The sequence below is a fragment of the Harmonia axyridis genome, chromosome 7, assembly GCF_914767665.1.
Source record: "Harmonia axyridis chromosome 7, icHarAxyr1.1, whole genome shotgun sequence".
Classification (NCBI taxonomy): domain Eukaryota; kingdom Metazoa; phylum Arthropoda; class Insecta; order Coleoptera; family Coccinellidae; genus Harmonia; species Harmonia axyridis.
The window spans coordinates 22,214,454-22,286,542 of NC_059507.1; the positions used below are offsets into that span (position 1 = coordinate 22,214,454).

Here is a 72,089-nt window from a genome sequence, read left to right on the forward strand (position 1 = left end):
AATACAAAAAAATTAAGTTTCGGTTATCTTTGATTTACCCTCGAATTTCTAACCCTTCGTAAACCCCCACGAGTTGAAGTTCTTACGGAACTATCTATGGCTCGAGTCGGACTTAAATACGAAAATCCATCACAATTGAATACAAATAGCAATTTTGCACATTAACTCAAAAGTTGCACGAGATAACTTTTTATTAAATACTTGTTGTGGATTCTAGGCACTAAAAAAATCGTGCATTTCGAATTTAGATTTTCTTTTTTATATTTTCTTAACGAAAAACTCCATGAGTGTGTCTGGTGATGAATTAGGAAAGAAAATGGAAGACACACTTATTTATATAATTGTATTCTAAGACAATCGATTTCGGCACTAGGCCGTCATCAGGTCAGCTGAAAATAAGATGTAAAAATAAAATCACAACATGATAACTTAACACACGATTATTACAAAGTTCTTACATTGATAATGTCTGATATAAATAAAAGGATGTATTATAAACTCACCGTCAAAGAAATAAGTACTTTTCATAAAAGACATTAAATGTATAATAATTTTTCTGATAATTTGTTTCCAAGTATAAACATATATCTAGGTGTCAAAAGATAAATATTAAATTGTACAGGGTGGGCAAATAAGCGAGGTAAGCGGCTATATCTCAGGATCCACTCATCGTAGAGACTTGCGGTAAAAATTTTTACCACTAAAGTAAACAAAAGAAAACACTGGAAATTGTTTTGAAGTTCATACCTCCACCGCTAGGGGGTGTAATAGCTATCGTCGAGTGGAAAATGAATTTTACTCGAAAAATTTTCATATTAAGTTGGAAAAAAAATATCATCACTGTAAACCTTGGAAAATTCTCTATCTGTTTGAATTGTCACTTTCGATTTTGCGACATCAAATAAGGGTGGGGGAAAGATAGAAATCTGACTGATAGAAATGTCTGTAACTTCAGTTTGGCTCAACATTTTTGAGCAAATTAGATCTTATTTGAGAGACAACAGCTTGTTGATTAAGGAAAAAATATACTCATGATGAATTTGATTCAGCTGCTTCCGATAGGGAGCGCTAAGTCAGAAGTTCATTGTTTTGTTCATTTTTTCTGAAATTTCAAATGTAATGACAGGATTTTCTTAATAGAAACAAAAATTTCATTGAATTTGCATGAAAAAACCTGAAGGTCGCAAAGCGATCATTTCAGGCGTTCTGAAGTTATGGCCGAATGAAGATATTCTTCAACTGATGCACTGTGAAAAACCAAATTGAGTCTTCAAGTTTTAACAGAAACAGAAATCTCATCAAATTTTTATGAAAAAACTAAAAGGTCGCAAAGCGATAGCTTCAGGCGTTCTGGAGTTATGGCCGAAAGAAGACACAATTTAGTTTTTCAGTGCATCAGTTGAAGAATATCTTTTTTCGTCCATAACTACAGAACCCCTGAAGCTATCGCTTTGCGACCTCTTGGTTTTTTCATACAAATTTGATGGGATTTCTGTTTCTGTTAGAACTCGAAGACTCAATTTGGTTTTTCGCAGTGCATCAGTTGAAGAATATCTTCTTTCGGCCATAACTTCAGAACGCCTGAAATTATCGCTTTGCGACCTTCAGGTTTTTTCATGCAAATTCAATGAAATTTTTGTTTCTGTTAAGAAAATCCTATCATTACATTTGAAATTTCAGAGAAAAATGAACAAAACAATGAACTTCTGACTTAGCGCTCCCTATCGGAAGCAGCTGAATCAAATTCATCATGAGTATGTTTTTTCCTTAATCAACAAGATGTTGTCTCAAATAAGATCTAATTTGCTCAAAAATGTTGAGCCAAACTGAAGTTACAGACATTTCAATCAGTCAGATTTCTATCTTTCCCCCACCCTTATTTGATGTCGCAAAATCGAAAGTGACAATTCAAACAGATAGAGAATTTTCCAAGGTTTACAGTGATGATATTTTTTTTTCCAACTAAATATGAAAATTTTTCGAGTAAAATGCATTTTTCTACTCGACGATAGCTATTACGCCCCCTAGCGGTGGAGGTATGAACTTCAAAACAATTTCCAGTGTTTTTTTTTGTTTACTTTAGTGCTAAAATTTTTTACCGAAAGTCTCTACGATGAGTGGATCCTGAGATATAGCCGCTTACCTCGCTTATTTGCCCACCCTGTACTTCTTTCTATGAAAACCAATATTGACAGTTTTTGATTGGAATATGTTTTATGTTTTCATAATTCCGTGTATTAGGTGACCTTCAGATTCATGAAAGCGAATACAGAGGCAGGCGGAAAAGTCTATATTGTTAGAGGTTGGATCATCTTAAATAAATTAACAGTGGGAAAATCTTTAATATCGTTGAGGAGGTGTTCGTCATTCTTGTTCTTTAAAATCTCTAGTTGTTCTAAGAGTGTTAATTTATAAAAATCATTATGTTGATGCAGTAATTTTAGCTTTTCTGTGAGGTAGAGTGTTTGCTCTCAACTAGATGATTTCCCATGGCAGAAGCAGGTCTATTTTTTATATGTTCGTTAAATCTGATTTTTGCAGCTCTGGTCGTCATACCGATATAGAAGGCAGGACAGTTATCACATGTTATCCTAGCCTCTATAATAAAGAGGAAACTTCTCAAAAAGATATACCCACATACCGCTATCAAGACGACATACGCAACCATCCCCTACTTCTCCAACCTCAACAACAATCTAAAATCATTGTTGAAAGGTTTTAATTTGAATCTTGTCAACACATCGCATAGAACAGTAGAAAGAATGCTCGTCAATAATAAACCCAAAGAAGACAACAACCAAAAAAGCGGTATATATAGGATAACATGTGATGACTGTCCTGCCTTCTATATCGGTATGACGACCAGAGCTGCAAAAATCAGATTTAACGAACATATAAAAAATAGACCTGCTTCTGCCATGGGAAATCATCTAGTTGAGAGCAAACACTCTACCTCACTAGAAAAGCTAAAATTACTGCATCAACATAATGATTTTTATAAATTAACACTCTTAGAACAACTAGAGATTTTAAAAAACAAGAATGACGAACACCTCCTCAACGATATTAAAGATTCTCCCACTGTTAATTTATTTAAGATGATCCAACCTCTAACAATATAGACTTTTCCGCCTGCCCCTATATTCGCTTTCATGAATCTGAAGGTCACCTAATACACGGAATTATGAAAACATAAAACATATTCCAATCTAAAACTGTCAATATTGGTTTTCATAGAAAGAAGTACAATTTAATAAATAAAACGGCTAACATTTGGAAATACTTACAATACAATACAATTTAATATTTATCTTTTGACACCTAGATATATGTTTATACTTGGAAATGTCTTTTATGAAAAGTACTTATTTCTTTGACGGTGAGTTTATAATACATCCTTTTATTTATATCAGACATTATCAATGTAAGAACTTTGTAAAAATTGTGTGTTAAATTATCATGATGTGATTTTATTTTTACATCTTATTTTCAGCTGACCTGATGATGGCCTAGTGCCGAAATCGATTGTCTTAGAAGACAATTATATAAATAAGTGTGTCTTCCATTTTCTTTCCTAATTCATCACCAGACACACTCATGGAGTTTTTCGTTAAGAAAATATAAAAAAGAAAATCTAAATTCGAAATTCACGATTTTTTTAGTGCCTAGAATCCACAACAAGTATTTAAAAAAAAGTTGTCTCGTGCAACTTTTGAGTTGATGTGCAAAATTGCTATTTGTATTCAATTGTGATGGATTTTCGTATTTAAGTCCGACTTGAGCCATAGATAGTTCCGTAAGAACTTCAACTCTTTCCTAATTCGAATTTAGAATTGAAATTAAATAATGTACCTACTTCATGAAAAATTGAGATCGTTCATCGTAAAATTCTTTCTGATCGTCCTTTTCACTTCCGCTGAATTCTTTCCCCTTCCGCTGAATTCTTCCCTCTTTCCCCTTTCAGTAATTCCTTAGTTCAGTAAATATTTATTTCACTAAATATTTATTTTTTCTTTTAAAATCTGCAATTTTGCATTCGATCAATTGTTATAATATACTTCTGCTTCCAGGTTATTCCAAATATTATTATTTATGTAATTTCTTATACCTTCAATTCTACCCAACTTTTCATTTCAGCTTTTCAGTTCATCACTCTTGACGTTCACTGAATGTTTAGTTTATGCCTTGTGTTGATTTTTGATACTTTTCACATGAAATTACCGAGTTAAGTAATCTGTAACTCAATTTTCACTTCTCCAGTTCAATATTTTCATGAAATCTGCTTCTGCTAGTTGAATCATGTCGAACGTTTTCAGATGAACTTTTGTTTTTTCAAATTGTCTATCAAGTGCTGTTGTTTTCTTAACCCATGAATGAGTTCGTCTATTCTATCTGTTGTATGATAGATATGAGCCCTGCATTTTTTCTTATGAGTTTATCTCAAATATTTTTCTTATTTTTTTCTCAACAATATATTTTGTTTTTTTCATATTACTCCAAGGCTTTATTCAATTTCAAATCGTTGGCATTAGTACATTGAGTTGCTACTTTCAGTTCCCTTTTCAACGAGTCTATTTCTTTTTTCATTGCCACATTTTCTGCTTATTTTGCTTGAAGTTTTGTATTTAACTATGAAATCTGATTCTGATGGTCAAGTTTACTTAGATACCTGAGATTTTCCTGAATTGTATTTGAGAAACCATTAATCTTCATTCCAATATTGATTCTAAAAAAATGTAAGTAGCAGTATCTTTTTATCAATGTAATGAAATTTCATTCCTCAACTTATACCTTTATTCATTGATATAAAGAATCCATTCAACAATATCACGATTCTGATATTGATGTTGAGTGTTCGTTGTTTCGATTAAATATAGAAAAACTCTTTTCAGTAGATGTATAAAGTTATACTTCATCCATTTCGGACAATTTCAATGAACAGTAATACATTGATGATCCGAACCAGATACAACCTTTCGAAAAATGAACCGAACATCATAATAATGAACAGTTCATTGTTTTAATTGAGATGTTCCTTGATATAAAAATTTTACAATTAATCGTTGGAAAAATTATTACTGAAATTCGAGACAAGAAACTCTTTAATTGAATTTATGCCCTCTTACATAAGAGATGCAAAAATAATCCACAGATGAATCTCAATTCAAAATTCCCATCAAATTTTACTAACTTATCCACTCAAACCTTGAATCTGTGATGAAAATTACAAAACTCAAAGCCTGCTCTTTCTGAAGTTACCACAAACATAAACGTCACCATCATAACAGTCTGACGAATTCTTGTCATTCATAATAGACTCTATGATCACCGAATCCAAACTCCCACAGACCTAAACACCTGTCAGATCCCGATATCGAGCACCTGTCATTTGTCACAATCGCCTATTCTGCGGCAATCTAAAGCCGAATTAAAACAGAGATAGTCCATCGGACTCAATGGAGAATAACGGCTATTTATACAACAGCAGTCAAACTGCCCTCCATCAAATCTGACAGAAGGTCGGTATCAGGCCTGCCAACCCCACGAAGTGATTCCGAACAAATCGGTCCCAAATAAAGGATCCTGCAGATACATCAAGCGCAGCGTAGAAATGAACGCTGAAATGAGATGGCGGAATAGATTATTTTCCATAACAGTGGATGCTGTACTAATTAGAGCCTGGCAAACGCCCGAGCAATGTGAAATATGATATTAGCTTCGTTAAGCATACGTTTGTTTCAACCCGAAATCTCGCTACGAACATTTGAGGTTAATCCTTGAAATGCGTATTCACCTAAAAGGTCTGGTGGGGGAGATTCTCATCAGTTGTGTTGCTGGGTGTACGGGGCGTTTTGGAGGGATGCTGCGGAGGATGTGTCACGTGAGGTGGTTGGCGACAGGTTAGTCGAAGAATGAAGATGGAAGAAAGATAAAAAGAGCTCTGTATGTAGATTTGCAGGATTTCATCTTATTTCTTATTATATTTTTATTATACGTAAAATGTCCTTCGAGGTGGAACCAAATTCACACTTGAATTTCATGCACTTTTGCGCTACATTGCTAGGAGGGATTATATAGGGTGTTTCCTAACTACCGTACGAAAGAAAAATTCCTATGACCATGTCTGAAGTCGCTTCGTTTCTGAGATTCAAAAAAGGTGTCTATTAAACAAAGTCCATCATAAGTCAGTTAACGCTATCAGAAACCTGTGAGAGGTCCGACAACACTGTCCGGAAACATTTCCCATGAGTTTAATCTTCCTGTAACAACAGAGCGGGCTGCAATTCAAGCCGGTAATTCCCTTGATATATTTTGTTGTGATGCCTTGAATGTAGAGAATTATCTGAAACTGCTTACGGATTTAAAAGGTGAATTTGAAATCAATCCAGAGTTAAAAGCTATTCGATATTCCCAACAAGTGCCCACTTCACTTTGGATAACAGGTTTGTGAATATCTAGTTTGATATGTGGATAGAAAGAACGGGAAAATTGAATAGCCAGCTCGGTCACCAAACCTAAGATTAGATTAGAAATGGGAAAGGGGCGAAATATCATCCGACCTCGCATGCACCTTGACCTAAAGATCTATTGTGCATTCTTGCGCTGTTTGCCAGTCAGGCAATATCATCTCAATGAGCGTTATCACTTTTTTGGGGGATACATCCATCACTTGTTCCACCTTTAAAAACCAAGAGCCAAGGTGTTGAAGCCTTTTTCAGTGAACAGTGTGACTGTTTGGCTTCCTGACAGAAGCGACATGTGTCTTCTGGCACTATGCCCATGTTCTTCAGATGTTCCCTAACTGGTTTGGGTCCCCTGGGTGTGCCCGTCAGTTTCCTCAGTTCCTGTTTACTGAGTGAGAGAACTTTTTAGTCCAGCCTGCGAGCAGGAGAGAAATTATTTAGCCTGTCTTTGACCATTGCTCGCCCGCCAAAATGCAAAATCCTCTTTTGTTCCCATTCCTTCACTGCCATCGCTGGAACTCTTGGTGGAAAGCCACAAAATGGATCTGGCCTAGTGAAGGAATTTGACCCCCTTCCCTGACCAGTCAGTTTGCCGTTTTCGGGTATCCCAAAGTGTCCTGGCACCAAATGAGGTTGACCTGGTTCCTTTCTCCGAGTACGTTGAGGGAGGTTTTACACTACCAGACTAACTTTGACTCAATCAGTTGGGTATCAAAAACTAGCGGGGCTGCTCTGCTGTCGGATACTACTTATATTTTCATTTCACTCTTCGTCAGTTGCGTTTTGTACAAACCGCGATACAATGTCTTTTAGCAAGTGTTTTTGCCTAGAACACCAAAGGGCATAGACCCATTGTTATGTCTTATTTAATTGAGGGACTTTGTACGCCGGCTTCCCCTCATCCATCTTCAGATTTTGAACCATCAGTATGCAATACCCTCTAGGGAAAACCACTTCGCCTCAACTCTTGTAAAGTTTATAATAATAATAATGATAATAATAATCAGCCCACTGCTTACGACTGGGAAATGATGTGTTGAAGTTTTTCTGAAACTCTAGTCTCTGTGGTAGATCATCTGTGACCACATCCAGGAGCTCCTCGCATCCATTTGGAATGCGAAGGTGCCCTGAGTAGTCACCAGTTTTCAGTTCACGTTCCTGTGCCACCCTGAGAGCCCATCTGGTTACCATTCTTTCCAGAGTAGGCAGATCCAAGATGACTTGCATGGCAGCAGTTGGACAAAATCGTGATGCTCTTGTGATAGATAGGCACATTGTTCGTTGTAGTTTTTCCAGAATTAATTTTTCTGTTACTAGTTTTGCTCTTGTGCACCAAATGAGAGCTGCATAGCCTACGATTAGACAAACAATAGATTTGTAGATCCAGTTCGTCAGTTCAGCTTTCAACCCCCACGTTTTTCTGATTATCCCGTGGCATGCTGAGACTGCTCTCTGGCACTTACTAATTACAGCAACGAGGTTTGCACTCGAAGAGAGTTTTTGGTGAAATGTAACACCAAGATATTTAGTCTGGTTATTTGGGCTTAGGGCGATCCCATTCATTATTGATTTCTTGGAAGAAAATTTCTTCCTTCTAGTGAATGGTACTTGTATTGTATTTTTGAGGTTTATATTGAGACCTTCTTGGAGACACCACTCGTGAGTTAGGGTTAAGGTAGCCTTCATACGATCACTGACCGTGCACCATACCTTACTACAAGCTTGTTACGGGAAAATAGCAGCCTCATGTTATAACGTTATTATAACCAATTATGAACACTTTCAACATTTTTTTGTTCGAATAATAATGATATTCTGTAACTGTAACTGTAACCCATGAATGTTAAAAATGAATTTATTTTTCACTGTTTGGTTATCAAATTTCTGAGAAGAAAAATCAGACTCAGGAGATATATATTAACAAACTTGCTAAATTATTCATTTTCTTGACTACGAAGTCTAGCATTTCCATTGGTAAGTCTGATAGAAAATTGTTGAGCCCTTTCTACAATGTCTTTCCTCTTCTTTGAAAATACACCATGGCAATCTCAGCGCAGTATTTACGATTTTGCATCAACAGTACTTCCAATTCTCAGACATTATGTACTAGAACTTTTTTTAATCCAGTAGGAAGCATGTGCCTGGTTTTAGCGTTGGAACCATAATAAATATTTGGCATCAAATACTGTCCCTTGAAACGGCGCCTTACTCTGTTGTCAATACCCTTTGGTTTACGCCAGTTCCTCTTGAGCTTTCCATAGCGATCGGTTTGATGACGAAGGAAAAAAAAAACACCTGCTACCATTCTTGAAACATCATATTTCGAAAATATTATTGTCTTCTCTATACCCTCCTGCAACAGACGCAACCACTGTTACAATTCGGTGTATTCTTCCAACCAGCATTATAATTCGGCATAGTCTTACCGGTTCCAGCTTTTGCCAGAAGAGTTATTGATGTTATACGCAGATACTGCATACGTTTGTGATTGCAGAAACCCAGATATTTTGAACTATACCTAACGGGTTTTTGTCGAATGTTTTTTTCCAACTGGTTGATAGTGACTGAAAACACGTATTCTCATCAGTTTCACAGTATTTATTTCGTTTTCATCAACAATTGTGAAAAGAAAGTGTTTTTTATCGGTTATGTCCCTGGTAAATTAACCAACAGAACTGATTTTTTATAATCTACGTGAATATCTAGTTTACCAACATGTTCTTATTGTTGGCATCCACCAAATATCTACATATATCAATATACAGGGTGAGTCTTTGACTTGTACATATATATTAACCGAAGGTTCTTGAGGTCAAAAGAAACACTTTTTTCATTTACCATTTTTTCCGATTCGGCCCTGTTGAAAAGATATAGCCACTTTAAATTTTCAAAATGAGCTAATTCACCCCTGAAAACCGGAACACTGAAGTTTTCTCAAGCATAAGATATACCTTTTGAACCTTGGAAATAAGCTACTAAATTAGAAAAACCATCATAAACTCACGTTTAACATTCCATTTGTTGAACAAAGTAGTGTTTATAATAAAATAAATGAGTTATTCCAATTTCGTTGACGCTAAAGATTAAATATTCTTCTCTTGATTTTCTATTTCATTTTCGATAATTATAACGAATTGAGCTCGCTACCACCCATATTAGCTCTGATATTCATATCCATTCATTTATATATTTCATTTATATGATATCGTTGTTTATTTCATTTCGTACAAGAATTGCCATTTAACCTTGAAATCTCAAATAAATAATATTCATCTGTGAAAGTTCTAACACAGACTATAGTAATCTATGGTTTTAAGTTTGAATTTCAAATTTCGAGAGATACCAAATATAAACACAGCAGTTCGGTTCGAATAATCTATGTTCTAACCTAAAATTTTCATTTACAGTTTACACTGTTATTGTTATAAGATATTTATTATGAAATGTAGCATTTATTTTGATTTGTTCCAACTATCTCATAAAAATATTGAAATGCATCAATATTTTTGAAGCCATCAGTATGAACATATGGAAATATGTAAAATATTCTGGCTCTGTAATCAATGGAAAATGTTAGACTCCACTTGTAATCAAATTTGTTTCTAATGTGTACCTACATTATAGCAAACTTTACTACTTAATTCATCTTTATATTGGCATTGAAAATAAATGAGAAGTATTCAATATAAATATCCACAATAGAATATCCTGTTTCTTTCAACTCACCTAATTTGTTTTCACATTACAACAATTATGGCCCTTTTGGAAGTATGTCAATCATATGCTCTTAGGATGAATTTATGGAAAAGCGAAAGAATAAAAGTATTCAATCTCAATCACATGAAAATTTGTCTAGTATGTACTTAGTGGTATGTTTCGAGTTTGAATGACCCGAAGAAGAATACAGTATTGTTCGATAGCAGCAGTCTTTAGTGGGATATTGATTGTTGTCATTATAATGGGACTTCAAACATGGGCTTTATGAATAATCTGGACATTTCAAAAATAATGTTGATTATAGTGAAGTATCTTCTTATTATCAGAGCTGTGCCAAAGCTCAGTGAGTTGTAATCAAATCGAGGAGTTGAGGTGAGCTTATTCAAATAACTTCATTTTCAAGCTAAGTTGGCTAGTACTTCAATTCTAAAATCTGAGACATGACATCATAGTAAATATTCATTTCTCTAATTCTGTGGTTATTCCGTTCATTCTTCCACATCTTGTAGAACAAAATCGTGCGAGAATATATCAGAAACGCACAGTTTTCATGGTTATATTTTATTATTCTATGTTGGTACTCCGAACTTTCCGCCACGGCTGTATCTGTCAATTCATCAATTTGCCTTAAAGAAATCAGTTCTGCCAACCAATATTTTTCAATGCAAAAATCACTTAGATATATTTATGGAAATATTTCATTAATTTCAATGAAAATGCAATGAATTAGAGAAAATAATGTATAATACTCGTACAGAAGGCTCATTCTACCACTCGTTCATTCCAAAACTCGCCACTTCGTGGCTCGTTTTTGAATTTTGAACTCGTGGAAGAATATCAATGCCTTCTGCACTTGTATTATAAATAACTATTCTCTAATTCTGTGGTTATTCCGTTCATTCTTCCACATCTTGTAGAACAAAATCGTGCGAGAATATATCAGAAACGCACAGATTTCATGGTTATATTTTATTATTCTATGTTGGTACTCCGAACTTTCCGCCACGGCTTTATCTGTCAATTCATCAATTTGCCTTAAAGAAATCAGTTCTGCCAACCAACATTTTTCAATGCAAAAATCACTAAATTATATTTATGGAAAAATTTCATTAATTTCAATGAAAATGCAATGAATTAGAGAAAATAATGTATAATACTCGTACAGAAGGCTCATTCTACCACTCGTTCATTCCAAAACTCGCCACTTCGTGGCTCGTTTTTGAATTTTGAACTCGTGGAAGAATATCAATGCCTTCTGCACTTGTATTATAAATAACTATTCTGTGGTTTTTTTCCACAACAGAACGGAGTTGCATTCAGCCAAAGTACCCAATTTTTTGAATTTCACAGATAATCTTTTTTTTTAAGATCAAGTTATTCGAAAACGGCGCTTCGTACGAGAAAATATGAAGAATACTTTTATTTTTCAAATTAGCCAAATATTCTTCAATGAACGTTCAAATTACTCTTTAGAGTTGGTTTCTTCGAATTTCTGGTATTTTTATGGGATGTAATGTTCATAATAAAAAAACAGAAGAATGTGTATGGAATCTTGTGTTCGGAGAAGATGTATCACATCAAAAAAAAGCTATATTTCAAAAATCATTTCCTTCGATACAACCATTTACGAGATATGGCCGAAAATCACAATTTTTCAACGATTTTCAACAGCCTGTATCTTTTTAACCGGGCCGAATCGGACAAAATGGTAAAGGAAAAAAGTGTTTCTTTTGACCTCAGGAATCTTGGGTTAAAATATAAGTACAAGTCAAAGACTCACCCTGTATATAGCTGACAATACTGCCTGAATCCCACTGCACAACAGAGAGTCTTGCTGGATATTGTGTCATTCAAGAATGACGTTATTATATTCGTTTGCCTTGAATATCCTGATGAAAATAGTGACATAAAGGAGAAATTATAAAAATGAAACATAGTATAAGCAAAACAGCTAAGTAGATAGCTGAGATTAAAAAATTGAAAAACATCAACAATTGAAGAAGAATAGGCATTTCAGCTGCAAGTTAGCAAAAAAACTATTCAAATATGTTCCTTGGTTAAAAAATTAGTACAAAATTACATTTGAACGAACTAACTTTGATATAAAGGTGGGTTCATCGCGCCGTGCAATTTCGCTTTTCCCTTCTCCTTTCTTTCCATCCCTGTATCCCTAGTTTTGTGTAGTCGGATTTCAGTTCTGTTATTGAATTAGTAGTCATAAGCAATGGGTCTCGTCATATCTTGTTTTTACACAATTTCGAGGTAGGCAGGAAGATATCGCTTAAGTGATATGCTCACTTTTTGCACAATGTGATAAATGATGTAAAACTTTGTTATGGCAATAAAGTATTATTATTATTGAAGTATAAAAAATGAAAAGCATCGAAATGAATCGTGCCTCAAAATTTTCACCTCAAAACCGACGTTCAAAAAAAAATAAAAAATCAGCAGTAAAGGTAACCACACACGTACCGTCTTGAACTCCGCAACCCGATCGTTCAACGAAAACCTGCCAGGTATCACACCGATCGCGAATGGATTTCTCATATACCGCCCCCGCGACCCGTATCGAATTCGCCTTGCGCCCCCAGATAGGAAAAGGGACACGGCCAGCCCTGGGGGCCGGAACTGATCCTTCATTTAATTATGTCGGCCAAGGACGCGCGTGACGTGGGGCGAAGAAATGCGAATCTGATACCGTGCGACATGTATCCCAGGAATTAGCGAGGCGTAGATCCCGGTAAACACGGTCTAAAATACATTATACATGGCTGCGCGCCCTAACCAGACATATTGAATGTGGACAGGATACGGACGGATCAGGACGGAGGAGCTTGTCGGACGAGTGGCCTCAGTGCTTGTCACGTGATTAACCCTGCGAGCACGGTATTAATTTTTTCCCTACTAGGTTTTCGGTCGGGGTGAGAAAATACATAGAGATTTCTGGAGTTCTATTACAGAGTTATTATACAGACCTCGGAGTAATAAATATAGATAGAGGGAGCATGTGTCATTTTCAGTAAACAAATTTTGTCCCCAACATGAACTATCACATTTGACATTTTGACAAAGCTCGCGGAAATGAAGATATGTGATATACGATGTTTCACTCAATTCACGAGTTTCTGCACGAAGAACGCACTTTTTATGTCCCATAGTGAATCAACAATTCCTCTTAAATCAAAATATATTGAAATGAATACCTAAATATAGCAGAAATTCAGAAAACGAACTTCAAGCGCGACAAACGACGTGAAACAACCGATGACACTAGGATTATCAAACCATGGATTTCAGCAGGTAGATACAGAAAATAATAAATATTCTGCTTATTACAAATTCGACAATTAGGAAAAACATCGTTTCATATGGGAAATGGCTTTCCGTGAATTTGGCTGAATTTTTGATATGTTGTAGTTCTTGATAAACTGATCGGAAGTGTCTATAGCCACAAAGCTCAAAAATGGACAGTTTTCGAGATATGGAGCTTTGAAAAGGGATTTTTTGCAGTTTTCGGGGTTTTTGCTCATCAATCGGGGAGCTCTCATTTCTGGTTGGGATGGAATTTGAATGTTCGGCGGCCAGAACCCGACTGAGAAATGATCATCCTTGGTTATATTAGGCACCGCCATCGATAATTTTTTATACACTGCTCCACATTGGCTATGAAATGAGATACAAAATCCAAGATCTTCCATACATCTTTTCATGCCACAAGATGACGCCAGAATAATTCACATGACGGAGAAACGACATATTGTGAGATTTTTTTAAGAGAGATTATGAATGATACTCTCATTATTATATTGTTTTTGATTGATATACTCATTCAGGATGGAACGATCGATGCTGGGAATAAGTCTAAGAGACAGAATTCGAAACGAGGAGATTCGCAGAAGGACGGGTGTGGATGATGTTTTGGAGAGAGTGACGAGAGCTAAATGGAGGTGGGCAGGACATGTTGCAAGATCTAACGACGGAAGATGGACGAGGAAAATTCTGGAATGGCGACCAAGAGCAGACAAGCGAAGCCGAGGCCGACCTCCAACGAGATGGACCGATGACTTGAAAAGAATCCACACCAACTGGATGGAAGCCGCACAGAATAGAGAAAGATGGAAATGCCTTGGGGAGGCCTATGTCCAGCAGTGGACGGTTTAGGGCTGAATGATGATGATGATGACTCATTCATTTTGCCAACGATCATATCATTAGATAGTATTCATTCGTATGTGTGAAGTTCAAAAAGGTCATAAAAAAAATTGTATTCTCAAGAATTCGTGGGTTAATTTCGGAAGTTCCATTCATAGTTAGCTTTCAACACTTGGACTTCTATATTTTACCCGGATAGTACTATATTGTATCAAAACTGCAGACATTTTCACGGATTCATTTGTCTGTGAGATGCTATCATCAATTTCGAGACATTCTGAGGAAAATGTCTTGGCACCCCATTGTCAGATTATCAAGATTTGTGAGGAACAAATCACATATCATATGTAAATGACATCAATAGTGATCAAAATTGTTATCCCTGAGGATATATGATTATGATTTTCCCATTTTCCTCCATTACAGCTCGCGGTGCCTGGTTATGAACACTTTGGCTAACATATTTGATATTATAGGACATCAGATATATGAGGATTCAGTTATTATGATCTCTCTTAAAAAAATCTCACAATATGTCGTTTCTCGGTCATGTGAATTATTCTGTGCGGCATGAAAAGATGTATGGAAGATCTTGGATTTTGTATCTCATTTCATAGCCAATGTGGAGCAGTGTATAAAAAATTATCGATAGCGGTGCCTGATATAACCAAAAAAGATCATTTCTCAGTTGGGTTCTGGCCGCCGAACATCCAAATTCCACCCTAACCAGAAATGAGAGCTCCCCGATTGATGAGCAAAAACCCCGAAAATCGCAAAAAATCCATTTTCAAAGCTTCATATCTCAAAAACTGTCCATTTTTGAGCTTTGTGGCTATAGACACTTCTGATCAGTTTATCAAGAACTACAACATATCAAAAATTCAGCCAAATTCACGGAAAGCCATTTTCCACATAAAACGTGCGGGGTTGGTTCCTTTGCATATTTAATCTTATATACCTCCTCACACATGATTATTACTACTACTTTCCAGATATCTGTGGTATTATTTTCTATCAATTGTAGGTAATATCTGGTGGCGCTCAGAACATCTTTTATTCAAAGACTATTTAATTGAATCCACAACCTTGCTGACCAAGGACCATAATAGCTACCTGTCGCAAAGCCTATAACCTCTCTCAATAAGATATATACGAAAATAAAGGAAGGTTATAGGATATTTTGCGCAATTGCAATTTTTTTGTCAAATTTTCATCTAAATATCCTCTGGCAACCTAACTTGATTCCCTTACACCCAGCCCTTGCAAATCTTGAAGCTCTCCCCCAGCGTTAACAAGAAATATTGCTGACGATCTCCTCTAACAAAAGCTAGTGTACAAAATTGGATTTTTGAGCGATATCTAACACTTTTCTCAGAAATTTGTGTGAGGAAGTGAGTACCACAAGGCTGTGTGAAATACAGAGTCTTTGGTGTGCAATATGAAATAGTAGCAAGTGACGTGAAGTAGCTCTTTCATTCATGCACCAATTGAACCAATGCATGGCGAAATCAAACAAAATTCAAGATTGAAAAGAAACCCGTTGTCTCTAAGGGCGCAATTGGCAAATTAATGAACATACGTTCAAAAGCTCCTGACGCCAAGTCAAGAGATTCATGGCTTGACTTGATTTTCAAGCAAGTACTTCATCAATATGAATACAAGTATTTATTCATCAAGTAATAGAAAAATCCAGTGCATTCTGTCAAGCCACTTGATTTGTAGCAGTTTTATTGCGAAGTGTGCACAGCAATAAAAAAAAAAGGATGGAATGAGAAGGAACCTTGCAAAAAACATTTTTATTCGTGAAAATTATTGTATACAGGAACCAAAAATATCAACTATTTCAAAATGAAAACGAAAATGAAGCGAAGTCAAGTTCAAGTATGTAATTTGTCACGAGCTTAATTTTCAAGTCAAGAAGTTGGTTAAATTATTCAACTACTTGATGAATCCCTAGTCAGGTCAATGCTTTTCTTGAGAAATTTCTGTATTGAAATATATTTACTTTTCGTCCAATTCAAGTCCACCACAATTCCCATTCGTCCTAGCGTAAAAGTTGAATACTCCCGAAGCGCCCGAAGTCCATCCACATCTAATTCCTTGCAACATAAATAAATCACGTGCTGCAAGTCCAGAACAAGCTGACTTTCGTAGATCCAACCAGAACTCCCAGAGGTCTTGCAGACTGAATGGGGGTGGCGAAAGCGAGAAAATTAGCTGAGATGATGATGGTTCAGAACTGGTCATAATGGCGTTTAGGATTTATCTTCTCCCCATGTGTGCACAGCATCGGAGCACAAATCTTAATTTCGTTTTTATGATTGGTTAATCTCGGCGCGGTCGTAAAAAAGAAAGGTGTCGTAAACGGGGGAAAAATGCGCGTTATCAAATTTAACAACTCGGATCGTTTCATCTGTTTATTTTGCCGAGATTTCTCCGGCTTCGTCTGTTTTACGTGTTCCTAGATATTTCTAGCAGCGTCAATTGAACGAAACGCGGTCAGTGCGCTTTCGTCCACTTGCTCGTATTAATCACATTTATAGGGTTTTCGATACGAGTAATATCTACACTGAGAGAAATCCATATTTTTTTATTAATAAAGCAATTATTTGGAGGTTATTTATTCAAAACTATTACAGCGGATTTATATTTAATATATTCATTAATAGTTGAATTATGCATTCAACAAAGTTTATCAATAGATAATCAATCAATCAATCAATGTTATTTATTTTACCAAAATTCAGTACAATAATTTTCAAGAAATACTGTCAATTAAACCAATGGTTTGTGCCTGACAGTAACAATCATTACATCTAAACAGTTTCAAAATCAACAAATATACATGAATATACACACATATATATTTTCATTTCACTAGCTTATAATTATACACACATATTCTCCTATTTATTATTTCCTTTTTTTTATTATTTTCTCCCCATTTTATTGATTCCCCCCTATTTTTGTTCCTCCCCCTATCGACAGAGATGAATGCAGCACAGTACAACTCAAGAATTAAGAATTGTGTTTTTTATTTTTCTGACAAAATGTCTGAGGTCACTTACACGCTTTATCTCCTGAGGTAAGGCGTTGTATAATCGTATACCTACGTGTGAGGCATGTTTTTGAGAAATTGTTTTCTGTATTTTCGGCGTTTTTATTTGATTTTGGGATTGACTTCTTGTGCTATAAATATGCTCATACCTTACATAATCTACACGGTGTTTATATATCATCAACAGAGCATTTTTGTGGAATAATTGTCCAATTGTGTACACTTTAGCTTCATTGAATAGAGAGTGAGAGGGGTATAAACGATCTTTTTTCATTATTATCCTCAGAATGAATTTCTGAGTGGTTTCCAAACTTTCGAGATGAGTTCTATAAGCTGCCCCCCAACCAACTATACCATATTCCAAAATTGACTGCGCTAACGCAAAATAAATTGTAAATATTGTTCGTTGTGATAATATATTGACTAACAGTTTGAATTTTGGTAATGTACACCTAAGTAATTTTACTATATGTTTAATATGCTCATCCCATCGTAGCAATCGGTCTATGTACACGCCCAAGTATTTTATCTTACTGGCTTCTTCGATAAAATTCCGACAATCGCAATTATGGTCACAGTTCTTTTTCTTATGTATTTTAATGGTTTTTATATTTGGATAAGTAGACTCCGTCAACGTAAAAGTGATAAATTTCGTTTTCTGAATATTTAAAGTTAACAAAATATTTTCCATTTCCCTACAAATAACTGCCAACCCCTCCTCAGCTTTTTTAGTGACTGATTCCCACGTATCATCCACGAATATATATGAGGTATCATCGGCATAGGCCACAACTTTGGTATCCGAATCAAATTTTAACGTTAGTATTTCATTAATATATATATTGAATAACAAGGGTCCCAGGACTGTACCCTGAGGAACACCGTAGTTGATTATCTTTGCATTACTCTTCACATTATTGACTTTTACTATCTGAGTTCGATCTTTCAAATATGTTCTGATTAGGTCAGCAGCTATACCTCTAACACCGTACTGCTCAAGTTTCTCAAGTAAAATGTCGTGAGAGACCGTATCGAATGCCCTTTCCAAGTCTACAAACATTGCGATTACCTTCTTGTTTCTATCGATAGACTCGTATACAGTTTTTGTGACTTCGAAGATGGCATCACTGGTACTAACTCCAGTCCTGAAACCAAATTGTCTATCTGATAGTATTTTATGTTTATCAAAGAATTCAGTAATCCTTGTTTTGAGACATTTTTCAAAAACCTTAGCTATGACACCTATTACAGATATGGGTCGATAATTTCCGACATCAACCTTAGATCCCTTTTTAAAAATTGGAGAAACAATGCTCTGCTTGAAATACTATCGGAAATTCGCCCTTCATCATAGACAAATTCAAGATATATTCTAGGGGTTTCAAAATTTGAGAGGCTATTTGCTTAAGAGTATTTGGTTGAATGGCATCTGGGCCTGGGGCGGCATTGGCTCTAAGCGATTGAATTTGATTAAATATCTCTCTTTCAGTTATTGGCGACAAAAATAATGATTGTTTGACCCATTTATGTTTGATATTTGAGTATGTTGATTTATTAGATTTTTTAATTTTTTCGGCCATATTTGCTCCAATACCACAAAAATAAGAATTAAAATGATTTGAAATATCAAAATGGTCAGTAATTTGGTCTCCGTCATTGTTTACCACCTTTTCTATCTTCATTTCTCTTTTACTTTCTCTACCTGTTGCCTGATTTACAATCCGCCACAATTTTCCGACATTGTTAAAACTTTCATCTAATTGGCTCTTATAATAAAAATTTTTTGCATTTCTAATTAACACATTCAACATATTTCTATATTTCCTCAATTTCTCCTTCAGTTCCAGATTGTTAATATCCCGACTATATTCTCGATACATTTTTTCACGTTTTCTTATCGAGACTACAAGACCGAAAGACATCCAGGGTTTAAGTGACCTATGTTTTTTTTTTATCGTGACTTTTTTTGTAACTGTGGAATCATTTATATGTTTCAATAAGATCGACAAGAAAATCTCCGTTGAATCATTAACTGACTCATTTTTATATAAACACTCCCAGTTTTGAGAGTTCAGTTTAGAACGCAATGATTCATAATTAATCCTCTTAACGTTTTTATGCTCCGGTAAAAGTTCATGCGTGTCCCGCAAATCACTCCCATAAAGTTTCAAAAATATGGGAAAATGATCAGTAATATGATATTTAAGAACAGCAAATTCGATTTTGTCACAACTGCCACCGGAACATTTTACAAAAAAGTGATCCAGGCACGCATTACCCCTAGTGGGTGTGGAAAGATAGTAAACAAAATTGTATGTATGCAAGATGTTTAAATAGTGATTTGTGTCCGACGAAAGAGGGTCGAGTATGTTGATGTTAATATCCCCCGTGAAAATAGTAGTGTTACTCTTCTCTAGGTGTTCTCGCAGAACCTCCGATAAGTCGGCAAAAAACAAATCTATATCCGTTGATGGAGGTCTGTATAGAGCAAAAATATCATAATTTAATGATTTTTTGGAGCAGGATATTTTCATGAAAACTATCTGTTGTTTTTTGATCAATGTAACCGTATGTGAAATATTTTCTTTGATAAATGCGATAGTACCATCGTTTTGGTTATATTTTGAACCACTATAATAAACAATATATCCTGGTACACTGAGAAAAATGATATGGCTTATATTTAATAAATGATTATTTGACCGATATTTATTTATAGTAATCTCAGTAAGCCAATAACAAGTATATCTGATTTCCATCAAAGAAATCAACAAATATGAGTTATTTTTAGTTAATAACAAATTTATTCAGGCCAAATTTATTTAGACCAAATATTATTCATTCCATGCAAATAAATGATTATTAGAAATATTTAATTCAAAGTATATATTTCAGTGAAATATACATTCGTTAATAGTTAACATATTTATTTGTCTACTCCACTCATTCTTTATACTTGTCGAATCTTGTCTTTCGCTATCGACCAATAGGACGAATCGCGGCGCCCTGCATGACCGTATTTGCGCAGGTCTGAAGGGTCCGCAGTGCGTACTGCGTACTCCACAGGAGAAGAGTTCAGTACACATACTTTCTTTTCGTAGTTCGAAGTATTATTACTATTATTTATTATAGACTAAGATCAGAATATCTATATCACGCAATCATAATATTTATATGTATTAGTTGTGACTGTGAATCTGAAGATATCAAGGCATAAGTATACCGAATATGGAAAACTTTTTGGAGGAAGGAGGATTGATGCATCTTAAAGAATCTCTGGAGGGTAAGTGTTATGCATATAAAATTAATTCTGCTAAATGTGCACAAGAACACAATATACACGATTAATTTTCGTGAAATTAATTGTTTCTGGCCAAATTTTGATCATGGATTACGAAAAATTGTGTTCTGTTCTAGTTTTTAGAAAAAAATCGCAAAAATTTCCAGAGTAACCCTACTTTATTTCGTTATTTCGTTTTCTTCTGGTCTATTCCTTTGATGTATATTCGTAATAAATACAAAAATATAGATGTGCAATACGAATTTACCATTTACATTGCCAGAAATGGTCAAAAAATGAGAATTCCTTGCAGGAAATCCGCCATATCAAATTGGATTTAAGAAATCTGACGGTGGATTTTGCAGTGTTACCGGTTAGTATCAATTTAAGATTATTTCATGATAACTGAATATACTATTACCTCTTATATCTATGATATCTGTAATTAATACGAAATGGAAACACTGACATACACTTCTCCAGAAGGAGTTATGGCGGAATAGATAAACAATGAGGAAATTCTTATTTTTGAGCATTTCTGGTAATGTAAATCGTGAAATTGTATCACAAATCTATCTTATTGTATTCATTATGAACATACATCGAAAGAATAGTACGGAACAGAGCGAAATAACGAAATAGAAAAACTTTGTGATTTTTTTAATTCTAAAACGAAACACCCTTTATACGTATGTTAATAATTATTCTCCTATTTTGTCAAAGATTATACTTTGTTGTAGAAAATGGAATAGATTCAATTGACCTAATAACACAACTTGTACAGGATAAATCGTTCGAAGAGACAGTGCCTCGATTGGGAGATCGATTGAAGATAAAAAGGAAACTATCCCTTTCTCAAAAGTGAGTCGTTCATTACATACCTACATCTGCTTTTTTATCACCATAACCTTAGCATTCTTACACTTATTTCGTTGACTTGGAGACTACTGCATGATATATCCAATATTTATTTAAATGTGCATGTATTTAGTTAATCTATATTACCCTATATTTTGATTGATTTATGTTTAAAATATATCTACAGGACTTGTTATGATGAGGTAACAGACCAAATTTCTACGAAGAAAATCATAATAGACGTTCCGGATATCCATGCAACCCCATCTGAAGTACAGTCGTTACGCAGTACTTCCTCGATTGATTTCGATTTCACATCTACACCGATTGTGTTCAACATTACACCTACACCTGTGTTGTCCAGTATTATAATTGGAGATAATACATTCCACTTGGAGCAATTGTTGCAGAATTCACTCATGGGTAGGGCTATTATCGAACTCTATAGAACGAACGGACAATTATCAACAACTTGTCAATCTTATTTGGTGGAGTTAATCGTTCAACATTTGATAAACATCCAACCTTTCAGGTAATAATGAATATAACTAAACAGTTTTTAATTTAACTAATAACTTTCTTTCTTTCAAGGAGACTAACGAATGAGGACTTTAGAAGACTATCGAAACATATTGTCGAACTATTTCCTGGTGAATTACACCAAGTATATTTCACCTCTCCAATAAAAAAAAGAAATTCCAAAGATAACAAAAGTGGGGTGGCGAGGGGCAAACTTGTTGACAAATATAGGAATAGGCTGACATTCCTAAGAAAATCAGGAATCATTTCTGCTAAATATACAGATAAAGAAGAGATTAATACACCTGAACCTAATGAAAGAAATCTTGAAGATGGTATGCAATTTCATAGTTTGATTATATTTTAGTATTACTTCTGAGTTTTTTGTAGATGACTTCGAAGAAGATTTGGTTTGGCTGATACATAACAGAGGACACAATTAATAGCAAGAGGAAATTTCTATCCAAGTACAACCTTCCTCTACTTCCTTTTGTGATTATACAAGGGCCATCCATTTCAGAAATTGAAAATGTTTATGTTGTCTACAATGATATCATTTATCGTTGCGATGGGGTACTGAAAGCAATTGATATATGTTTTCAGATTATACATATTTTCAACTTAAGATACCCTTATGAAAGCGAGAACATATGGATGTTTATTCAAATAGGTATGTACAACCTAAACACTCCTTATGATAAGATACCCAATATTTTGGATCTTGTCAACAAATGTTCATAGAAATTCAAAGTTCTTCAAATACTGGTTGCGTCAATCTTTTAATTTTAGCTCACTCGATCAACTTTTGTTTTCAATAATGGTATTATGTAAAGAATGTGGCAAGAAGCTTGCTGATAATAATTCTTATCTCATTCACATTTCAACAATTCATAGATTTTTGAGTAACTTTTCATGTGGCCAACAGGATTGTCCAAGGAAGTTCAATACTTTATCATCTTTGAAAAAACATACACAAAAATTTCACTCAGAGAAAAATGTGGCCAAAAATAAAAATTCTGAATCTAAATCCTCTTCTAATAATTCTTTCCATTATGACAATGAGGTTTTATATGATGAATGTCCAGAACTGTCCGAAAATTCTCCTAATATTGTAGAAACTATTTTGCAAGATACATTTGAATTGCAAATGTTAACTTTTGTGAATAAACTATATTCTCATCCTGCCATCAATAGATCTGTTGTTCATGACATTATAGGCACTACTTCTGAGCTGATCAATAACATATTCTCAAATATCCTTTTAAAAATTGAAGATTTACCAAATCTGCAAGGTCATTCATCCTATAATGAAATTATCTCAATTATCATTATCTCATATCAACGGATATTTTCAAATCTTGTAAATCAGAGTATAAACGGTTTCAACTTTTGGCAAAACATAATTTATATTTCAAACCAGAAGAGTATTTCATTGGCTACCTCCCTGAAAGTAGAACCTCATCTATTGCTAGTACATCACAAGTACTCACAAAACAATGTAAAGGCGTAATTATATCTCTCAGAAAAATTCTTAAAAAATATTTAGAAACCCCTGGTGTTCTTCAATACATGTTGGATTATATCAAAAATGAAGAAGAGGTTTCTGATTATATGAGCAGCATGTTTAATTGTAGCTTATGGAAATTTATAAAAAATAAAATGGGGAATAAAACGATACTTCCTTTATATTTATATTATGATGATTTTGAGACTGGAAATGTTTTAGGAACCCAAGCAGGAGTTCACAAATTAGGGGGAGTTTATGTGTCGTTTGCTTGTATGGGGCCAGAATTTGCATCAAGATTAGAAAGTATATTTTTGTGGGGAATATTTTACTCGTCAGATCGTGTTACTTTTGGCAATGAGGCTGTTTTCAAAGTCTTCTTAGATGAATTGAAATTCTTGGAAACTGTTGGCATAAATGTAAATAACAAACAAATTTTCTTTGTTGTACCAGTTTTTTTAGGCGATAACTTGGGAGTTAATTCAATTCTAGGCTTTCATGAGAGTTTTTCATCGAACAATTTTTGTCGTGCATGTTTTTCTCATAAAAATGAAACAAAATTTATGACTAGAGAAAATAAGAATAGTTTGAGAAATGAAGATAATTATAACATACATATTGAAGAGAACAGTCATGGAATAAAAAGTTCTTGTATGTGGAATGAATTATCTTATTACCATGTCACTAAAAATTTGCACTTTGATATAATGCATGACTTGTACGAAGGCATTTGTCGTTACGATTTCGGTAGAATTTTGAAATTTTTCATAAAAGAGAAAATTTTCACTCTGGAAACCCTTAATAGAAGAATCAAATACTTTAATCATTCATCTGTAGATGTAGGTAATAAAATTCCATTAATTCCAACAACACAAATTGAAAAGCAAATAATTATTATGTCATCAGCAGAAATGCATGCATTCCTTACCTATTTCAGTTTTATTGTTGGTGACTTAGTGGATGAATCAGATGAGGTATGGCATTTTTATCTGTTACTTTTCAATATAGTGCAGATAGTGATAAAACCATCGATTAATGAAAGCGAATTGATATATTTGGATAATTTAATTCATGAGCATCATTCCTTGTATATTTCTTTGTTTAATGAACATCTTACCCCAAAATTTCATTTTCTTCTTCATTATTCACGAACTATACGTAATATAGGACCACTTTCCAGGGTTTCTTCCATTCGTTTCGAAGCTTTTCATAGAGTAAGCAAGTCGTACAGTAATGTTACATCTTCTCGTATTAATCTACCACTCAGTTTAGGGGTGAAACACCAACTCAAATTGGCCTACCGTTTTCTCCTTGGTAATGGAATTTGCGACAGTATACAATTTAGTGAAACAAGAACAGTTCCTTCCGAAACACAAGTTTCTTTTTTGAAAAGTGCTGGGTTTGAAGCATCTTGCCTTTTCATTAGCTGGCTTAAATTGAATGGCATAATGTTCAAAAAAGGATTGATTGCTCAAGTTGATCGAGACGATTTCGGCGAACCAGTATTTGGAATTATTGAAGAAGTTTTCGTAACAGATGACCAAAAATTTTATTTAGTCTATAAGATGATCGAGTGTTATGGTTTCATTAAACATTACGAAGCATATCTTGTTGAGAAAGTTCTACCAAAGAATTATATTATTAATACAAAATCGTTGTACTCACCTTTTTTAACTCATATTCATGCTAATGCTGAAGGAAATAAATTCATTTCCTCCGTGAAACAGGAAATGTGATTGTGTATGAATTATTATTTTTGATATTTAGTTTGATTTGTTGTACCTGAATTTTGTTATGTTTCAAGATTTTTGTTTGAGTTATAAAGAATATAAAATTAATCACAATGATGTTTTTCTATTAACCCCTATTTCCAGAACTCAAACTTTTTCGTAATGGGTAAAAAAAATTAGGAATAAAAAAATATAATAATAAAAATTTTTTTTCATCATATCGTAAATTATACATAATAATGAATTCTACATCTAATTACGATTTGATTATGATACTGAATATAAAAACTACACTGAAAATTTTGTAGTGTCCTTTACAAATTTATTCTCTGTAATTATAAAAATCCTTTGATATTACTTTTCATTCCAGTCTTGTGTCATGGAGAAAAAATAAAACTTTTTAAATATTCATCGAAATTAAACAATTACAAGAACAGTTGATATAAATTCTTCCTTAAAATATCAAGATATTGGAAATAATCTGATTTCCACATTTCTTTCTTGAATTACTGTATTGATTAAGGTTGTTTTTTCATTTATTTCCCATGAATAATATTTACTCAGATTGTGAATTCATTTATAAAAAATATACAGAACTTTCTGTATGGCAATCTTTACAGAATTACCTTTTGAAAATTATGAATATCTTTCGATATTAGTTTTTATCGCAGATATGCTGTCATGAAAAATAAGTTATTTTGTAAAGATTGCCATAGAGAATTTTTTGTATATTTTTTATAAATGGATTCACAATCTGAATAAATGTTATTCACGGGAAATAAATGAGAAAAACGACCTTAGTCAACATAGTGTTATGGGAAACAAATGTTTATTACTATTCAAAATTCGAAGAATATTCAATATTTGTTTATTCGACAATATAATTTTACTATGAATAACAATTTACTTATAAATAATGAAATTGATGTTTTGGATTAATTCACATTATTAATAATAACACAGCGGATTCCTATAGATAATTATGTTCATTATAACTGATAAAGAAGCTCATTTCAGGCAAAGAAAAGAAATTATTCATTATTAATAAACATATTTGGTATGAATAAATATTTCTTTGAGGAATTCTAATAAAGCATTAATTTCTGAGGAATAAATCTTTATTGCGCCATATTTGAATGAAGCCCTTATTAGGTATTAATAAATATGCATTATAGTTAACAAACTTTTTTCTCAGTGTATACTTAAAACATTCAAATCATCCACCTGCCAAGTTTCCGATAGAATTAAAATATCATATCTGGATTTTATTTGTTCCAGTAATATGAGAAAATCGTCAAGATTTTTCGATACACTCCTTATATTCAACTGACATACACTTACATAACAGGCCTCATCCGACAAAACATTCCCATTCAATTCATCAACCGAATCAAGCTCAAAAGTGACCGTGCTACACTCAGTCTCTGTCAAAATTTCAACTTCCTCAATATTCAAAATGCAGTTGTATTCTCCCAATGAACTAAAAAAAAAAAAAAGAAAAAATTTTCATACCCATATGGGCATCCTGAAAACGAATTCTATAATAAATGATAAAACGAAAAAGATTTTACAAAAATGGTTCACTAAAAATAATCAGATTGAATTCAAATGTTCAATTGACAAAATATTTATGACTTGTTTGTTCGATCTAACAAATACTCTGCCGTTCTTTGTCCAAGTATTGGTAAAAGAAAATTTTTTTCCAGCTTCCTCTAATATCTTGACTCTTATATTGGTGAGATCTTCCTTGATAACTATTCCTGATCCCTTTAAATTTCTCTTGGCGTTGAAAATTTCCATTCTTTTTCTGTGATCGTGCAACTTCAATAATATACCCCTTGATTTTCCATTCTTTCCATTTCCCACTCTGTGGCATGTTTCTATATCTTCGGGTTTTAAAGTTATCTTCATTTTTTCCCCAATCAGTGATATAATAGTTTGCTTTGTATTTTCATTGGCGATTTCCTTCACATTGAAAACTCTTAGATTATTCCTTCTTGATTGTTGGTCTAATAATTCATACCGTCTCTCAATGTTCTGTGTGGCTTTTGAAAGCCCTTCAATTTTTTCCTCAATCAAGTCCGATTTAGTAGAATATTTTACCTGGTTTTCATTCATATTTGTCTCCAGTGATTTAACCTCCTTTATTACCTTCGAAATTTTGTTTTCATGAATTGATAACGTTTCGTTCACGATGCTTAGAATTATTGTCGACACCTGTTGAGTTATGGTTTTTATAAAGGAGTCTTCTTGCAACAGCTGTTTTATATTTACGCTCACAAGCCTGTTTATTTCTTCCACTTGATCTCTTGTTATAGGCATTTTGTATTAAATCGAAGTTATATTATACCTCTTTTATGTAGTTTTCTCCACGAAATAATTTGATGTATATTTCTAGAGCGTCCTTTATGGTATTAGTTGACCACTTTTTAAATTTGAATTCGCTTTCTGATAGCAAAAAAACTGACAATATCTCGGGAGCACAATCAATACGACTACTCGCTCATGTGTGTTACAACGTGAATGAATGATAATAACATATTTTTTTACAATGTATTTGATAATATTTAATATACACTGCTCAACAATTGATAGTGATCATTTAATTGTTCTAAATTCATTTCTGAAATATTCGCTCCAAGATTATAAATTTAGTCAGATATCAGAGTATTTTCAGTTGATAATATGGTTCACTTGAGAAAAGAATGAAAAAATGGAAAGTTGGAGAGAAAAAAAGACTTTATTAGGAACACTCAAAATTCTGTGTTTGAATAACATAAAAATTTTATGATGAAACCACAAGAAGGCTGAAGTTCCGGTTAAGCTAGTACTTAGTTGGTCCCCTACGAGCTCGTCTCAAGCATTCTACCCTATACGAGGCATACTTTCGATCAAACGATTTATAAAATTTTGGGGCAAATTCGTCCAAATATCCCGTAAAGCGTTAGAAAGGTCCTCCAGGTTATTGATCGGTTGTTCTAAGGTTGACAATTGTCTAGACATCTCAGACCAGACATGTTCGATGCAATTCATGTCTGGAGAGCGAGCTGGCCAGTCCATCCTATCAATAGCATGAGTTTCTAGCGCTTCATTAACCAGACGACTACGGTGTGGACGGGCATTATCGTCAATTAAAATGAAATTCTCGCCCACGGCAGCCGCAAACGGAACAATTATGGGTTCAATAATCCAATCGTGATATCTCTGGCTGGTCATGGTGGTGTTCTGCAGAACAACCAACTCTGTGCGTTGGTTCAAATAAAAGCCTCCCCATACACATATAGAACCTCCGCCAAAAGCTGTTGTGGGTACCATAAACTGTTCTGCATACCTTCGACCTCTTTCCCTCCAAGCAAGAATACGTCCATCGGAGTTGACCAAACGAAATCTAGACTCATCCGTAAATAAACATCGGCTCCAATCTTCAAGTGTCCAATTGCGGTGCTCCTCAGCCCATTGCCGTCGATGAACCCGGTGTTCCCTATTCAAACGGGGATGTTGTACCCTCCTACGTGCTCTCAAACCACGAACATGTAGTCGTCGTCTTACAGTCTGGTTCGAAATTAGAACTCCTGTTGCAACTCTCAGTGATCTGTTGAGCCGCGACGCCGGGTAAGTGAGATATCTCCTAGCATTGAGGATCAAAAGACGATCTTGGGCAGCTGTTGTACTGCGCTGCCGACCTCCCCCATGAACATAAGCTACTGAGTCGTTTTGGATAAACCTATTCCAAGCCCGACTCACGACACTTCGCGAAACATTCAACCGCCGGGACACTTCTCGCTGGGACAAACCTTCCTGTATCCACCGTATGATTTGGTCCAGTTGCACAGGAGCCAAACGTCTTCTCGGCATGACTGATGAGCTGATATTGTTCTCATTTCTTCAATTATTGTCACCTTATGTGTTTGAACGAGAGAAAAAAACAGATTTAAAACAAATACCACATTGCTTTTCACTCCACCTGTAACAGCCTACAGATAATAATCGATTTTTTGAACAAGAGCCGATGAAGTGAGGAAGACTTTGATATAATCAACTCAAAACATCTTACTTTTTCCTTAGAGAACATATAATGTACAGATATTTACGAGATAACTTGAAAAAAATACAAATGAAGAGAAGTTCATAAGTGATCCCTAGCAATTGTTGATCAGTGTATTTCGGTTAGAAATTATTTATATGAACTTACGTTATCTCGACAAATAACATTAATTCATTATCAACAAATTTTCAACTAGTAATTAACGAACATTTGCTATTTATGAATAAACTCTTACAAGAATTCAATAATTTATTCACTCAGAATATAGGATTTATTAATAATTAAAAAACTAACATAATTCTAGCGATCCAGTCCATGGAAAAGTTTAAGGACACATCCCTCAAAGAGAAGCGCATCTCCTTGAAGGATCTGTCCTTGAACTTTTCCTCTGATTTGAATTTCCTTTTTAAACATAAAATCCGTGTTACTATGGGCTTATTGCACGCCGCTTAGGCCATCTGTACTGAATTTTGGGTTTAGATCGTTTGTATCTGCTTAGTTATTAGTGATGTTGGCAGAACAGTGGTTAGAGGGAACAGATGCGATCAAGATGACTAGGGTTCAAACCCAGATACCCTCAATATGAACTCTAAAAAATTACCTAGTTTGGCAAACGGTTCTTCTCAGACCCTAACAATTGGATAATAGAAACAACCAAAATAATTATATAAAAAATACGTTAACCATTACTGAATTGAAATATTATTTTCATTGAGCATGGATACATATTACATATAAATGAGGTTTATTAATTATTACTCAATGATATATTTACCTCAACTATATTTATTTCCTTCAAATGGATATTTCTTTACCATTATTAATATAAGTTATGCGTAAATAAATGAAGTGTAGTAATAAATGATTATTATTGGTGGGATTTCAAATAAATTATTTATTTCCATGAAACTAATATTTGTTTGTCCATGTATCCAATAAATGATTTATTACCTATAATGCATTTTCGATAATATCAAATGAACACTTCTCTCAGTGTATTAGTGAAAGAACGCACCGAGAGTGGATTCAACGCTTCAAGAACGGTGATTTTGATGTTGAAGACCAGCATGACGGTGGAAGAGAGGTTTTCGAAGATGCAGAATTGGAGGCATTACTTGATCAAGACTCGTGTCAAACGCAAAATGAATTGGAAGGATCATTGGGAGTGACGCAACAAGCCATTCCAAAACGCCTGAAAGTCATGAGAATGATTCAGAAACAAGGAAATTGGGTACCGTAAGAGCTGAAGCCGAGAGATATTTGACGGCGTTTGTTTGCTTGTGAACATCTGCTTGCAAGGCAAAGACGAAAAATGGGTTCCATACGATAATCCTAAGCGCAAAAAATTATGGGGATATCCTGGCCATACTTCCACGTTTACGACCAAACCGAATATTCAGGTCATGCTCAGTATTTGGTGCGACCAGATCAGCGTAGTGTATTATGAGTTGTTAAAAGCGACTGAAACAATCACAGGGGATCGTTATCGGATGCAATTGATGCGTTTGAGTCGAGCATTGAAAGACAAAGGGCTGCAATAGAACGAGAGACATGATAAAGTGATTTTACAGCATCACATTGCGAAAGTGGTCGAAAGACACTTAGAAACGTTGAAATGAAAAGCAGCAAAAACAAATTTATCATGAATATATTTTGTTCTCAATCAACAAGATATTATCTCTCAGACGAGATCTAATTTGCTCAAAAATGTTGAGCCAAACTGAAATTACAGGCATTTCAATCAGTCAGATTTCTCCATTTCCCCTACCCTTATTTGATGTCGTAAGTTCGAAAGTGACAATTCAAAAAGATAGTGAATTTTCCCAGGATTACAGTGATGATATTTTTTCTTCAACTTCATGTGAAACATTTTCGAGCAAAATCCATTTTTCTACTCGACGATAGGTATTACGCCCCCTAGTGGTAGATGTAAGAAATTCAAAACAATTTCCAGTGTGTTTTCTTGTACACTTTAGTGGTAAACATTTTACCGCAAGTCAGTACGATGAGTGGATCCTGAGATATAGCAGCTTACCTCGCTTATTTGCCCACCCTGTACATATTATAATATGATCAGAACAAGTTTACTATGGTAAGGTGACAAATTAAGAGATGTTGCTTGATTCCATTTCATGATAATAATAGTTCCAACATTTTTCCGCATCAAAGTTTTTTCAGAATCACCCCCAAATGAAGGTAACTGAAGTGTAGTATATTTGGAAAACTGTCTCATTACAGTCGTATCCTGCAAAAATGTGGATATATCCTTGTATGTTTGAAACGTTCTTAATCACCACCTTTTCTTTTCTTCCTGTCTACATCATTAATTATTTTCCTCATTTTTTCCTGAATCGTTAGTGTCACAGCACAAAATGTGATGTGGGAATAGGATAGCTCAATGAATGACAAAACAAAAATGTGAATTACGTTTTGTAATTACGTACATATTCCAATTAGAAGAATAGTCGTTATTATGACAAAATTCAAGAAAACTCAAGTTTACGTAAGTTAGGAACTTTGGGGGTACTTGTTTTCTGATGCGGCAATAACGCCCTTGAAGACTACATAATTTATTATTAGGATATGTGGTCCAAATGTTCCCGAATTCACGTCAGCTTTCCTAATTTTTGTTTTGTTTATTATTTTCTTTACTGTAGTAGAGTATAGTGAAATATTGTGAACTAAAATGGTTTCATCTATAAAATGTCCCACATCGTCATTATAGATAATTCTACTTGTTGATCATTTATTTCTAAATTGTTGTCATCTGAAACAGAATTGATTCTATGTCCAAACATAGTAACGGCATGTAAATGCTTGCACAATATATTTTTGATGCTGCACTCACATTTATATTTGTACAAGCATATTTAACAATGACTACAATATCCTAATCGACAATCTGGATCAAATGATGATATAAATTGTGTATTATAATATTTATCATCAATTTTTGCCCAATAAAGACGATTATTATTATTGTTATTATTATATACAGACCTCCCCTTGAAATGTTTGCCTTTCACATTCTCTATTAAGACTTTCATTGTTTCTGCTTTTTTATGAACTTCTATAGAAATTTTTTTCAACTCTGAAACAGTGAATACTCGTAAATTGATAATTGCAAGAACAGAATTATGTAGGTATGATACCTTATTTTTTTCCTTCTATTTTATCATGTTTCAGGTATTTATTCAACCTCTATATCGCCATATTTGTATTTATACCTGCTCCTATTCTATAGCAATATGCCCACATCATTATTCTCTCTTGGTTTTGAAATTAATAACTTAAAAATATTCATGATTAGTTTCGTTGGAAACAATCTGTCAAATTTTCCTTACTTTTTTCAGATAATTTAGGAATTTGGGTAGAATTTGTTCTTCCTTATTATCCAATATATTTTGTATGAAAACTAATGAATTAAGCAATAAAAATTGACAACTCACTTGAAAAATTCGAATACCTACACCCAAATGGGGCAAATAAATTGTCACTGTGTCTATGACAAGTAATGACCTTAGTTGCAGATTTTACAGAGCTCGGGAACTCGAGGAAGTACGACGCAACGGATTCACGAAGATATCCGAATCATCGATCGGGTCAGGATAATTGGTCCGTTTTAACGTAGGCTCTATCATTAACTTGAGCAATTCTGGTTTCGTTAAAAAAAACCGTACCAACCGCCAGTTTTTTTGTTCTTGTGTCCACTGTAGATGAGAGGCCATATGTCTGGGAAGTAACCTGAGTGTCTCCTGGATCGCAATTAACCCCTAGGAAGTCTCTGAAATATTGTGGTACTGGAAATTAAGTGATGAACATTCTTCTTAATTGAGTACGGACAGCTGAGATGATTATGGTTCGATTCCGACGTATATAGGTATCCTACTAGATCTTCTCTTGCATTAGCCTATGACGCCCAGTGAACGCTGTTAGTTTCCTGGTACAAACGCACTATTCGGATAACTGAAGTGCGGGGAATCCTTAGTCTATCCGCGAATCGATGACTCAACTGACTCTCATCATACAAAGCCACTATTCTTGCTCTATCGAACACTAAAAATCTATTGCCAGCCATAATTGTGAATAAAATCTTAATAATCATTTACCTAAATACGCTTAATCGATATGAACCACTTGTTGGGTCTCCTGTGAGATATAAAATGGATATAATGGATATAAAATTGATCTATATTTCCATTTTTTGGTTCTTACGACAAGGACGACGTTTAAGAAATCGATTCATGTTTCCCATCTGTTGGAAATTAAGACGAAGAATTCACATGAAATCCTCATACCTCCCTCCTCGTCATGAATCCGAACCCAAAAGACCAATATGTTTTAGTTTCTGTACGTGAAGGAATGTGAGAGCTTTATTTGAGTCATTTGAACGAAAAACCCTTGATCTATGAATAGTCAAGGTCACCTTTGCCGATCTATCGGATCCCCTTTCGTCACAGATACCTAAAAATATTGGTTCAAGTGGAATTTGTTGCACATGTTGAAATTGGCTATTTACTATGTATATACTTCGTACTATGTTCTATGCAGTGACGGCTCGTCAGGGTCGGCAGGGTCGGCCGGGCCGACCCAAAAATTATCGGGAAATAGAAAATAATTCTAGATATTCAATTCATTCAAACTCAATCGGAGTTATCGATTTCGATATCCAAATTCCCTCGGTAATGAATATTTGCACTCAGAACAGGAAAATATAACTTATACCGGCCAATATTTTCTTTCGGACCCACCTAATATTCGATTTCCAAAGCATCCAGCGTTGTTATTTCCTTTCATAAATTGTAACAAACCACAATCGTAAATACTAAATGGTTACTTTTCGTAACATCACCCCAAACAGGTTATTCCAGAATTGTACGTAACACCGTAACATTAGGTCTGAAATGTAACACAAATGTTACAATTATACAATTGCAACCCCTGGAATGTCACTGAAAGCATCTCATCACGTTAGGTCGGCCAAGAGCCGATGGCGGAACCAGCGCTACCGAGAGCGCTACGTAAAGGAAAAGATACTACGACATACGCCCAGAATACGACCACTCAATAGAACGGCACAACAACTCGATGTAAGGTCGCTTCCCAATACACAGGGTCGGCTGGCCGGTTATCCTATTGCAGAGCGTCAAGCAGCAACTTTTCACAGTTTATTTCAAATATTTGATAATTAAATGAATGGTTAATTTATGTATTTATTTATATTTTTATTAAATTATGAGACATTATGTCTTAATCAGAAAAGAACTTATTTATGCCGTTCGATAATAGCTATTGATTTTCAGATCATGAAAATATAATTAATATATTCAAATGAATGGTTAATTATGGGATATTACGTCTTAATCAGAAAATAACTTATTTATGCCGTTCGATAGTAGTTAGGTATTGATTGTCTGATCATGAAAATATAATTAATATATTCCTAACTTTGAAAACATCCTGATTTCAAAAGTTCTGTAATTTCGAGGGAGAAAATTCGCGAGGAAATAAATAATTCTGAGTGCTTTTCTTGGGAAATAGACGAAACAACGGATGTTAAATATTTTTGTCAGATGTCAGTAATTTTCCGCTTCGTTCGAGAAGGTAAAATATCCGAACGATTTTGGGTTTTTTTCGATGTTAGTAAAGGTCGAACCGCGAATGATATTTTCAATACCTTGTTGGACAATTTTAAAGATTTCAATTTAGCGACTAAATTAGTAGGTCAAACATATGACGGGGCAGCTGTGATGGCGGGGGAAATTAATGGGTTACAAGCGCGAATAAAAACAATTGCTCCTCAAGCACTATTCACGCACTGTTATGCACATAAATTGAATTTAGTGTTACAAGATTCGACCAAGAAAATCAATGAGTGTCGCGTGTTTTTTTCGAATCTTTCAGGATTTTCGTCGTTTTTCACTAAAACAAGTAAACGCACTAATATTCTAGACGAAATTTGCAAAAAAAGATTACCCTCTAGCTCGGAAACTCGGTGGAATTTCAAATCTCGCGCTGTAAAAACAATATTCGATAAGAGAGAAGAATTAATTGAAGTTTTTGATCATATCAGCGACAATTTAGATGAATGGGATGATATTACAATACGTGAAGCTACCGGTCTGAAGAAAATGTTGAATGATTTCGAATTTTTGTTCATTCTCCACTCTTTTAATATGATTTTTACATACACAGATCCCGTTTTTTCTATAATCCAGCATAAGTTATCAGATATAACTTATTGCAACGCCAGAATCACTTCTTTATTATCGACTCTGAAAAAATTTCGCACAGAAGATGAGTATTTCATTCGCTTATATTCAGAAGTAGAAAAACTCCCAGAAGTAATGCCACCGAGTGCTAGACGTCGAAAACGTAAAATAGATTCCGAAATTCAGCTCACGGATAATTCCTCAATGAAACGGCTTTTTTGTGAAATTCTGGATTTAATTATAACTCAAATTGAAATAAGGTTTAAAGACATTTCATCACTTCATTTTTTGGAACTAATGAATTTTAATAAATTTGATATATACGTCCGTAATTTTCCGGAGTGTGGCCGACCCACATCTCGAGGGCACGAGCCGTCACTGGTTCTATGTCATAATTTTGGCTTTCTCTTCTCCTTCCACCCACATAGGCCCATCCCTAAATCCTCCACTTTTTCTATAAAATATGACTAGCCAATAGGAAACTTATATTTCCTACTTCCCAAATTAAGGGATGATTTAATGTTCATTTGAAAGTATTTAAATATGTTGCAACCACTTTTACATCTATTATCTGTTCACTAGTTAGTGTGAGTACTTCTAGTTAAAGAGGGTAATCCTTTCAAACGTAGAAGGTCATATTTACTTTTTGTATACTTAACAGTGTTATCAAGTTGGATAACAAGAAAATAAACTCAGTGCAAGAAATAGTTTTAGTGTTAGCCTAGACCTATCCTTCTTCACTACGATTATCTCAGCGTAGATAAATACAGAATCGATGTTTTTACAGGACATCGATTAACTTTGGGTTTTGGCCATACTAATTGGTCAGAACAGGCTTAATCTCAAAGATTAAGTTGATAAACTGCGATAAACTAATCGTGTTACGAAACACCACTTTAAAACATTGGTATGTAAAATTGGAAGAAAAACTCAATTCCGAAGAATTTGTGGTCACGGAAATATCAGGTAATTTTTTTCTTCAATTTTCTTCGGTTCTGATGACGAGATCAATATAAAATATTCTATGAGGCCTTAAAATGGTATTCTACCTCCAAATGAATAGTGCCTAGGTCTTTCCGTTCAAGTGTTTCATTCATCATTTGCAAAGCAAACGGACGAACAGAATCGACTTTGAAGACGGATTCGTCTGCAGTGAGTCGAGTACTATCATTTGAGACCAAATCCAGCTCAAAATTCGAAAATTACTGACATCGTCCCATAGCTGGGACACGCTATATAATTGACCAACTGTGTCAACACCAAAGAACAATGATTTTAAAAGCATCTCATGCTAATGACTGTTTACATCTTGATTTCTCAGAATAGTAATGATTATCCAGGATAACGTTCTTTATTGTGAATGGATAATAAATGACAGTTTTCAGGGGCTTTTAGCGTCAAAACTAGCCTATAGAAAAAATTTTGCTTTTGTAACTTTTTGTTTGGAATGACTTGAACTGTAACATATCAAAAATTCAGCCAATTTGACAAAAGGCCACTATCCTTGATAAAGTGTGCGGCATCCTTTCCCAACCATTCCAATTAACCTTGAAAACGATATAAGATCTATTCTGAGTCGCGCGAAGCATATACCCGCCACTGGATATTGCCAAATCATGAATTTCGGTTGCCTCGCCACAGAGCACCATGTGCATGTGCACTGTGGTCCTGTGAACAGCTGGGAATTCGGACAACCTTCAACCAAACCGGTCTGTCATTAATAATACTGTTTCCAATCACGTTCTGCATGTGTTTATCTGTACATTCTAGTTTGCGCGCGTATTGCTTTATTGGTGAATATGGAAAGCGATGTCTCTAGTTTTATCGACACGACATACAGTGTTGACCTCAATATAGGTAAGTAGATTTCTTTTTGTTCTATCAAAGGATCTGCAGTGGATCAGATAACCATAAATGTTATTGATGTTCTTTATGGAAACATAAAAAAAAGTCTGCTGATGGTTGTGACAGCAGACATCTTCGTTTTACACTGTAATTTATTGAAATAGCACCTATTCACTGTAATTTTGCAACGATCCTACAATTTCAACTCATCAAAATTACATGAGGCGGTATAAATACAATGTTATATATACATGCATATAAATACAAATTAAAAAAAAAATAAAGTATGCTGAAATCACACAAAAGCAGACAGATAACTTTCACTTGTACATGTGTACAGATAATCCCGGTGGATACACATCATTTAAAAATTTATTAAAAAAAATTGTAAACCTTTCGTTTTTTTTCTTCAAATTTCAATCATTATCTCCTTGCTATACTATCTATGTTTTACCAAAAAAATTAAAATTTAAACATCTCCTTCTGGGTGATGTAGTATTTTTGTCAGTTAGAATATATTAAATAGTGATGACGATAAAATATTTCCAGCCAAGTACATTCGGGATAGAAAGGACGAGGAGAAAAAATCCGAAGAAGAATGGGAAATTACAAGGAAAAATATTTTCGAAGAGTTCGTGAAAAATGTGGGAGAAAAATTCTTCTCCAGCTTCGACGGCTTACATTTCTACATTTTCACGTCGAAGAAGATAAAATTCGGTTTCAATCCTTCTGAGGTGGCTCACGTTTGGAAGAGAGTGAAGTTCATTTGCATCTTGAAACACACAGGCAAATATTGGACTATCGGAAGGAACACAATACCTGCAAATTGGAAAGAGAGAATTTCCGATTTGTTCTACAAGGCTAAATCTGTCATGGACGACGATATCGTGGAGACAATAATAGAAATGCATTCCATTTTCATGGATTGGGCTGAGGAACATGCTTGGTTTTGTAGAAGAAAGATTGAGGTACAAAGAAACGTTTATTTCTTAGGCAGATTTTGATTATGCTTTATCTAAATTAAATTCCTATTGGAAAATCTTTCAGGTTCTTCAGGAATTGTTTTATCAGAAATTGTTTTATCAAAATCAGTGCTCATTAGTCATTTGTGAATACTGATATGAATTCAAGAAGAATTCTTGGATGAATTTATTCGGTTAATCGACTCACTATCCGTCGCAAGGGCGTAGAAATTTGGAGGGGGGGTTACTGGGGGTAATTGAATTAGCATAAATATTCCAATTAAAAGTTTTCATGATTTTTAATGAAAATCTACAGGGTGAATTTTTTCTGGAAGGTTCCCGCTCCTCTTCTTCAGAATTATGTTTTTGTTAACCACTGGTAGTTTAGAAAAATATAAAAAGAAACTCAGGTTTAGTACTACACTTTTTGATTTGTTGTAGTTTTGGCGTATCTGCAATCGATTTCGAGAAAAAAATTCAAACAATTTGAATCCAAATTATTTGAAAGATCCAGTTAAATAGCTGTGATAAATAAATTAATTATAAGTTTTGGAAATCATTTACCAACTCTTTAGCGAAGATGAATAAAGATTCAATGAACTGGTTAAGCATCACAAAAAAGTAGGACTAAAAGAAACAAAGCTTTTGCGGGCTCATTATGGGCCATTTTATTTTCAGAATCATCCAAAGTTTCTCTCATTTTCCTTCGTAACTCCAATTCAGGAACATCCAGTATAAGATAAAACAATCGAATTGGTAATGAAAAAAATATTTCGTGTAATTTATTTCAAACTTCGTTATCAAACCTATTTTTTCCACATTATAGATATGAGGAAACAATGTCGTCAAAAATTTCTTTTTCGATTACCCCCCCAAAAAAAAAAAGATCTACGCCCATGATCCGTCTTATTGTAGAAGAATTCGAAAGTGGTACCAAATATCGTTCAGTACATGGTGTTGGTAACCAGTATCGTGTACGAATATTCAATCTCAAATTTGGTTATAATAAAGTAACTATACCCAAAATGACCTACGTAAGCCTTGACTTCTTTTTTAAATTTAATACCTATTTGAGAGGGAATATCACCACGTGTGACTGGTCAGTTCAAAACGAAAGTATAGCTTTTTCCTATTTCTAAAACCGGTTTTCACATAATTTCTTCAAAAAATAATCTACGTTGTAGAATGACAATATTTTAAATTTACGAATGAAAAAAAATGTTTGTAACATTTCGTTTTTCGTAAAAGAATTGATAATATTCGTGAGAAAAAACCCACCAAAAATCATTACAATAGATATCAGAAAATAATCGTACGCCCCTCTATTTATATGCTTCATAAATAGAAAGAAGATAAAGTGAATGTACAACTTAGTACACAGTACTAAGTTTGGTCTTAGCCAGAGGGGAAATGAATGGGTACTTACTGATACGTGGAAAGCCGCCCCCTAGCAAAAAACACGTTTTTTTCTTCAATACAGTCACCTTCAAGACTGATACAATAACTGTTCACTAATTCTACAATACCTTCTCTGCAGAAAGATGCATTTTTTGCTTTCAAAAAGACTTTTCCACCTTGGCAATACTTCATCTTTAGAGACAAATTTAAAGTCTGCATAATACTTTTAAACCGTTGTTATCGATTGATCAGAGTCAGAATAACACCTATCAAGCTATAGCTTTCTTTGTACAGAATTTTTCAAATAAAAAAACAGTGTTTCATCAATACGCAATACTTGTTTATATCCAATTTTCAAACAACAACAAATGTAGTGTCACTTAACCTTTAATATCTTGCCAGATTTAACTCTATGCACTCAACACCTCTTATTTCAGAGATATAGAAACGGAGAAATAGACTTTTTCGATTTGGATTCAGAAGACGAAGAATTATATTTGAGTCCCCAGGAGAAGAGAGAGCTCAAGGAGAAACGGGAAAAAATTTTAAACAGAATGGTCGCGCCCGAAATTCCAAAGAAGAAGAAAAGGACGAGAAGAGTCGTTGAAGAGCGCGATTACGGTGGTTTTGAACCGTTTCCAGATTTGGGAATTGATTGATACCTGGAAATTATGTTTTATTGTTGACCCTTTATGGATTCCTTCTATATTACTTTCTGCTGTATATTACGATTTATATCCATGTATTTATGATGTTTCAGAGCTTAAGGTTTCTCATTCATCTACCTATTATTATTATTTATGTGAATATTGTTATTCTTATTGAGAATTTTATTTTTATTTTATTGGAAATGAAAGTTGAATATATATACTTTGTTTATTATTGTTCTGAATATCACTATTTTCTCGAAAAATTAGTAGTTTTATTTCACCAGTTCAATCAATTGATATTTCCAATATTTTGAATCGTTAGAGAAATTTTTTTTTACAGTTTGTAGTTTGGAATGTATGAAATTATAGCGTTGTAAAGTCATGTGACCGAGCTCTTGGCGCAGGTTATTGATGACGAGGAGGAATTCAATTTTCTTACTCGTTTTTCTCGAGAATAACACTGCCAATAAAATTGATTACGTCCCTATTATTCAAAGTTATCATATTTTTTTTGGAAAATCCACTTTGTGGTATAGTCTCTCCAAAGTCACTTGGAGGAAGCCAGAATTTCCGATCAGACAAGAGTTGTCCAAGTTTCCAGAAATTGAGGCCAGTGAATTTATTGTCTAACAATATTTTCAAATAAACCCCGGATATTAGCGGAACGCGGTATCTACTTCAAAGGGACATTTATGGCCAAGTGTTTTTATTGACTAGTTCAAGTGACTTTGGATATACTATCTATATATAACAGTGATATTATTCATCGAAAATAGTTGACTTGTTATGTTGAAACAGTTCCTTTTGTTTTATACGGATTTAAAAGGAAATTGGGGTAAAGTGAAATTTCCATGATCCACGGTCCATGCAATATGGCTCTTTGAAGAGATTCATCTTTTTTGAAGAGAAGTTTTCATGACTCCTTTTCTTCGTTCGGATTAGAAAATTTTCCATTTCCATCGGAATTTCTGGTTAACAAACCATGGAAGGGAAGAACCTCCGTATATTTGAATTGACAATGTCAAATACGTTGCAGTTACTATAATTCTGCGGTACAGGGCCGGCGCAAGCAATTTTGGCGACTTAACGGAGCATTATTTGCGCCCCTGCTGAAAAAGGGTGTTTTTTAAGGATTTTTAAATTGAATAAAACAGCTACTTACGCTACTACTTACGTATCTTAATGCATTCCTGGATTTCTTCGACACCGATAAACAATGCGTAAGTAATATATCTGATTTTCATATTCACAAGATACAGCGTACGATAGATGAAAGATTACCTATCACAATACAAGATACAAAAGGCGGTAGTGCATGCAAAGCTTCGAAAACTAAATGAGATTGAAAACATGTGTTTCGCTGAAAACAATTTGCATTTAACAGTAACTACTTTCGAATGCAAAATCGTAGGAATTTTCCATATGTTGAATGTGTAAACAACTTCCACATAATTCGAAAGCGAAGATAGTGTTGCTTTTCGTCTTTGTTAAATACAATTTATTTCAATTTGGGTTATTACCCTAATTGAAAGAAAAACAGCATTGCCTATTGGCAATTGGTTGGGTTGCCATGTGTTATTCATTGAACATGCGACTTAATAAAGACGGTTTGAAGGTTTTATTGCAGGAAATGTTGATGAACGCAGCGGAGCGGACCAACCTCATGTTGTTTTTATGAATCAAGACTATATTTTTTCAGAAATATGAGAAGGCGGCCACAAATTGGGCTTGGACTAGTTTTCATTTTTTTTGTTAAGGATTAATTCTAAAAATTCAAGTAAAATGAAACAAAAAAGTAGAAAAATTATTGAAATATCTCTAGAAATGAAAAAGTTATGGAAGTTGCGCTTGGAAGAATAATTTCATAGTACGTGTCGTGACGTCACACACAAGACGACTGGTATTCGCAGAGTGCTTACAAATTCATTGGTGTACAATCACTTGTGCCGTTCGTGTCGTGTTTTGTTCGTTACACGATGGCTGAAATAACTTACTATATTCATACATATAAATTACTTTTTTCTCTTTTTACTCCTCACATAAAAATGTTATGCCATTGATAGACTTCAACAACCAGTACTCAACTACAAACTGTTTATGAAACGTTTTTTAAATAAATCATGGTTATAAGTTGAACCATGATGAATCAAACTCAAAAGTAGATACTTACTTGAAAAGTTTAACTCCTTTTATTTTAGCACTGACATAAGATGGATTTGAAGAAAAAAACTCCATCACTGCAAATATATCTATTTTAGGCAAATTGTCACTTTGTCCTTTCACGAAGCCTTCTTCCATTATGGTGACATAAAAACAAAACTCGAGTTAAAACTACACTGTACAACTACAAACGGCGCGAGAGCCTTGGCGCGGCTAAGTATTTAAACGTAATTTATGGTGTAGCGATCACAGGCCAGTGCCGTGACGTCACAGACGTGTCGGAGACCAAAGCAATCCGCGCTAAAATACGTAAATTTAAATAATCTATTTCTCAGTCATTTATTGATGGATTTTCAAATTTTTTTCACTGATTTATCAGTTTTGCTCCATATCTTAATTCTATCGTGCCAAATATAGTATTATCAACATCACTTAACTAGTCCATGGCCGCCTCTCGAATAGAGACGCCTGAAACAGTCGCTTCACTGTTTCACCCCTAACACCGGCCCTGTTGCGGTATCACTATCAGTTAAGCTGAAATTGAAGTTCATTGGCGGATTCAGAGGGGGTAACCCCCTTTGTCATTGATGCTTCGTCATCGACCGACGGAATTCATGTTGAAAAATGGAGAAAAGGCTTTTTTCATTTTTCTAAATATCCTTATGTATACCTAAAATTTGCGTCATTGGTTTTCATTGCTTAGAAATCATATTATCAATTTCATATAATCATAACTTTGCGAATATACAGGGTGCATATGAATACTTGCGAAAAAATTTAGGGGGTGATTCCTTGTCTAAAAATAGGTTCTTTTTATAAACTTTTTTATTTAGAGCTCCCACTGCTTAGTTACAGCCCCCTCAAGATGGAACCAGAGAGGTATTTTCAATTTTTCCTCAAAAATAAAAAAAATCACAGAAAAGAAACAATGACATTTTGGGTGGTGTTCGTCTATGATTCCAAAGGGTAGAAACCCAGCAAACACTGGGAGGTAACTGTGAAGTACCATGGAAGTAACTTTGCAACTAAAAGCTCGCATGCGATGTATTAAAAACATTGCCTCCCGCTCGCATTTGCAGCGAAATGTCCGCGACATCATGTACGCATTTCAAGTCGTTGTGTTGTTCAAATTGAGACATGAAAAAATATCCCCAAAAAAACATCCATTTGTTGTCACTTTTATGGAAGTTTTTGAGTCAATAAATGTCTTTTTAATAACCACATTGGGTCGTTTCATGCGAGGTCTCTTTGATATCTCTATATTCCATTCCCTTTTTCACCACACATAGAGAACATTATATCAATTTCAATAGGAAGTTCGATTATGAATTCATTAGGATATCATTATTAGACTTCTCAATTCTATTCTTTTTTTCACTACACATAGAGTACACATACTGACTTCCATATAAGATAAAATTTTGAACTTAATAAAACTTTTGGGACAGCGTGACGACTTGGTCGATGGTGGGCTTTAATCAGGCCTCAATCTGCCTACTCCTGATTAACCTCGGGATAACTATAACGGGACATGCGCTAATAAGGCCTCTATCTGCCTACTCCTAGTTAGACGGTTATAAAATAACACAGTAAAAATAAAATATAGAACAGATAAAATACAAGACACAAAATTCTACATGATGTAGGTTGCTATTTGACTGGGATACCTCGGCTTATTTCCGTTTAAGATGCTTACTTCGAGGCTTAAGTAGATTGTAGCGCCCTCTGTTGGGGGAAGCATTAACCTGGTTGGCAGCGCCACCATGACCGTAACGCAGGAATCTGTAATCCCCACAAAACATTACTTTTGTGATATTCATAAAAAAGTCCCTTTGGCACTATACAGTGTGTTTCCAAATTGTATGTATGACTTTGTACAAGATATTCTACCCATTGAATAAATGATATTTAATGTAGGTCAAATGCCTTGTATTGTTCAAATTCGGACAAGGATTCCTATATAGAATATCATTTATTTAATGTGTAGAATATCTTGTACAAAGTCATACATACAATTTGGAAACACACTGTATAGTGCCAAAGGGACTATTTTATCAATATCACAGAAGTAATCCTGTAGAAATTTGTACATACAATTTGGAAATGGGAAATGAAGTAATGAAACATCCATATAATAAATAATTATTCAATCTAATATAAAAAAACAAACGTCACAAAAAAATGAAATTATCTCTCATAAAATAATAAAATTAACAAACAGAGCCGGTCTTCATTTGACCACTTATAAAAAAATACTATATATATTTTAATTTATTGGTTTTTTGGTGATATAGCTATATCACCAGCCACATGGCAGACACCAACGCACAAATAAAACTGAAAAAACGGGAAGCCTATAGCTATTGTAGTTTTCGAAATATCGCTCGATCAGCCAGAAAACGGACCAAGTGAATACGTAATCTGTATTTTGTTGCAAAAATGCTTCTATTAGGATCACGTTCTGGTTTCACCGACGACCTCTCGGATTGCTCTGAATCGTTTGTTTTTGTTTATTACATCCAGATGAAGGAGAATAAATAAATATTCGTCGGACTCTTTGAGGGCTGGATATTTCAGTGCCACAGATGGATAATTGAAAATAATAATGTGCGAAGTATTACTATTACATTCACCAGAATAAACAGCCACATTGGGAACATAAAGTGACCCACTCAAAAAGGATTTGAAATATCATCCAATTCATGTTAACATTGTGTAGTTCTCAAAAAGACTTCGTTGCGAAGTCGCTCGATGGTAAACTTTTTAACTACTAATTTACCACTTTCTATGGGGATGGCATTGTGGTTATTTATTAATATCCTCAAATTATTATCACTGCATCTTCGAATTGTTGTTAACAAAGCAATGTCGCAAAATAAATATGTTTAGAACAAGTATGCGTAATCGCAATGAAGATATCTGTCAATGTGCAATTTGAGACTTCGCGAAACTGCCAAGTGATGTAACGTGTTTGCTGGGAAAAAGCTAATCTCAAATCTTGTTTCGCAATAACTTCTTCTTTATTCTAATAAAATTTGGTACAAAAAATCAGTATTGATCCTGCCAGCTAAAAAATATGATCCACGAATGTTAAAGGTCAAAAATCAAGGAATCAACTTGAGGAAAATCTCTATCTACAGAAACTGAAAATCCACGAATCTTGAAACCAAAAGTTGAAGGAATTAACTCTTGCCGTATTTTTACCTGAAGAAACTAGCTATTCAAAATACTGACCTTGTCCTTTTTCTCCATAAAGTATTCAGTCCGGGCCTGCGTATCAACACAGCTCCATAACAAGTTAGTCCCAATTCAGGACCACCGAACGGAAGCATTTTCATTAATTCATATCAAGGTCCATTCGAAATACGAAACTACTCGGCTAGATCAGAAGAAAATTACTATTTACCATGCTCCCTTAGAATTTTATTATCCTGGGGGTTCCCCCAAGACAGATGCATGTTCAGTATCGTCTCAGTCATCAGCAGTCCCAGTGGCCAGCGCTTTGGTGTTCTTTTACAGCGTCTGGGACCTCAAGCTTGGAATTTTTCTCTTGTTGGGTCATCTGTATATTCCACTGTGACTGCAGTTATTCCTATAACGATGCAGCGTAAAGCTTACTCTTTCAGGAACGGCTGTTGAAAATTGAATTTATGAGAAAATGAAGACGTTGACTTTGGATGGTGCGCTTTGTGTGGATCTGGTGGCGTTATAAAAATCTTTTGGACAGAAACATCTGGAATATTCAGAGTAGTTTTCGATCTGAAATGCCGCGATTGAGTTTGTTAATGAGCAAAATCTAAAAAGGGGTACCGTAAAACTTTGGCCGATTCAATCGTAGATCCGATCGCGTAAGCAATTTCAATTTGAATGTGAAATGACAATTTGAAGCCTCGAGTAATAGTGGATTATTTATAATACAAATGCAGAAGGCATTGATATCCTTCCACGATTCTAAAATTCAAAAACTAGCCACGAAGCGGCGACATTTTGAATGAACGAGTGTTATACATTATTTTTTCGGCAACCGTCCGGGAAGTGCTCACTTCCCGGACGCTTTTTCTCTGAGAAAGTAGCATTTCCCGGCCTAGTCCGGAAAGTAAGTACTTCCCGGACTAGGCCGGAAAAGAATCATAGAATCCATAGCAACCGAGATAACGGCTGACAGTTCATATGAAATTAGTTGTCAAAAATTTGCATGTTTTTGATCGCAATCGCAATAAAATATGGAAAGCAGCAGCGATAGTGTTATTTTATATGGTTGCCGAAAAAATATTGTACGCAACACGCCCGAAAATGGTTTTTTTGGACTCACAGACTTCCAGGACTCGCTTACGCTCGTCCTGGAATTTTGTCTATTCGTCCAAAAAAACCCTATTTTCCGGACTTGTTACGTAAATTACTATTCTCAAATACACTGAATTTTTATTGAAATAAATGAAATATTTCGTGTAGAGCTTTTTGCATTGAAAAATGTGTGTCGGCAGAACAGTTCTCTGTATCACAAATTCGACATATAATAGATAAATATATGTAACCATGAAATCTTTGTTCTTCAAGATATGGCAGAATGAACGTATTTAGCACATAATTAGAAAATTTACTATTCTCTAATTTTGTGGCAGAATGAACGGATTTGCCATAGAATTAAAGGAATAACTATTCATTCCATAATTCTGTGACAAATCCGTACATTCTGTCATAACTTGTAGAACAAAATCGTGCGAGAATATCACAGATTCATACATATTTCATGGTTAGACATTTTATACCGGACAAACCTATATAGTCATATAGATGACACCAGGAGAATCATTTTTGCCTTATGACATAAACCTCGTTTTCGAAGCATAAGCGAGATACAGGGTGTGCAAAGTCATTTCTGACCAATATTCTATTGAGTCAGTTATGTATAACCTTTGAAGTTACGATTTTTTCTCAAATCAGAGTATTTTTGAGTGATCAATTCAGAAGAAGTAAAGAACCTTGAAAAAAAAAATCAAAATGGCGGAAAACCTGCAACGTTTGAAATTTTTTTCCTAGGTTGTCAAATTGAATTTCATTTTCTGAATCAACTCATTGTTCTAAGAATTTCTGTGAAAATTTTTTTTTCAAAAGTCTACAGCGAAAAAAAAATTCACCCGAAATTAGTGAAATTTCTCACGGTTAAACTTTGTTTTCGGCAACCGTCCGGGAAGTGCTCAATTCCCGGACGCTTTTCCTCTGAGAAAGTAGCATTTCCCGGCCTAGTCCGGAAAGTACGTACTTCCCGGACTAGGCCGGAAAAGAATCATAGAATTCATAGCAACCGAGATAACGGCTGACAGTTCATATGAAATTAGTTGTCAAAAATTTGCATGTTTTTTTATCACAATCGCAATAAAATATGGAAAGCAGCAGCGATAGTGTTATTTTACATGGTTGTCGAAAAAATATTGTACGCAACACGCCCGAAAATGGTTTTTTTGGACTCACAGACTTCCAGGACTCGCTTACGCTCGTCCTGGAATTTTGTCTATTCGTCCAAAAAAACCCTATTTTCCGGCTTGTTACGTAAATTTCTATTTCGGCAACCGTCCGGGAAGTTGGCACTTCCCGGACACTTTTTCTCTGTGAAAGTAGCATTTCCCGGACTGGACCGGGAAAGAATCACGTCCTCTGTGTCATTGTGAATATGAAAATCTTCGTAGGTATATTTTTAATAAATGCAGTTGATCATTACCATAGCAACCGAGACAGTTCATATGAAATTAGTTGTCAAAAATTTGCATGTTTTTTTATCGCAATCGCAATAAAATATAGAAAGCAGCAGCGATAGTGTTATTCTACACGGTTGCCGAAAAAATATTGTAGGCAACACGCCCGAAAATGGTTTTTTTGGACTCACAGTCCAACATTTTGTCTATTCGTCCAAAAAAACCCTATTTTCCGGACTTGTTACCTAAATTACTATTTTATACACGAATATGAAAACATAATGGAAAAATATCGAACGGTTACTTCATAACGGTCATCCAAATTTCTCCTTCGGTCCTCTAACATAATTGAAAAAAACAACTAGTTGGGCTATTAGGGGCAAAATTTTGAAAATGCACTTTCGAAACATTCCAGATAGTAGTATTAAATTATCAAAAAGTAGAAAAAAATTCCGCTGTAATTTCAATGAATCTCTGTGGGGGAGTCTCTCGACCTCTCGAGGTATTACCCAGAATGTAAATTTGAACTGATGCAACAATATTAATTTTCGTTACCAACAATTCAGAGAATTTTTCAGTTTATTTGCAGTTGAATATTATTTTGCAATTCTTCTCCTGATTCTCACGTTTGTGAAATATGCAATTATTTGCATCTATCACCGAGACATCAAATTCATAAGACGAATACTGAGATCTTGAGGAATTGCGTCATATTCAGATTGCAACGCAAAATGCAGCTCGTCATATGTTTCGGGTAGTATAGGACAACGAAGAATGTTTCTTTGAATTTAATTCCAGAAATTTTCAATCAGATTTATATCTGGGTTACATGCAGGCCATTCCAATCGTTGAATATCAACCTCATCCGAATACTGGTTAAAAATATTTGTTACATTCTGTCTTGCTCGCCTAAAATTCCTGGCTGTCATTTGAATACCTGCATCTTCAAAATGAATCACGATAAAAAGGTGAAATAAAAAGTGAAAGATGGCGAAAAGCTCAGTTTTGTAAAAAAAACTATGCCCGAACTTTACAAATTTCCCGAACTGATCCACAGGGTGTGTAGAACACATGCTTTTTTCAGCTTGTAAAGGGTGTTTTTTTTGAGCTATAGAACTTTAAATTGCAATAAAACAACGATGAGTTATTCGATTGACATGAATTTTATTTATCCGTAAGATAATCTTGTGACATTACATTATAAATATGATTTCTGGCATATGACCGCCACAGCGGACTCGAATCTAGTCCAATCTGGACGTCCAATTTTTGATAACATTTTCCAACACTTATGGCCGTATATCGGCAATAACACGGCGAATGTTGTCTTCCAAATGGTCAAGGGTTTGTGGCTTATCCGCATAGACCAATGAGTAATGACTTTACATAGCCCCACAGAAAGTAGTCTAGCGGTGTTAACTAACAAGATCTTTGAGGCCAATTCACAGGTCCAAAACGTGAAATTAGGCGGTCAACAAACGTGTCTTTCAATAAATCGATTGTGGCACGAGGTGTGTGACATGTTGCGCCGTCTTGTTGGAACCACAGCTCCTGGACATCATGGTTGTTCAATTCAAGAATGAAAAAGTTTGTAATCATGGCTCTATACCGATCACCATTGACTGTAACGTTCTGGCCATCATCGTTTTTGAAGAAGTACGGACCAATGATTCCACCAGCCCATAAAGCGCACCAAACAGTTAGTATTTCTGGATGTAACGATGTTTCGACATACACTTGAGGATTAGCTCTACTCCAAATGCGGAAGTTTTGTTTGTTGACGTAGCCATTCAACCAGAAGTGCGCTTCATCGCTAAACAAAATAAAATGGACGTAGTGCGCGATACGTATTCCGCACAGAACCATTATTTTCGAAATAAAATTGCACTATTTATAAGCATTGTTCAGGCGTGAGTCTATTCATGATGAATTGCCAAACCAAACTGAGAATAAATCACCTGACAGCTGTTGAATCGGTCGCCACTTGAACAGTAATGCCAACTTAAAGTTATATACCTCGAAAAAAACACCCGTTATAAAGAAGCTATCAAAATTTTTGGGAAACTTTTCTGGAGTTTGTTTTAATACCAATGGATTCAAGTTTTTTTGACAAAGAACTTCATCACAAGTTGAGGGTGTTGAGTTTTTTTCCGGTGAGTGTATTATGTAGTGAAACTGATCTCGGTTACCCGAGTTAGAGTTCAAAGCAAACGAATAAAATGAAGGATAGATAACTCGGAGGCCCATTTTACCCTATCTGCCATACAAAGTCTGCCACATAGACACATCACTCTTAGAATTCCCTGGTCAATTTCCACCATTTGCATCGGAGTTACATTTTCCACTTTTATGTATTTCTTTATCGCTGTCACCGATCCGGATGGCCGTTTTAGACTTCGGAAAACGTTACTTTGTTTTACGGTTCCGAAAGAAAACAGTTCTCTCGACATAGGGAGTGCAACATCAACGAAACGACGCCCCAGAAAAAAAATAGCTAGAACCGAAAAGACCGATTATCGATGTATATTTTATGTTCTTTCGGTACGTTGTCAAAGAGGCAGGAAATCATTTAATGGTTGTGAATGACGGGAGGGATGAATAATTGAGTTGGGGCTTTTATCGATTCTCGAAATGCATATACAGGATGTTGTTGAAGGTATTTCGCAAGTTTCAATGAAACGTTTCACTCAGAAAAATAATTTGATCAACTCATGATTCTACTTTTTTCGTTATTTTTGTTGTGAATAAACTGTAGGTTGCAATTTTCGAGTGATAGATGAAGAAATCTTGCGATATGCATTGTACAGGGTGGGCAAATTTCGATGTTTTAGCACTACAACTTTTGAACCAGAGGAGATAGACAAAATCTGATACCCACTTCTCGATCTCTTTTTCTGAGAAACTAACAAGGGTAGTATTCATTTTTGGCCACCTTCTTTTGTTCTCGAGTTATGATCGAAAATTGGAAAAATGGCGATATCGAAAAACATTTATATCTCCGCTAATACTGATGATAGAGCTCTGAAATTAAAACATTATACAGGCACTTTTTTACGTAGAATCCAGTGTCGTGCTCGTATTTCCAAAAAGGTTTTTAATCACGAAGTTATGACCCAAAGTTATGTTTTTTTAAATAGGAACACTAGATTTTTGTGCCATTTTCTGAAAGCTTAATTTTTCCTGATTTCAAAAATATATAACATCGTATGATTCGGATCAATATAAATAATAGAAAATGGCCAAAAACCTCTTTTCACCTAAGAGTCTCAATATTTCTATGGTTTCAACTGTTGATGAACACAGAAAAATTGAGCTTTCTATAACAAGAGCAGTGTCCTTCCGTCAATCTGATTATTTCTATGCTTTTCACTTATTTCTACAAAATTTGAATCTCGATATGTTTTATACATTTTTTATCTAAAAATTGATTTGGAAATAACGGAGAAACCACAAGATCGAATTTTTCAATCGAAAGAGTTGTATTGATATGCATGTATCAGGAGATTATTTACCTAGGTCTCCAGAATCAATACGCACAAGTACCAATCCATTTTAAACAGCAAATGAAACAATGCATATCTGATTGAACTCAACATTTTAATTACGAAGGGACAAACAAGAAATAATATTTAACCTAATAATGACAACAATTGCACAATGCACAGTCTACACCTCTTCTCGATATTTCAATAGATGAATATTTGAAACTGTGTTCAAGCTACCTAGGAAACTTTTTCCAAGTTCGTTTATCTTTTCGAAACTATTTGCATAAAATAAATATAGATTCGAATTTTGTAGAAATAAGTGGAAAGCATAGAAATAATCAGATTGACGGAAGGACACTGCTCTTGTTATAGGAAGGCTCATCAACAGTTGAAACCATAGAAATATTGAGACTCTTAAGTAAAAAAAGGTTTTTAACCATTTTCTTTTATTCATATTGATACAAACCATACGATGTTATATATTTTTGAAATCAGGAAGAATTAAGCTTTCAGAAAATGGCACAAAAATCTAGTATTTCCATTTAAAAAAACATAACTTTGGGTCATAGCTTCGTAATTAAAAACCCTTTTGGAAATACGAGCACGCCACTGGATTCTACGTAAAAAAGTGCCTGTATAATGTTTTAATTTCAGAGCTCTATCCTCAGTATTAGCGGAGATATAAATGTTTTTCGATATCGCCATTTTTCCAATTTTCGATCATAACTCGAGAACAAAAGAAGGTGGCCAAAAATGAATACTACCCTTGTTAGTTTCTCAGAAAAAGAGATCGAGAAGTGGGTATCAGATTTTGTCTATCTCCTCTGGTTTAAAAGTTGTAGTGCTAAAACATCGAAATTTGCCCACCCTGTACAGGGTGGGCCAAATTGGACATTTGAATCGAAAGTTCTATTTTCATACTAGATAGACGGAACTGAAGTCTGGGCCTGGGGGCCAACTTTCATAAGGAACTCATTAGTGAAAACCGCAACTCCATAGCTATCACTGTTACATAGTTACAGGCTGTTTTTCAAAAATGTTCATTTTCGAAATATTGCTGTTTTTTTCTTTCGAAAATTTTAATTCCTGTAAAAACCGTCTTTTAGCACATTTCACGTAGAATTCAATGACTAATTGAATTTTCCGCAAACTGATATTTCATGAGATATCGTTATGAACATTTTTTTTCAAATGAGACACCCAGTATATTTATACTTATTTCGATTGAGTTGAAAATTACCATTCCAACAATAAAGCATACTTGATATTTCTTGCTACAAGATGGTTTTTACAGAAATGAAAATTTTACCTCAGTAAAAAAAAAATTAAAGAAAAATTTTGGAAAAGAACATTTTCGAAAAACACCAAGTAACTATGTCGATGTATGATGTCGATGATAGCTTTGGAGTTGCGATTTCCGCCAATGAGTTTCTTATGTAAATTGGCTCCAGACACCGACATAAGTTTTCGTTTATCTACTAAAGAAATAGAACTTCTCATTCAAAAGCGTCCAATTTGGCGCACCCTGTACAGTTGATTTTCGAGTTATCCCGGAATTTTCGAGATATTGGGTTCAGATTTAGGATTTTTCGGCACATGAGGAATGCACAATTATCAAGAATCCAAGGATATCGTTTATTTAATGAGATAATGTATGTTACGCCATCCTTAGTCAACCCATGCAGTTTGATTTCTATATTTTATTATTCAACTGTTTTGTTTTATGAAAATCAATAAAATTTGTAATGAATGTAAAGGTATTATATTAAAGTATTTTTTCTTAGATACTCAATAAAAATATTATATTTTTTCAATGACCTTTTTTTATAGGAAAAATAAATCCGTTCAAACTCTCATCTCGTCGTCAATTCTTAAAAAGAAGCAAAACTCAAAGAAACGACGTTGTGAAAGACACTTGAGTTTACTTCATATTGACGTCAGTTGTTAGACCCATTTAATTTCAATTCTCTGGGGTAGGTAGTATTAGGTGTGGTAAAGAGATATCCATTATTTTTTATATAGATAGCTTTGAAAGAGCTGATGAACTTGCAAAAAGTACATCAAGGTTGACACCTGCTGGACCTGAGCCTTTCTGTGCGATAGGAAAAGACCAATATAAAGCTGCGATCCAGCTGTGGGAGTTGAAACAGCAGGACGATCCACTAGACTAACACTCCTAGACTTGTTCAGGCAAAGAAATTCGGGAAGATTTCACCTACCTACGCCAAAAAGCTCCTGAAGCTGTCGCGAGCCGAGCTTCGGGTGGTGGTGGGACTGCTGACGGGGCACTGTCGGTACAAACTTCATTTGTATCGTATGGGAAAGTCAGCAGACGATATTTGCAGGATCTGTGGATCGGAAGCAGAAACAGCCGAACACTTGATATGCAAGTGTCCGGAGCTGGCTGGCCTAAGAACCATTCAAATGGGTAAGCCGGTTCTGGATACCAGAGGTTGTCGATTTTATTAACGTCGTTGACGACCCCCCTGGGTTTCTATGAATGAGTAGGGTAGTGAACAAAACATCTGCATGGTCACAGTTCCCGGAAGGCTTACCGAACCAATACGACCCCCAGTTCAAATAATAGTAATAATAATAATATAGATAGCTTTAGTTATCTGTTTCTCGCATTGTATGAGTCCGATCGGGTTCTACTAGATTTTGTTAGAAAGATGACAGATCGTACTACAAAAAATTTGACTCAGTGAAGTTTAACCGCGCGTCAAAGATAGACACTAACAAAAAATAAGATGAAAGCCAGGCGGCTTAAAATGTGAATAGTGGTTATGGTAGTTAAAGAATGCACAAAAAAACCACTTGGAACCATTTTCATGGACCGAATATACATCTGCAAATCGCTGCTGAATCACAACAAAATCGACCTATTTTTGAAGACGTCTGACAATGTAAAGCGAAAACGGTTGTCGGTAAGCCGGCGGAAACTGTGGTCAAGCTAAGTTTGAAGGTCAGGAAGGTGCTGTGTGTTCGGAAACTTGGAACTTCTTTCTCTTTTGCAGTCAAGCTATTAGCCTTTTACCCCTCCATCTCAATATAATACTCCTCTGGTGAGCTTTTTTGATATGCACTAGCAGGTGGCAATATGCCACTAAGGAGGTTTGTGTAATCATTACACAATCTATGTACCAGTAAGAGTTTGGCTTTAACACACTTCCTAGGGAAATGCCATCTTCGGTCTTTTTTGTTTCCTAGAAGTTTTTTCATCATAGTCGCAAGCCTTCCTTATGAGAGGGTTTGCTTGATTTTCCATATTACTGAAGGTCTTCACGCTCAGATCTTTTAGATGATCGTCTAGGAATTGTATTTGCAGGTCTTTATGTATCCGTACGTTGCTGAGAAACCATGGTGCATTTTCGGCTCATCTCAGGATCGTATTCTGCAAGACTTGTAGTCTCTGCAGATGCGTCTTTGCGGCGTATCTCCAAGCCGGATATGCATAAGTCATGACCAGCCGAATGGTGGACATATAAAGAAGAAGCTTGTTGGAAAGAGATATTTTGTTGCTTTTGCAAAGTAGCGGTTGCAACGCTGCCGCGCTGTGTGTTCGGTGGGATTGACTGGGATTTATCTACTATGAGCTACCGCACAACTGTCAAGTCGGAACTGTACTGTCAACGATTGGGCCATCTGAAGGAAGCAATCGCCCAGAATCGGCCAGCTTTGGCCAATAGGAGAGGAATTGTGTTCCATCAGGACAACATAGATAGTGATCGCCAGAAGCTCCAAAAGCTTAGCTGGGAGGTTCTTATGCATCCACCTAATAGTCCGGACCTGGCTCCAAATGATTACCATCTGTTCCTGTCAATGGTGAACAACTTTGCTGGTGAAAAATTCGTCTCAATAGAGCCTTGTGAAAATCAATTTTATGCCGATAGGGATGAAGGTTTCTATAAGAGAGGCAAATTGATATTACCTTCAAAATGGCAAAAAGTTATCGAACAAAACTGGCGTATATTTGACCTAAATCGAATCATTCTAACTATGCTAATTAAAGCCATGTTTTCCATGCAAAAATAATAAATTTCTTTTTACTACACCCTATATATGTTCGTGAGAAGAGATCAAGTGTTTATATTATATTTCGGAAATACAGGTATTGAAACCATAATTCATTATTCGGATAGCAGGGAGAGATAAATTATATATCTTACTAAGATTTTTTTTTTCAGGGATCTAACTAAAATAGCATATTCTCAATCCCTTTCATCACTCTCTCGCAATCCCAGTCCCAGGACCAACCGAATTAAATTTCAATTCATGAGAGAACATCACCCATCCCGTGAATCAACTCATAACACCTTGTCCGCTTTCAGAAGCTCCGAAAGTTTCTGAATTAACCTTTATTACCACCAGAACAACCATATTTACGCAATACGCCCAACTTTCTTGGGTTCCGTTCTCCCACGTTGCCGCGAGACCGAGAAAGAAGAAACAAAGCAATCAAAAGGAGAAGTTGCGGACTACCCCGTGTTGTTTAATGGCCCCCTTGTCGTGGTTGGGGTGAGGTGGGTTGTTTTGACCCCCTGCCGCTGATCTGACGTGTTACCGGAATAACTTCACGAGATTGGGCGAGTGGGTTTTATTCTTCGTACCTGCCAGGAGGGTTCAGATGAAGTCTGACGTGAGCAGCGATGCCAGGTTTCAGGATTTTTTCCCCAGAAAACGGAAATTCATTGAGCCTCGGAGGAAATAAAAAAAATGAACAGTTGAGTGCTTGTTCATTGAGTCCTTGGAAACTACATAACTATAGGAAGGCATACAAGGTGTTGGTGCACCTGGATGCATCTGCAACGATCTGCAGATAATGACAGTTTGCAATGTAACTTTTGTTCTCAAATGCTTCGTTGTACGAGATTATTTTTCTTAAAAACTGGGTATTTATTGATCTCAATATTTTGAAAGGAAAAAATTGTTACGCCACTGAGACATTTCAAATTAAAAACCATTTTTGAATTGTTCGTTCAGTTTGTGACAAAAATCTAACATGCCTTTTTTCGTATTTCGTATACTTACAATTTCTTCAGGAATTCCTGTAACCAGAGCTAAATAGACTATTTCAGGTAGAGATGATTTATGGTTTCAACAAGATGGGGCGCCGCCTAATTTTGCTGTTGACTTAGATATGAGCCTATTTAGATAATGTTATTCCAAATCGGTGGATAGGGAGGAGGGAACCAATTGAATGGCCGTCATGGTCCCCAGACTTGACTCTGCTGGACTTTCTCCTATGGGGTATCTGAAAAGCAAAGTATACCAAAAACGACCGAATAATTTAGATCAGCTGAAGGAGCGCATCCGATATGAGATGTCACAAATAACTCCTGACGTCTTGATTAATGTTGAAGAAGAGGTAATGTCCCGTCTTTCACATTGCATTATTGGTGAAGGGCATCATTTTGAGCATTTATTGTAATTTTAATATCAATAATAGTACTGTGATGAAAGAAAATGAGAATCTAAAAAAACTGAGGGTTTCTATCTATCCTGTATGAATGAACCTTACATCATTTGTACCATTGAGTAGGTAATTGAAGGACCTTCAAATTGTGGTGTCACATGACATATTTTCCCTCGTATTTTCCCTTTCAAATAAACAGCCCATGACGTCATCTCTCTCGCATGAATATCAAAAATTGAATAATCAGAAACATAAATTGACATGTTACAGCATTTTTCACAAAATTTGGTTTTTTAGGAGAATAGTAATTTCTCTAATTCTGTGGTTATTCCGTTCATTCTTCCACATCTTGTAGAACAAAATCGTGCGAGAATATATCAGAAACGCACAGTTTTCATGGTTATATTTTATCATTCTATGTTGGCACTCCGAACTTTCCGCTACGGCTTTATCTGTCAATTCATCAATTTGCCTTAAAGAAATCAGTTCTGCCAAACAACATTTTTCAATGCAAAAATCACTAAATTATATTTATGGAAATATTTCATTAATTTCAATGAAAATGCAATGAATTAGAGAAAATAATGTATAATACTCGTACAGAAGGCTCATTCTACCACTCGTTCATTCCAAAACTCGCCACTTCGTGGCTCGTTTTTGAATTTTGAACTCGTGGAAGAATATCAATGCCTTCTGCACTTGTATTATAAATAACTATTACGTAACAAGTCCGGAAAATAGGGTTTTTTTGGACGAATAGACAAAATTCCAGGACGAGCGTAAGCGAGTCCTGGGAGTCTGTGAGTCCAAAAAAAAACATTTTCCGGCGTGTTGCGTACAATATTTTTTCGGCAACCGTGTAGAATAACACTATCGCTGCTGCTTTCCATATTTTATTGCGATTGCGATAAAAAAACATGCAAATTTTTCACAACTAATTTCATATGAACTGTCAGCCGTTATCTCGGTTGCTATGGATTCTATGATTCTTTTTCGGACTAGTCCGGGAAGTAAGTACTTTCCGGACTAGGCCAGGAAATGCTACTTTCTCAGAGAAAAAGCGTCCGGGAAGTGAGCACTTCCCGGACGGTTGCCGAAAAAATGTATTTATTCAAAATGTGAGAAGTCTGAAGAAGGCACTGAGTAGGGAACAATTGTTATTTATATAATAAAAAAGTTAAACTTCTAGTTAATTCAATTTAATTTTTAATTTTGATTACAATTCGATCGATTTCCACCAAGGAACGACCGTGTCAATCAAATTGTTTCATAAATATTCTGCTTGATTTTGCAATTGTTCTAAAAAACGGATCATCATGAAATTCAACCCGAAGTTTGAAATCGTTAAAAATGAGTATTACTATCAGGAAGTTCAATTGAGAACGACCTTTTTGGATTTCACCCGCATTCTTAACTTTTCAACTTGCTAAAATTAAAAAAAAAGTAACAAAAAATGTTGGTATAGGAATTGAGGAAATGATAAATTATTTTAATAAAACTACATATTTTAGGTGAATGTAACATGCATTCATAATAGAAAATAAAATTTACCACTACTTGTTTTCATTTCTATTCAAAATTTGTCCACATTCGAAATATATTCTGAGGGAAATACTGTCTGAGACCTGGCAACACAGAGGCTTCTTTATTTTTTTCACCTGCCACGAAGGTCCAGATGAAATCTGACGTGAGAGAGAAGCTGTACACATATGGAGGAAGAATGCCATCATCTTGGAGATGTTGATTTGGATGTGGCGTTTTTGGGGTATGAGTGATGACCTCTTCCGTCTTGTTCTGTCCGAAAAACGAAGAGATTTTCACACAGGAGTTCATTAATTTTCACATCGTTCTTAACTTTACACGAAACGTAATAAGAACGTAAAAAAATATATATTCCACATTTATTCGGATAATTGAAAAAAATTCTTTTAATAGCAGAAAAAGTGTGGAAATTGGCGTAGTGAGACTTCTGTAAAAGTGCTTCTATTTTTCATTTCATATCCCAAAATTTAGAAGTCATCGAATTTTTTGATAATATATATTTTTTTTTCATTTACAAACCGATCGAATTTAATAAAACATGCTATTTCTACACTACATTTAAAATCCGATATAGCTGATACATTCAGAAAACTGCAAACTGAATATCTCTGCTTATACTAACAAGATATCATAATTTTTGGCAGGTCATTCAATTCTACAGGGTGTTTCCTAAACATGCGGCAAAAATTCAGGGGGTTGTTCCTTGGACTATTTTAAGCATGTTTTGTCCTTGGATGATTTTTGAAAAACCTCTTTGTTTCGAAGATACAGGGCGAACAACATTTTTCATATTTTTAAAATTAATAATAGTTTAAATAAAAATGCGTACCGCACTGTGTTTACTAAGTAGGTACAATTTATTTTTAAATTTGTTTAACAACATTCCAATTACTAAAAACGGCCAGTTTTTTGACTAAAAATTGATAAGTGCAGATGGTAAAGGAATACAGATTAAACACGGTTTTCATTTGAATTCGTTTTGTGATGTATTAGCGATTAACATTTTATCTTTGACTATTATGAATCGCTATACAAACACCGAGATGACTGACATGCATTTCATTTATGGACTTGCTGATGGAAATTCATTAAAAGCTGGGAGGTTGTACATTGAACGATTTCCTGGGCGTAATATTCCTGACAGAAAATTGTTTCAAAATATTCATCAACGTCTGCATGAAACAGGCGCATTGAAAAAAATGGGGGGACCAGGAAAACCAAACACAGTAAGAACGGTGGAACTGGAAGAGAATGTGCTGGACATGATCGAAGAAGACCCTAGTACTTCTACTCGAAAAATTTCCAATACTTTGAATGTGAGTAATAAGACTGTTTGGAAAATTCTTAAAGACAATTTGTTATACCCATACCATATGCAACGCGTTCAGGCACTTATTCCTACTGATTTTCCCCCACGTATTGCATTTTGTCAATGGCTTTTAACCACATTAGTTCAAATTCCTCAATTACTGACGCTGATTCTTTTACCGATGAAGCGAATTTCTCAAGAAATGCAATAAGAAATTTTCATAACAACCATGTATGGGCCGACGAAAATCCACATGAGGTAATTGAAGATCGTTTTCAACATCAGTTCTCATTGAATGTTTGGGTTGGTATTGTGGGTGACTGCCTAATAGGGCCGATATTTTTACCAGAAAGACTTACCGGGGACGTGTATCGCAACTTTTTAGAACAAACGTTACCTCTGTTTTTGGAGGATGTACCATTGGCAATAAGACATGCAATGTGGTTTATGCACGATGGTGCACCAGCGCATTTTAGTTTGGTTGCTCGTGAGTTTTTAACATTAACATACGGAGATCGCTGGATTGGAAGAGGTGGACCTCATTTATGGCCTGCTCGTTCCCCGGACTTAAACCCCTTAGATTATTTCCTATGGGGCCATCTAAAATCATTAGTTTATACCACTCCAGTAGAAAATGTGGAAGACTTGCGAAATCGGATCATTGCTGGGTGTAACTTAATAAGAAATGATCCTGGTGTTTTTGAAAGGGTTCGGCAGTCAATGAGGAGAAGATTGGATGCTTGTATGCTGGCTAGAGGTGGTCATTTTCAACAGTTTTTGTAGGTTGAGTTGAATTTTCATGTAATTTTTCATAATAAAATGTTATTATCTGAAATTTTGTTTCCCCTATATCTTCGAAACAAATAGGTTTTTCAAAAATCATCAAGGGACAAAATATTCTTAGAATAGTCCAAGGAACAACCCCCTGAATTTTTGCCGCATGTTTAGGAAACACCCTGTATAATGAACATTTTCGCTTTTCCATCCCTTTTACAAGATGAATCAATCTTATTTTCATAATTTGTTAATTACTGTTTTTTAATAAATGTTTAATTTTGTGGCAAATTCTATTTTGAACCATTTGTTTCACAAGCACAATTAAATTTAAAAAAAGTAACTATTGAAAAAAATGAGTCAATATCCAACTGTTTTGAAGAACATTAAAGATGCTGCATTCCAATCATGATTAAGTTTTTGTATAAAATTTGTTTGCGTAATATTATTATTTTATTATATCAAGATTATTTGTAATTTTTATTGAGATTTGCGGATTGTATTTGATTTTTCAGAATCTTCTCTGACAATTCAGATGTGATTATTTTCAATGTTCCAATTAAAACGCCAGTGGCACCTCACTAGCGGCCCCCCTCCTTGAAAATATGTCTAAGGGTCCGAGTTGCTCCTGAGCTCAAGAACCGACGGCTCGCACCGCTCCATTATAATTCATATTCGATCGACGCTGAGGAAAGGAAGTCTGATGAACAGTGATTCGAAATGATTTTTTTCCTCAAACGCACTCAATTAACAGAACACAGAAGTTTCGAACATACTGTTTGGGTTTCCCCGAATGTCGGTGAAGTTCTGTAATTACTAGGATGTCTGATAAAGTTTTCTCAAAGTGGAGGCAGTGATCAAAGGGGATATCGAAAAGTGTGGAAGCAATTTCCGATATATTTATTCGCAAACGTTTCGGTATTGTGTCAGAAAAAGAACCCCGATTTGATAGAATTTGAGGCTGGAGAGATTTTTCAATCGGGAAATTCATAGCGTGTTTCCGCAAAGGGAAAAGAGATTGAGTCAGATTTTTTCAAGATTCGATCATTTCTGTTGATTGACTCAGAATATTACGTGTCGGACTACCTACTGCCAAAAAAAGTAACACAAATTGATAAGGTAAAAGAGAATGTCGAATTTCTTTCGTCGCTAAGTTGGTACAACTGTTCACTGCACTCACTAAGCAAAGACGTAGCCAGGGGGGTCCGATTTGGTCCGCACCACCATTAAATTTTTGTCAGGATTCTAATTTCTCTTAAAATACTCTCAACTTTTTTGAATTGAACGGCTCCTTCGACTTCGATGTATTTCATTTATATGAGGTTCATTTGGTGAACATAACCTGAGTTGGCTTGAGTAGCTCTTCTGTTACTTCCGGTAGCTCAGTAAAATTTAAGAGAAAAATGGACTGTAAATATTTATTTCAAAATGTGGTAAAATAATAATGTGGAAATTGCGACCAACACTGATGACTTAACAAATAGGGCTTCAGATTCAACAACAAATCGTCTCTGATATAAATCCCAGCTCTTCAAAGGGCCCTTGGTGCGGGTCATCAGCTCCAACTCTCTGGTTTCGATAGAAGTGTAGATGAAACACACGAAGGCGAAAAGACAAAAACAATGAATGATGCGGTAAAACTCAAGTAAATAAAGCGGAAAGTCAATAAATATTAGAAAAACTCATTCACAATTTTAGCGGAGTTTCAATCATGAAATCTATATTGAATTCATATGTGTCTTGCAGGTCTTGCTTTATGGACTGAGCCCTAAGTGTTGATATTGTTTACGCGTAAGTTTATCATATTTCGCGATCGCTCGAACTACTCCCCAAATCATAATTCTCTTTTAAACAAAAATTTTGCAATTTCTCGGAAAAAATAACTGACGAAGGCTGATGAATATGGAACTATTGTCTCAAAAAATCTGAAAAGTTCAATCCAATTCAAATACATTTTTTATACATCAAATTACATATTCTTTATGTAAATTTTTATATTTTTATGAATTTATTTTATTTTTTTACTTCTTTCTACCCATAAATCGAATTTTACTGCAAATAGTGTAAATATTATTTCATGAATAAATCCTCAAAGTTAAACCCAAGGTCATACCTATTATTCAAAATGTTGTCTGTTGTTTATATTAACGAAGTGTCAATTATGTGATATCTTCTGGTTGAATATTTGTGATCGATAATTTATATTATTTGTACAATTATTGGTCACACCACCAATTTTTTTTCTAGCACTAACCACATCTTTTGTTGAGTTTGTTGATAGTGCTCCATTTAAGCAGTGTTCAAATTTATGCCATGAAAATATAGAATTATGTGAGATTATATTGTTTATCACCATTTTTTTGCATTCAAATTTGTATTTCAAAACTTAAATCGATGTTTTTTTTGAAATTCACAGATTGAAGAAAAATCATTCTTGACATGAATTCGACTCCATATGAAAATTTTGTTTCATTTGCATTTTCTTCATCTTGGCGATACATTGTATCTCCATGAAAATTAGGGTATCTTACCCCATAGATTTACTATTAGGCAAAAAAAAAATTTCTTCGTGAATTGGTTTAAAACAATTCAATAAGCAACAATTTCGATTTGAAAATTGAAAATGAAAACATTAATGATATGGTGATAAGATTAATTTGGAATTTGAAAAATAGCAAATATGAGGAAAAAAAGGCAACACTGTGAAATTGATACTGATGAACCGAACAAACCAAAGAACGTAATTTTATTCAAGTATTTCAATTCTCAAAAGTGGAACTGAAAATGCTAATATCCATTAAAAAATGGAAAATATACGCAATAATGAACTACATAAAAACTCATGAACAGAAAACAAATCAATGAACGTAATTATTACTTGGTTATCATCCATTGTTCTTTAATAAATAAGAAAATATTCAACGTAATTTTATGTAGAATGAAAATTGAACTAAGAGTTTAACAGTATTTTGCAAATGATTTTAAAAATTCAGTTCGATTAGATGGGAATTTTCTCAACGAATCAGAGAACAAAATTTTACATCTGTATGACACCATACTTATGGAATTTTTCCTATCAACGAACAGATATATCCAGACTGATCTCGCCCTAATAATTTCAAGTCTAGCATATTTCCAACGAGGGTTATCGTGAAAAGACGGACAGACAGAATCAATTTAAAACTTTAATCTGTGAATTAAATTCAATACTGTCAGAACATTATCGGTTCAAAATTCGAAAAAAATACATATTTGTTCAAAATGATATCTCGCTGATCACCTGGAAACAAGCAAAATAACTGAATAAGTGTGATAGAAATGGAAATTGTGAATTCTGTCGGTATCCCTTGGTCATATGAAATAAATCATTAGTGAAGCTCCATTTTCCACAAAATGCATCATAGCTTAGCCGAAAGAGCTCTCATACGCCATCAAAGAACATTTGCAATTAAAACGATAAGAGCATTCTTCATGCACGTACGCTATTATCATCCATCACCATAAATATTTATACATCGTTGTCCAGAGCTTTGAGCATTTTGGAGTGCTACTGGCATTAAGGTTACTGAGTTTCTGGGACTGCAACCTAATAATTTCAAATTATCCTCCTGGAAAAACGAAATCAACCCTAACGCTGATCAAAACCCATCCTTTCAATTCTACTGAGTTCACATTCAAAATAATAAAGATGGTTCTAACAATCAAATTTGAATAACCAGAATAATATCATTCACTCGGTTCATATTAGATGCTATTCTTAATACTATATCAAGGTAGAAAAACACACTATGATCAATTTGAACGTATACTTCGGCGATCGATTTCGGTTTATAGTGTTACCATCATAAGGCCAGCTGAAATAAGGGATATAAACAACAATATATTCTGGTTTTTTAAAATGGCAAAAAACGCTATTCTTAATTTTTGAAGTGACTAATGGCAATTGCCTCAACCAGAAGTGTGGGATTTGATTATATTAATTTCTCGAAAAGATTAGAACTAGAGTGGTGTTTTGATCATCACCGTAAGAGCGTCCCAAATGCATAAATTTGGATCTTCTTTTTTTTCGGTCAAGAGTGCATTTAGATAATTTATGGATCTTAAGACATCAGTAACAGATCCAGTCTCTTTGCGATATCCCACTATCTTACCAATTTTACGCTCAGATGGACGATCATGTCGACCATCATGATCTGCCCGTGATGCATGACAGAATTATTAGTTATGGAATAATTTTCACACGTCCAGCAGTATATAGACGATCCATATTATTAAATGACTAACCTTCAACTATACACATGACGCTTCGGATGACATTTGTCATTGAAACAAGTGCTGTGAAATCTGGACCTCGACATGCAAAACCCAGTATATTATTATTTCAAGTAAATTCGGGCATTTTTTGTTCCTTTTGTAGAAACCTCAGCCTTCCTTTGGAAGTGACCGGGGTCGCCGTGCCTCGGTAAGCCTTTCGGTAACTGCAACCATGTAGATCTTTTGTTATCTTCCCTACTCATTCATGGAGACCCAAGAAGGTCATCAATGACGTTAATAAAACTGACAACCTCCTTAGGGGCCTTTGCCGTTACCTCTCGGGTATCCACGACCGGCTTCCCAATATGAATGGTTCTTAGGCCAGCTCTGCACACTTGCATACAATGTATTCGGCTGTTTCTGCTTCTGATTCACAGAGCTTGCAAATCTAATCTGCTGACTTTCCCATACGGTACAAATACCCGAAGCTCGGCTCGGGACAGCTTCAAGAGCTTTTTGGCGTAGGTAGGTGAAATCGTCATGAATTTCTTGGCCTGAGTAAGTCTAGGAGTGTTAGTCCAGTGGGTTATCCTGTAATTCAACTCCCATTGCTGGACCGCAGCCCTATAATGGTCTTTTACTAGCCCACAGAAAGGCTCAGGTCCAGAAGGTATCAAGCTTGATGCACTAATTGCAAGTTCGTCGGATTTTTCATTTCCTTCAACACCACAGTGCCCTGGTTCCCATAGTAGAGTCACTTTATTGCCTCTGGCCAGTTGCATTATGGTGTTACGACACTCCCAGGTCAACAGAGAAATCTCAGAGTGTTCTGGGTGTCCGGGGTGATGTGGACATACTCACTTCCCAGGGCTTTAGAGATCCTCAGTTTAGGTTCATATATCCCAATGCCAGTACCTCTCTCTGATTTTGATCCATCGTTGAACCATATGGATGACTTTTGTCCAAACGATTTATGAAACTTTTGGCACTAGGATGGTCATTTATGACCGTTTCAAAGGGCGTTTCAAAATTGAAGATGGTTGGCATAACATCCGATGGTTTTGCCAAGAAGTTTGAATCTAGTTGATTCAATATCCTCATACTCGTATATCCAATCCAGTTTCTAGGTAGGAGTTTTCTATTGAGGAAAATTCTTGCTTCCAGCAGGCAACATTTCCTAACTTGTAACTGTAAGGGAGGCAAGTCAAGTATGACCTCCAGCGCTGCTGTGGGAGCTGTGCCCCAAATAAATACCTAAATATAGCAGAAATTCAGAAAATAAACTTCAAGCGCGACAAACGACGTGAAACAACCGATGACACTAGCAGGTAGATCCAGAAAATAATGAATATTCTGCTTACAATAAATTCAACAATTAGGAAAACTATCGAATACCAGATATTCAAATTTGCATATTTAGTCGGGAATCACTCAAATAAATATATTTCATCCAATATAAAATACATTCATAACGGTATAGTAGAATTGTGGATTTGAAAATATATCACAATCCGACAACGTGAACTGACCATGTTGGGGACATTGAAAAATTGCATATACTCCCTCTATCAATGTTTATTACTCTATTATATATACTCTATTATAAATAAAGTTGAAGAGGATTAATAAAAGTTGAAGAGGATTTCGATGTTTTGGGAAAATGGTTTCAAGCAAATAAACTCACACTGAATTTAAAGAAAACCAATACATGGCTTTTTCCTCTTATGATTCAGATCTGCCATCAATGGGAGATCTTGAGATAAATGAAATTGTAAGGATACCAGAAACAACATCAATAAAATATCTCGGAATAATGATTGATGCTAATCTAAAATGGGATAAACACATAATAAATACGGTAAGAAAACTGAGAGGACTTCTATATAAGTTCAGACTTATGAAAGAATATTTGAATGACACTAAACATCTAATGATGTTATTCAATGCATTAATACAATCCCAGATCAACTACGGAATTATAGGGCGGGGAGGAGTCTATGAAACACACTTGGAACATCTGAATACTATAGAGAAATGGATATTGAAGATAATTTATGGAAAAAACCTGAAGTTCCCAAGTGATCAATTATTCCAATTAGCAGGGATTCCCGATATTAGACAGAGATATGCACTCCAAATACTCCTGAACATCTTTAAAGGAAATATCAGATTGAATAAAACAGAGCATTTGTATTCTACAAGAAAAAAAGAATATAGCTACCAAACACCAAAAGCAAAAAAAAGGATAGGACAAAGATCCTGTTTTTACCTAGCCCCAAGGATATATCAAAAAATTCCTGAAAATCTGAAAAAAATAAAAAATTATATATAATACAGAAGAAAGACTAAACAATAATTAATAGAAAAAGGAAGAGATTGTATAAGCAGAATAATCAATCAGGAGGATTAAAAAATGAATAACAAAAAAATTGAAATTAATACTTACAATTTAGAGACATTTTATGAACCCGAGTATGGACACCTACCTACCGATTGGACCTTCACCCCAGAATGGATGTTCACCCTAGAATGGATCTTAGAAACCCACCCGATTGGACTTTTACCCGGAAGTGACTTGTACTAGAACGTGAAACAATATGGTCTGAATGGAAAGAATTCACTACTAATTTAAATATTATAAATAATGTATATTTCTTCAAATATTTTAGAACCACTTTTTATTTATAATTACGCACAGGTAAATATTTAATGAAATAAATACCTCTGTAAGTTTTTTTATGTTTATAGTAAAATAAACATTATTATATTATATATCTATCAACGTTCACGATACTTAGGGCGTGATCCAATTAAACGGTGAAAACGTCTTCGCGGATTTGCCACATGCGCCATTATCAGTCACCATAAATATTCATACGTCCGGGGCGCAGTAATATTCGCGAGCAGTCACAGCTATTACGTTCGTTTTAAAGAAAAAAAAAAAGGGTCGTAAACCGGCGTTAGAGTGCTCCGAGAGAGGGAGCTAAGGTAGCTGGCTTCGCCCGCATAATAGTTTATCCTTCAGAAAGATCCTTCCGATTCATTGTGTACGCCTTGTCTTCTGCCTGTTGAGTTCCTAGCGCAGCCGACGTCGTTTCCGGCGTCGCGTCGTTACGCCAGCGTCGTCTTCCTTCCCATTCTTCCCGCGCCCGTTTGGATTTTGAAACGCTGGTTTATAGGAGACGATGTGTGGATTTATGTGACATCGAATAGCGAACAGGAAGTAACGCTTAATTCCTATTAGTTATGTGGAAATAGGTATACTCGTTAATTGTTATTCGTTAATTAGCAAGTGTCAGTCGATTACCGTATTTTTCAATAACAGTCCCAATGGAAGTTAGTAACAACTAACTCAAATCTTCTTTTTATTTACGATCCGGAATTTACACTCCCTACGCCTCTTTTTCGATTTCTCCTATTTTCTACTGTTCTTTGATCGGAAGACTTTTCTCCCTTCTTCATGTCACTTTTTTCTTCTATTCAATTCTTTGAAAGAGGTATTTCCTCTTATCTGTCATTCCTATTTTGATTTGTAGTATCTTTCTTAATTCCTTATTCTCGTGCTCTTTCCGCGTCTCTATTGTCTTCTTTGTTTGTTTGTTGACTATTTCCTCAATAGTTTCAACTTATAGTTCTTTTCTGATTTGTTGGTTGGTTATATAACATGGGGCGCCAACTTCTGTTCTAATTACTGAATTTGGCGAACTTTGCAACTGATCCTTATTATTGTCTTTCGTATTGAACCAAGAAACTCCTGCATACGTAATGCTTGGTATTAACACTATTTTTATTATCTTCAGCTTTTCTTCTGAGGAAAGTTTACTTTTAGGGTTGAGCGGAGTGTACAGTCTCCCATGCAATTGCCTTGCCTTTTTTTCTTCTATTTGTTTGTTAAAATTCATTCTTTCATCTAATATTACTCCAGATATTTTGCTTCCTTTTTCCATTCTATCGTCGGGTTTTCTATTTTGACGCGCCCTGCTTTCTCTTTTTTACTGTTGTTCCTCCGAAGTAGATTGCAACTGTTTTCGATGTATTCACTTTGAATCTCCATTTCTTGGAGTATTCCATCAGTTTATCTAGGTCTATCTGTAACTGCCTAGTAATTGATTTCCGCATTCTACTGTAATAGTATATGGCAGTGTCATCTGCAAACTGGGCTATCTTGCATCTATTCATTTTCGGTATGTCTGCAATGTTGAACAGCAGCGGTCCTATCATCAATCCTTGGGGAACTCCGGCTTCTATTTCTCTGATCGTTGACCTGGTAGGAGAGATATTCACCCCAAATTTTCTATTTGCCAGGTGCGATTGTATCAATCTCGTAAGTTTGATTGGAAATTTCATCAAATTCACCCTGTACAATATTCAGAGCGCTGATATATTTTTGAAATATTCGTGAAAAAAAAAACATCACAAAAGAGGTAAAACTAAAATTTTGTGAAAGAAATAATCGACCGACATACAGTGCTGTCTCCTACTTATATGCTTCGTAAAGAGAAAGGAGATAAAGTGAATGTACAATGTACACCGTACAATGTTTGGCCATCGCAGGAGCGCCAGAGGGGAAATGAATGGATACCTAATGACTGATGAGCGGAAAGCCACGTGGAGGTAATCCTTATTAACAACCGAAAACTCAACCACCTACGTCGCTTGTGTTGTCACGGAAATATTGGCATTTTTTATGATAGTCGTCAAGGATTTTCAATGGTTCTGGTCTCGCGATTAACATCAAAAGTCTGCCGTAGTTTGTCTTATCTTACTATACAGGGTGAGTCTTTGACTTGTACATATATTTTAACCGAAGGTTCTTGAGGTCAAAAGAAACACTTTTTTCTTTTACCATTTTTTCCGATTCGGCCCTGTTAAAAAGATATAGCCATTTTAAATTTTCAAAATGAGCTAATTCACCCCTGAAAACCGGAACACTGAAGTTTTCTCAAGCATAAGATATACCTCTTGAACCTTAGAAATAAGCTACTAAATTAGAAAAACCATCATAAACTCACGTTTAACATTCCATTTGTTGAACAAAGTAGTGTTTATAATCAAATAAATGAGTTATTCCAATTTCGTTGACGCTAAAGATTAAATATTCTTCTCTTGATTTCTATTTCATTTTCGATAATTATAACGAATTGAGCTCGCTACCACCCATATTAGCTCTGATACTCATATCCATGCATTCATTATATTTCATTTATATATAAAATAAAACGAAGTAATTTCCACTATGTTATTTAATTGTTAGCAACAATTGTTTCGCCACACTGTGGCTTCATCAGGCTACATTTCTGAACTGATTTCATTTATATGATATCGTTGTTTATTTTTCGTGCAAGAATTAACCTTAAAATCTCAAATAAATAATATTCATCTATGAAAGATCTAACACAGACTATAGTAATCTGTGGTTTTAAGTTTGAATTTCAAATTTCGAGTGATGCCAAATATAAACACAGCAGTTCGGTTCGAATAATCTATGTTCTAACCTAAAATTTTCATTTACAGTTTACACTGTTATTGTTATAAGATATTTGTTATGAAATGAAGCATTTGATTTGTTCCATCTATCTCATAAAAATATTGAAATGCATCAATATTTTTGAAACCATCAGTATGAAAATATGGAAATATGGAAAATATTCTGGCTCTGTAATCAATGGAAAATGTTAGACTCCACTTGTAATCAAATTTGTTGTTAATGTGTACCTACATTATAGCCAACTTTACTACTTAATTCATCTTGATTTTGGCATTGAAAATAAATGAGAAGTATTCAATGTAAATATCCACAATAGAATATTTGGTTTCTTTCAACTCACCTAATTTGTTTTCACATTAAAACAATTATGGCCCTCTTGGAAGTATGTCAATCATAAGCTCTTAGGATGAATTTATGGAATAGCAAAAGAATAAAAGTATTCAATCTCAATCACATGAAAATTTGTCTAGTATGTACCTAGTCCTAGTGGTATGTTTCGATGTGAGTTTGAATGAGCCGAAGAAGAATACAGTATTGTTCGATAGCAGCAGTCTTTGGTGGGATATTGATTGTTGTCATTATAATGGGACTATTTTGTGAAAACTTTTTTAAACATGGGTTTTATGAATAATCTGGACTTTTCAAAAAGAATGTTGATTTTAGTGAAGTATCTTCTTATTATCAGAGCTGTGCCAAAGCTCAGTGATTTTTAATCAAATCGAGGAGTTGAGGTGAGCTTATTCAAATAACTTCATTTTCAAACTAAGTTGGCTAGTACTTCAATTCTTAAATCTGAGACATGACTTCATAGTAAATATTCATTTCTGTGGTTTTTTTTTCCACAATAGAACAGAGTTGCATTCAGCCAAAGTACCCAATTTTTTGAATTTCACAGATAATTTTTTTTTTTTAAGATCAAGTTATTCGAAAACGGCGCTTTGTACGAGAAAATATGAAGAATACTTTTATTTTTCAAATTAGCCAAATATTCTTCAATGAACGTTCAAATTACTATTAAGAGTTGGTTTCTTCGAATTTCTGGTATTTTTATGGTATGTTATGTTCATAACAAAGGAACAGAAGAATGTGTATGGAATCTGGTGTTCGGAGAAGATGTATCACATCAAAAAAAAGCTATATTTCGAAAATCATTTCCTTCGATACAACCATTTCCGAGATATAGCCGAAAATCACATTTTTTTAACGATTTTCAACAGCCTGTATCTTTTTAACCGGGCCGAATCGGAAAAAATGGTAAAGGAAAAAAGTGTTTCTTTTGACCTCAGGAATCTTGGGTTAAAATATATGTACAAGTCAAAGACTCACCCTGTATACTAATCGACAAAACCAGTACTATGGGGGGAAAGGGGAAAGAAACGTGTTTTTTTAAAAAGGAAGAAAAGTTAAGACTTTTTTCGACCGTTGGGAGAGGAGAAGAAAGAGACGCGATAAAACGTTTCGAAAGAGGAAAGACGGACATTTGTTACGGTACCGGGGTTTTTCGACAAAAGTACCCCGATTATTTTATAAATATTCTCAAACTGGACGAAAAAATCGATTTTCCTCGGAAAGTG

The 72,089-nt window shown here is 34.9% G+C and overlaps 2 protein-coding genes across 2 annotated transcripts; both read left to right on the forward strand.

Annotated features, from left to right (window-relative positions):
• The first annotated feature begins 20,536 nt into the window (after positions 1-20,536).
• On the forward strand, positions 20,537-22,491 carry LOC123685326. Its single transcript, XM_045624985.1, has 5 exons — positions 20,537-20,674; positions 21,412-21,532; positions 21,717-22,061; positions 22,121-22,383; positions 22,439-22,491. Exons 1-5 carry the CDS (start codon positions 20,620-20,622, stop codon positions 22,489-22,491), a joined length of 837 nt encoding a protein of 278 aa, XP_045480941.1. The 5' UTR covers positions 20,537-20,619.
• A 14,700-nt stretch (positions 22,492-37,191) lies between these two features.
• Positions 37,192-40,626, forward strand: LOC123684783. Its single transcript, XM_045624229.1, has 3 exons — positions 37,192-37,396; positions 37,934-38,352; positions 40,182-40,626. The coding sequence occupies exons 1-3, from the start codon at positions 37,339-37,341 to the stop codon at positions 40,401-40,403; spliced, it is 699 nt and encodes a 232-aa protein (XP_045480185.1). The 5' UTR covers positions 37,192-37,338; the 3' UTR covers positions 40,404-40,626.
• Positions 40,627-72,089: the final 31,463 nt, after the last annotated feature.

Bases quoted from the DNA above. Each gene is read 5' to 3' on its own strand.
- LOC123685326 (XM_045624985.1), top strand. From the start codon at position 20,620: ATGGAAAACTTTTTGGAGGAAGGAGGATTGATGCATCTTAAAGAATCT. The intron at 20,675-21,411 runs GTAAGTGTTATG...ACTTTGTTGTAG, and splicing joins TCTTAAAGAATCTCTGGAGG to AAAATGGAATAGATTCAATT. The intron at 21,533-21,716 runs GTGAGTCGTTCA...ATATATCTACAG, and splicing joins AAACTATCCCTTTCTCAAAA to GACTTGTTATGATGAGGTAA.
- LOC123684783 (XM_045624229.1), top strand. From the start codon at position 37,339: ATGGAAAGCGATGTCTCTAGTTTTATCGACACGACATACAGTGTTGAC. The intron at 37,397-37,933 runs GTAAGTAGATTT...AAATATTTCCAG, and splicing joins CAGTGTTGACCTCAATATAG to CCAAGTACATTCGGGATAGA. The intron at 38,353-40,181 runs GTACAAAGAAAC...CTCTTATTTCAG, and splicing joins TTTGTAGAAGAAAGATTGAG to AGATATAGAAACGGAGAAAT.